At 36.4% G+C, this 60,948-nt stretch overlaps 4 protein-coding genes and 1 long non-coding RNA gene across 5 annotated transcripts; 3 read left to right on the top strand and 2 right to left on the bottom strand.

Moving 5' to 3' along the window:
- Positions 1-18,650: 18,650 nt before the first annotated feature.
- On the bottom strand, positions 18,651-20,396 carry LOC132293858 (protein NUCLEAR FUSION DEFECTIVE 4-like). The gene is made up of 3 exons (XM_059791502.1): positions 19,776-20,396; positions 19,554-19,680; positions 18,651-19,345 (listed from the first exon to the last, which is right to left on the bottom strand). Exons 1-3 carry the CDS (start codon positions 20,097-20,099, stop codon positions 18,651-18,653), a joined length of 1,146 nt encoding a protein of 381 aa, XP_059647485.1. The 5' UTR covers positions 20,100-20,396.
- Positions 20,397-23,801: 3,405 nt separating this feature from the next.
- LOC132293857 (uncharacterized) lies at positions 23,802-26,688 on the top strand. Its single transcript, XR_009477926.1, has 3 exons — positions 23,802-24,135; positions 24,798-24,859; positions 26,315-26,688. It is a non-coding gene; the product is annotated as an uncharacterized LOC132293857 (long non-coding RNA).
- A 1,496-nt stretch (positions 26,689-28,184) lies between these two features.
- Positions 28,185-36,932, top strand: LOC132293855 (uncharacterized). Its single transcript, XM_059791500.1, has 3 exons — positions 28,185-29,393; positions 35,956-36,298; positions 36,516-36,932. Exons 1-3 carry the CDS (start codon positions 28,321-28,323, stop codon positions 36,774-36,776), a joined length of 1,677 nt encoding a protein of 558 aa, XP_059647483.1. The 5' UTR covers positions 28,185-28,320; the 3' UTR covers positions 36,777-36,932.
- A 2,235-nt stretch (positions 36,933-39,167) lies between these two features.
- LOC132293856 (actin-depolymerizing factor 5) lies at positions 39,168-40,908 on the top strand. Its single transcript, XM_059791501.1, has 3 exons — positions 39,168-39,302; positions 39,456-39,715; positions 40,527-40,908. The coding sequence occupies exons 1-3, from the start codon at positions 39,282-39,284 to the stop codon at positions 40,675-40,677; spliced, it is 432 nt and encodes a 143-aa protein (XP_059647484.1). The 5' UTR covers positions 39,168-39,281; the 3' UTR covers positions 40,678-40,908.
- A 12,253-nt stretch (positions 40,909-53,161) lies between these two features.
- Positions 53,162-53,983, bottom strand: LOC132295700 (uncharacterized). Its single transcript, XM_059793992.1, has one exon. It carries the CDS (start codon positions 53,981-53,983, stop codon positions 53,162-53,164), a length of 822 nt encoding a protein of 273 aa, XP_059649975.1.
- Positions 53,984-60,948: the final 6,965 nt, after the last annotated feature.

Below are 60,948 nucleotides of genomic sequence, written 5' to 3'. Positions count from 1 at the left end.
TTCATTTTACGAAGTACTCTGTATACTTGGGCACACCTCTCCTGCTCATCACACGATTCGCAAGGATATAATCAACTTCCTTGTCAAAGGATGTGACAACGGCCGTGGGTGCCCTATGCAATATGCCCCGAGTAAGGTCTTCCGTGTCTTCGTGATAAGGCTTGAGCATGCTGACATGGAAGACTGGATGTATCTTCAACTTGGGTGAAAGCTCTACTATGTAGGACACATTGCCCACCCTTTTGACAATAGGGAATGGGCCCTCGTACTTCCTTACTAACTTCTTATGAACGCTCTGTAGAGACTTGAACTGTTGGGGTAGTAGCTTAACCATCACCTGGTCTCCCACTATGTATTCCACCCGTCTTCGTTTGGTGTCGACCCACTTTTTCATCTTCTTTGCTGCCTTGTCAAGGTAAGCCCTAGCTAAGTCGGACTGCTCATGCCACCTCTTGGCAAACTTGTAAGCCACCGGACTTTTACCATCGCAAGTCGAAGCAATGGCGTTGGGTGTCATAGGCTGCCGTCCGGTAACAACCTCAAATGGACTGTAATTGGTAGCCTCACTCAGCTGCAAGTTGTAAGAAAACTGTGCCACTCCAAGGAGTTTGGCCCAATTTCGCTGGTTGGCACTCACATAGTGCCCTAAATAAAACTCCAGGAGAGCGTTGATGCACTCCGTCTGCCCATCTGATTGGGGGTGGAAACTCGTAGAGAAGTTGAGATCCGTCCCCATCTTCTTGAAGAGCCCCATCCAAAATCTACCCGTAAAGCGCGGGTCTCTGTCACTGACAATGTTTTGCGGAACTCCCCAAAGCTTGACCACATGGTCAACAAATAACTCCGATGCCCTCTCTGCTGTGCAGTCTGCTGGTGCGGGTATGAAGGTGGCATACTTGCTGAACCGATCTATCACCACTATAATGCTCCCGCAACCCTCTGACTTGGGCAAGCAAGTGATGAAATCCATAGAGACGCTCTCCCATGGTCTCTCTGGAATAGGCAGTGGCTCTAGTAGACCTGCAGGATGCTGTTGCTCAATCTTGTCTTGTTGACACATAAGACAAGTCCTCACATATGTCTCCACGTCATCACGCATCCGAGGCCAACAGTAAGAATCTTTTAGGAGTGCTAGTGTGCGCCGCATACCTGGGTGACCAGCCCATTTTGTGTCATGGCACTCTCGTATTAGCTCCTTTCGTAAGTTGCCCCACCTGGGCACAAAGAGTCGGTCCTCTATAGTGTGATACCCCCGAATTTCCGAATGCGGGTTGGCCAGGCCCAAGCCCAAATACCCGAGGATATCAAAACAAATTGATAATAAACGAACACAGAGTACAAAAGAATAAATAAGAATAAATAAAATGCTGACAAGAAACTAAAATGATAATCTAATAATAAATCTCATAATATATTTCCATTAATTAATAAACTCTTCTGATACAACTGATCCTCCAAAATACAACTCGGGAATCCATACTGTTTGGACCCTTAGAAAATCCAAACTAAACAAATGACAGTAATCTAAAACAGGAAACTGAATCATAAAGGAACTCCTATGTAGCATCGGAAGAATGAAGTAGACTGATCCCCGCTTAGCACGAACAACCTCTACTCGTGACGAACACCTGAAAAATAATGGTGGGTCAGGCCCACAAACAAGTTCTACTCTACTACAGTCCAAGCAGAGATCCGATACACGTATACATCCTAGTCAATCCAACATTAACTAGTAGTCCGTATATATATATATACACACTAAAAGAATCTCACTAGACTATAGGGTTGTCTCAACCTGAATAGTAGGCAACATGCAAAACGCACATATAGTGGGCATGAGTACCTAGACTTACTAGGGTACACAACTACACTATATCTAGCTACACATCCCTGGCGATATACGCACCCTAACCACTGATCCTGAGACTCAAGCTCATATCATGGCACCATACTTACATATATAAAATCTAGTAACCATCCTATCCAGTATAAATTAATCCTCCATAAGTCATTCAACTTGTTCAGCTGACCTGACTTGAATATAAGTAGGACTTAACATTTTAGTTAATCCATTCCCTTATATAATAAATTAATCATCCATAAGTCATTCAACTTGTTCAGCTGACCTGACTTGAATGTAAGTAGGACTTAACATTTTAGTTAATCCATTCCCTTATATAATAAATTAATCATCCATAAGTCATTCAACTTGTTCAGCTGACCTGACTTAAATATAAGTAGGACTTAACATTTTCGTTAATCCATTCCCTTATATAAAATAGGTAGTACTTAACTAATAAGTTAATTCATCCCTAGAATGCCACCGTCCCATACCGGTGCATTAAACCACACAATCCAACAATTGATGTAACAATTAAGGAAATACATCAAACATTCCATAAATAACTATGATAAATATAATATCAAGTTATCACATAATAGGAATGACTTATTATTTCTTTAAACTTCCTATATCATATGTCCTACACAAACTGAATCTTATACATGATGATATTTTATTATACCGTTAAATAAGGATTCTCCATATCCAATTCATCCTACACATTTAATCTCAATTGCTAAAATATTTTAAAAGATTAAATCTATTCGTTTGTTTAAAACATTCAAATAGCAAGCATCATTATGATTGAGTCTATTAAATTTATTAAAATCCAAACCAAATCCCTATTTAATGTTCAGGAATCCTAGGCATGTTTCTACGTTCCATCATTCCACAGATATGAAAAATACATAATTTAAACATGAAAAATTCACATAAGAAATCAAATCAAAATCATGCATTTTATCAATTCATAACACAAGAACAAATATGAACCAATTTCATAAAACCTATGTTCTAACCCAATTAAACATGCATAATTATTTAATTTTATGTGTTTAATAAATCCTGGAATTTCCTAGGCATGTACAGAAACACGAATCAAAGGGAAAGAGATAGAAGAAGAACTTGCCTTAAACTTTCGGATCGAAAGTTAAACTTCTTCTTCCTTGATCTTCTCTCTACAGGATTTTTCTCCTCATTCCTTCCTTTTCCTCCTTCCCTCTCTAACACTATATCTCTAGTATATATCACGTGAATATTTCTAACCCCCTTTTACAACCTATAGCTATATATTTATAGGCTAAATAAAATAACCCTAACCCTTTTCCCAATCCAAGTCAACTAAAAAAAAATGAAAATAAAAATATTAAAAAGGTAAGCAAAATATGTTACGTATATAATTTATGTATATGTTTATTAAATAAATAAATTATACACATTCCGTTATTTATTAATAGATTATCCAATAATATTTAAGTTACCATAATATTATAAAGTAACTTAAAACATAACACGTATCAAATCTATGTATATTTTTATTATTTAAATAAACATATACATCAAATTAAATATTACTACCCAAATTACCATAAAAGTAATTAATAAATTACTTTCTCTTTTATATATATATATATATTAAAAAGGTAAATAAAATATGTTACGTATATAATTTATGTATATGTTTATTAAATAAATAAATTATACACATTCCATTATTTATTAATGGATTATCCAATAATACTTAAGTTACCATAATATTATAAAGTAACTTCAAACATAACACGTATCAAATCTATGTATATTTTTATTATTTAAATATAAAACATATACATCAGATTAAATATTACTACCCAAGTTACCATAGAAATAATTAATAAATTACTTTCCTTTTTATATATGTATATAATATATATACATACATTATCCATGGGTAATAATCCATACATATCCAACCTCCTATCAAAGTAGTCCATGGGACCCAATTGGTTAGCCCATTACTACTAACCATAACTATAAAAGAAAAAGAAAAGAAAATAATAAAAGAAAAGAAAATATTTAATTTATAATTAATCAAAACACCATTTAAGCACATAATCTAATTAAACAATTAACACATAGATAAATACAAATAATACATAGACACATAATTAAATAATCAAGTAATACCTAATTCAATTAAACACATAAGCAATTAGTCAAATAATTAATTAAATAATTAAAAAATACAATTAAAACAAATAAATAAATACCGAGACTATACTTTTAAAATTAGGGGTATTACATTCTTCCCCCCTAATAAAAGGAATTCCGTCCTCGGAATTCGCCCTTACTTTCTTCCATTATGCTTGGAAACTGTGAGCGAAAAACATCCTCATATTCCCAAATAAACGCAACCTCACTATAAGGGCTCCACTTAACTCTAATATACCAAGTGGTATACAGAGTTCCTATATTTTAAGAAACACAATAATCATACAATGCGTAGGTTGTATCAAATAACAACGTAATCCTCCTATGTCCGCAAGGGAATGATCTACATACCTCCAAGTGCCATAGAATATACGCACAAACTCATATGCACCCAGCGCTAATAATTTGGTAACGCTAAGTCAGAGGTGACTGCCTCAATTGTGAAACACAATATTCTAAAAGTCAATGTAATAACTAAAATTGACTTTTCTCCAAAAATCGTCTTTCTTCCTACATAGAAAACAGAACGAGCAAACTACTCCTTGATAGAAAAACTCTAGTATACGAGTTCAACTATTTACAACATCCTACTGTTGCCTCCCAACCGCTCGCAGTTCAATATAAAGGGAAGTATCTATTTTCGACATATTTTAAATGAAGTCGAGGTCTGATTGTATAACCCTTACTTCTATTTCCAACCAACAAATGAGAGGTATGCATTGTGAAAGATACAAAACCTCCAAAGTTGTCACACTAACCTCCTTGTGCTAACAATATCACAGACAAAATTCCGACAAGTGAAGTAAACACTTCCAACAGTCCATGAAAATCTAAGATATACGCCTCAAACATATCCTTTGTGGTCTAATTTAATCTCTCGATTAATTCCTCCGTCTATATATATGAAGTAGAGCTGCTGCTCCAAAATCTTCATAAAGCTCCTTCGAAATAGCACTTTGCATCCAGTAATACGGACATCCACATGCTATAACACCACTATCACTGAACTATATAATTACTATGAAGTTCTAAAATAAGCATCACTCAAATTTATGTCCTCAAGCGATCTTTCTCAATTCACCACTCGGATTCTATATGGAAAATTGAAATTCCAAATCAATGTCGATCCTTCCCACCAACTATCACTCCTGTTTAGTTCAACTTCCATATTTGTTATAGGAAGTGGCTAAAGATTCCTATGATATCTAATGATCACCTTTCCGCCTTTGTAGCAGGTTTTACACTTAGGGCAATTATATACACGTCCTTATCCGTACCTGTTCACCAAAACTGACACTTGATGTTGTGATGTACCTTCTAACCGTCTGGGTGTACCAAGAAAAATTATAAATTTCCATCTCAGTCGCCCGACAGTCATATCACTATTTATAGAAACTACTAACCCCTTCTCCAGTACCTTAAACTCTATCTGAGTAAGGTAACACCTTCTCTAGGGTTAGCTTCGATATTCAAAACTGACCTCCTGAACTACCTTGGTAATAACAAGTGTTATTATTCACACTTTGCATCCATCTAAGCCGTCTCGTGATCCGTTATATTCGTATGAACTGATATCTTACCAGCTCGATCAAAATAGACAAAATGAAACTGATTTAATTTTATCAGTCAACCAATATCCCATCTAGAATCCTGACCCTTGCATCAAATCAGCAATCCCTCAACTAAATCTGTGAAAATGCTCTGTCATTTCCACTTCAGTATAGAAAATAGCTACAAGAATCCAGTGATCTCTGATGGTCCATCTCTACTATTTAATAAATATTAGACTTAGAGAAAAACACTATATTCCTCTTCCTGCCTGTCCTCCAAACATCTGCTTCGTACTGTGAAGCATCAGGTTTCTACTAGGGTGAATAAAGAACTAAGAGTTGTGAAACTCAATCCTTGCATCCTCCATCAAATTTGTTTACAGAAAGTACCGTTAGTCCGGTACCACCAGTTTTCGTCTGTACCCATTGTTTAAATTGGAGCATCTTCAAAAGTGAATTCTGTAACTAAATCTATCCACCACTGATCCGTGATAAACTTGCCGATAATAAAAATCAATCGGTAATTCAATTTATTAATAGTTAACTATGACTTTAACTCAACAAAAGTCAACAAACGACGACCTTTCCATACATACCATGCACCTCATCTTTATATAAGTATTTGGTCTCACCATCTTGTCTTTGACACACCCTGCTTCTTTAAGACAAGTTAATGACAATCCGACTTCTTTATCTAACTTCAAAAGAATATGAAATCTTCCCATCCTCTACATAAGTCCTCAATTTCCTTGCAACAGCTAATTGTTGCAAATTGTGACTAAAAAAATAATTCCATTTTATTTATGGAAATGAAGAGACTTAATTTCCTCCTCCATGTGCAACACCGGCAAATTCCTCCCAATGACACACCCTCTTGAATAAATTCTTGATTAAGAATTTACTGATGAATATTTATTCAGTCTCCTATCCTCACTCGGTGTCATTCCAATAAGTACTTAATCCAGTACTAAATCCTCCTTCTGACTTGGTAACAACTTCTGAAATTTTCAAGAAGATGTTCAGCAAATCCAGCACCTCTGATATATCATCAAGGCATTTTAGTGATCTTTATTTACCATTACCTCACACATATCGAAACATTAACAATCACCAATATCATGACGTTGTAATATGATACGAATCCATACCTAACGTAAAGTATATCAAATTAATCATTCTAGATTGTTAGACTCGTAGTGATGGTTTAATTATCACATCCCAAAATACACCATAATGACACATGTCCAGGTCCAATAGATTGGTTAGATTTATGTGTATCTACCAAATCCTATGACCGTATGCTCACAAATTTAGCGTATATAGCGCTATGACTCCATGTTATTAAAACAATAATTGGTTGATCACACACTTATGTCCCCAACTAAACCACATACCAAATCCCGAGTAATTAACAAAAAAATAAAATAAAACACGTATGATAAACACAATAGAACAAAATATACTCCTACTTAGGACATCGTTATTTCTAGAAAGAAAATTTCATTTGAAATCAACCTTACTAGATTGTTTCAAAATTTCCTTTTATAGTTTCGTAAATAATCATTCAACCTCGAAACATATCCTTTAAAATATCGCTTAAAAGCACAAATGTTTTCCTAAGCAAATACCAAAGGTTTAACCCTCATCCTCCTTATATGCGGAATGTAAACTGTCTTACTTGACTTTATAAATCGAATTATAACGTCACAACATAATACCAATGCCTTTTTGTATGTGATTTAAAAATTATGTATTTCATTCTGATAAGAACACATCCGATCCCCAAACTCCTGAACAATATTTCTTATATACCTCTTTTAGAGATGATAAGAAAGATTTAATTATTTGTAGATTGATCAACCCCAATTCTACTAATAACATTCGCTATACTACTAGCAATTTAGATCACCTCGCGCAATCATCCCTCTTCAAGATTTAGTACCCTCTCTATTGGATACACATAAATCTCTTTCATTAGGATCCTCTTCGGCTCCTACTCCTTGCTTGTCTCCTTTTTGAGATCAACTGAAGTCGTATTGGTCCCAATATGCGGTGACCTATCACATACACCTAAATCCTTCATTGGCTTATACTTTTAAAGTAACGCCAAACGAACCTAAGCCGTCAATCTTTAACTCTGCCTTCTGGTAACGAAATCGATAACATACTCCTCTACTCCTTTGGGTCTTTATTACTTTCGCCTTGAACCCATCCTTTTTCTAGTGCCAACCATTCTATGACTACAGAATATAATTGACATCAGCTCCTCCTAACAAACCGTAAATAAAGTACAACGAATCCTAATATGGGCTCTAAGATTTAAGAGACGCAACGCGGAAGTCACATAACGAAAGAAACTCCTGAGGACACTTGAACCTGGAGTGCTCTGATACCAACTGTGATACCCCCGAATTTTCGAATGCGGGTTGGCCAGGCCCACGCCCAAATACCCGAGGATATCAAAACAAATTGATAATAAACGAACACAGATTACAAAAGAATAAAGAAGAATAAATAAAATGCTGACAAGAAACTAAAATGATAATCTAATAATAAATCTCATAATATATTTCCATTAATTAATAAACTCTTCTGATACAACTGATCCTCTAAAATACAACTCGGAAATCCATACTATGTGGACCCCTAAAAAATCCAAACTAAACAAATGATAGTAATCTAAAACAGGAAATTGAATCATAAAGGAACTCCTATGTAGCATCGGAAGAATGAAGTAGACTGATCCCCGCTCAGCACGAACAACCTCTACTCGTGACGAACACCTGAAAAATAATGGTGGGTCAGGCCCACAAACAAGTTCTACTCTACTACAGTCCAAGCAGAGATCCGATACACGTATACATCCTAGTCAATCCAACAGTAACTAGTAGTCCATATATATATATATATACACTAAAGGAACCTCACTAGACTATAGGGTTGTCTCAACCTGAATAGTAGGCAACATGCAAAACGCACATATAGTGGGCATGAGTACCTAGACCTACTAGGGTACACAACTACACTATATCTAGCTACACATCCCTGGCGATATACGCACCCTAACCACTGATCCTGAGACTCAAGCTCATATCATGGCACCATACTTACATATATAAAATCTAGTAACCATCCTATCCAGTATAAATTAATCCTCCATAAGTCATTCAACTTGTTCAGCTGACCTGACTTGAATATAAGTAGGACTTAACATTTTAGTTAATCCATTCCCTTATATAATAAATTAATCATCCATAAGTCATTCAACTTGTTCAGCTGACCTGACTTGAATATAAGTAGGACTTAACATTTTAGTTAATCCATTCCCTTATATAATAAATTAATCATCCATAAGACATTCAACTTGTTCAGCTGACCTGACTTAAATATAAGTAGGACTTAACATTTTCGTTAATCCATTCCCTTATATAAAAATAGGTAGTACTTAACTAATAAGTTAATTCATCCCTAGAATGTCACCGTCCCATACCGGTGCATTAAACCACACAATCCAACAATTGATGTAACAATTAAGGAAATACATCAAACATTCCATAAATAACTATGATAAATATAATATCAAGTTATCACATAATAGGAATGACTTATTATTTCTTTAAACTTCCTATATCATATGTCCTACACAAACTGAATCTTATACATGATGATATTTTATTATACCGTTAAATAAGGATTCTCCATATCCAATTCATCCTACACATTTAATCTCAATTGCTAAAATATTTTAAAAGATTAAATCTATTCGTTTGTTTAAAACATTCAAATAGCAAGCATCATTATGATTGAGTCTATTAAATTTATTAAAACCCAAACCAAATCCCTATTTAATGTTCAGGAATCCTAGGTATGTTTCTACGTTCCATCATTCCACAGATATGAAAAATACATAATTTAAACATGTAAAAATTCACATAAGAAATCAAATCAAAATCATGCATTTTATCAATTCATAACACAAGAACAAATATGAACCAATTTCATAAAACCTATGTTCTAACCCAATTAAACATGCATAATTATTTAATTTTATGTGTTTAATAAATCCTGGAATTTCCTAGGCATGTACAGAAACACGAATCAAAGGGAAAGAGATAGAAGAAGAACTTGCCTTAAACTTTCGGATCGAAAGTTAAACTTCTTCTTCCTTGATCTTCTCTCTACAGGATTTTTCTCCTCATTCCTTCCTTTTCCTCCTTCCCTCTCTAACACTATCTCTCTAGTATATATCACGTGAATATTTCTAACCCCCTTTTACAACCTATAGCTATATATTTATAGGTTAAAGAAAATAACCCTAACTCTTTTCCCAATCCAAGTCAACTAAAAAAAAATGAAAATAAAAATATTAAAAAGGTAAGCAAAATATGTTACGTATATAATTTATGTATATGTTTATTAAATAAATAAATTATACACATTCCGTTATTTATTAATAGATTATCCAATAATATTTAAGTTACCATAATATTATAAAGTAACTTAAAACATAACACGTATCAAATCTATGTATATTTTTATTATTTAAATAAACATATACATCAAATTAAATATTACTACCCAAATTACCATAAAAGTAATTAATAAATTACTTTCTCTTTTATATATATATATATTAAAAAAGTAAGTAAAATATGTTACGTATATAATTTATGTATATGTTTATTAAATAAATAAATTATACACATTCCATTATTTATTAATGGATTATCCAATAATACTTAAGTTACCATAATATTATAAAGTAACTTTAAACATAACACGTATCAAATCTATATATATTTTTATTATTTAAATATAAAACATATACATCAGATTAAATATTACTACCCAAGTTACCATAGAAATAATTAATAAATTACTTTCCTTTTTATATATGTATATAATATATATACATACATTATCCATGGGTAATAATCCATACATATCCAACCTCCTATCAAAGTAGTTCATGGGACCCAATTGGTTGGCCCATTACTACTAACCATAACTATAAAAGAAAAATAAAATAAAATAATAAAAGAAAAGAAAACATTTAATTTACAATTAATCAAAACACCATTTAAGCACATAATCTAATTAAACAATTAACACATAGACAAATACAAATAATACATAGATACATAATCAAATAATCAAGTAATACCTAATTCAATTAAACACATAAGCAATTAGTCAAATAATTAATTAAATAATTAAAAAATACAATTAAAACAAATAAATAAATACCGAGACTATCCTTTTAAAATTAGGGGTATTACATGTAGTGAGAAGCAAGTCATCCCTTAGCCAAAAGCGCCAAGTCTTCCCTTCCTTAGCCAGCTGAATAAGGCTTTTGGCTAGAGGGTCATGCTGCAACCCCTCCTTGATCCTCTCCACAAGAGGGTGCTGGGGCCGACTAATAGTTGCGAGCTCGGCCTTGCGACTAAGCGCATCCGCCACAATATTGGCCTTGCCTGGCTTGTATTCAAAATGATAGGTGAACTCCGCTAGGACGTCCTGCCATCGAGCTTGCTTAGGGCTGAGCTTCTTCTGTGTCTAGAAGTAGCTGGTGGCAACATTATCTGTCTTGATCACAAATTGTGCCCCGAGCAAGTAGTGCCTCCAAGTACGTAGGCAATAGATGACCGTTGTCATCTCTTTCTCCTGCACTGTATAGCGCCGCTCGGTGTCATTAAACTTGCGGCTCTCATAAGCTATGGGGTGTTCTTCCTGCATCAACACGCCCCCAATAGCGAAGTCTGATGCATCCGTGTGCACCTCATATGGTTTGGAGTGGTCGGGCAAGCTAAGTACTGGCTCATTTGTAACTGCCCTCTTCAAGTCATCAAATGCCCCCTGGCATGACTCTGTCCAACTCCAAGCACGCGCCTTCTTGAGAAGGTCTGTCAATGGGGCTGTTCTCGCCTAGTAACCCTTGATAAAATGGCGGTAGTAGTTGATAAGCCCAAGAAATGAGCGCATCTCTGTCACCTTAGTGGGCGGCTCCCACTCTTGAATAGCCCTCACCTTTACCTCATCCATCATCAATTTGCCATCCAGTATCTTATGCCCTAGGAACAACACCTCCTCTTGGGCAAAGGAACATTTCTCCGTCTTCACATATAGGTCGTTCTCCCCGTAAAACTTGGAAGACCGCCCTCAAGTGCTGCACGTGCTCTTCCAAAATGGTGTTATACACAACAATATCATCCAAGTATACCACCACAAAGCGATCCAAGTAGGGATGGAAAAGCTTGTTCATCAAAGTACAGAAAGTAGCAGGTGCATTGGTGAGGCCAAACGGCATAACAAGAAACTCATAAGAGTCATACCTCGTTACACATGTAGTCTTAGACTCATCCCCGTCCGCTATCCGCACCTGGTAGTACCCCGAGCGCAAGTCTAGCTTAGTGAAGTAGTGTGCTCTTCCAAGTTGATCAAAAAGATCAGCAATGAGAGGAATGGGGTACTTGTTTTTGATAGTCACCTTGTTGAGCGTCCGGTAGTCAATGTACATGCACAAGGACCCGTCCTTCTTCCTCTGGAACAACACTGGTGCGCCATATGGGGCCTTCGAGGGTCGAATATAGCCCGCATCTAACAGCTCCTTGAGTTGCCTCCGCAACTCCTCCAACTCTAAGGGTGCCATCCGGTAAGGCACCAAAGCAGGGGGTTTAGAACCTAGTTCCAACTCAATTTTATAATCCACCTCCCTCCTAAGTGGAAGCTTCTTAGGCAGCTCCTTAGGCATCACGTCCGTGTACTCGTCTAGCACGGCTCGTATCTCCTTAGGCACCTCTTCTTGCGGGGAAGGGACTAGCTCATCATCGGGTGTCTCTAGTAATGTAACAAGATAGCTAGTCTATCCCTTCTTGAAGCCCTTCTTGAACTGCATAGCTGACAAAGCTTGGGCTTCCAACTTGGCACTTCGCTCCACCGGCACCATGCATGCTGTGTTGCTTTCCATAATGCACATAGTGTTAGCAAAAGGAATGGGAAAGGCTCTCACCTTATCTAAGAACTCCAACCCAAGGACTAGTTTGAAGTAGTCCATGGGTACCACCGATAGGTCTATGTGGCCACCCCACTCGCCAATGCATGCTCTGACGCCGTGTGCCATGCCATGTATAGCCTTTGCCGCTGAGTTAATTGCCTTCATAGAGCCCCCTTCTTTGCTATACTTAAGGCCCAACCTCTTGGCCTTGTCAAGGCTCACAAAGTTGTGGGATGCACTCGTGTCCACCAAAGCACGTGTGGGTGTCCCATTGATGCTCGCCTCTACGAACATTAGCCCCTTAGCCGCTGCCTTAGGGACTTCAGTTTTAGCCTTGATGGCATTAAGGATTTGCAGTGAACCCATCTGCGCCTCCTCCTGTTGTTGCTCTTTGTAGCGGCTCGTCATGGCATTGAGGGTCTTCCGCTTTGGGCAATCTCGTACCCAATGTGGTCCATCACATATGAAGCAAGAACCCTTAGGCTTGGGTGCTCCTTCCTTGTTCTCCCTTCCCTCTTTGCCTCCATGGCCACCACCTGGCTTACCGGACCAATCCTTGTGGGGTGCAGCGCCCTTGTCTCCCCCACCTTTGCCGGCATACCTCCCTTTGTCATTGTCTTTATCTTTTGGCTTGGACGAGGGTTCCTTCTTGGAGCTGAAATCAATAAAGGACTCCGCCTCTGTAATAGCTGTGGCAAGGTCTTGCACGTTGCGCCGCTTTAACTCCGTCTTAGCCCACAACTGCAAGCCATCCATAAAGAAGAAAAGAGAGTCCTTGTCGGATAGATCCGGGATCTCAAAAGTCAAGTTAGTGAATTCCTTCACATAGTCCCGAATCGACCCAACTTGTTTTAGCTTTCGGAGTCTGCCTCTGGCTTCATCCTCAACATTCTCAGGATAGAAATGCTTCTTAATTTCCCTAGTAAAATCAGCCCAAGTATCGATAGAGACCTTTGCCTATGTCACCATACTTTTTCCTCCACCATAGCATAACATAGTCGGTGAGGTAGTGAGTCGCCATGCGTATCTTGATGGTCTCATCGGTCATACCGGTAGCCTCAAAGTATTGCTCCATGCTGGAGAGGAAGTTCTCTAACTCCCTCGCTACCCAGTTCCCACCATAGTACTTAGGCTTGGGAATATCAACCCGGGGTGCTACTACCCCCGTAGCTGTGCCGGACGCCACCTCCCGTTTGCACAATGTCCAGTTCGCTCGCATTTCCTCCATTTGCTCACGAAAAGTGCCAAACTCCTGATCAACATAGCCACGTAGGGTGGCAAACTCCCCTAACATAAGTTCTCGAAATGCTTAGAGCTCCTGCCGAAAGTCACCACTTAGGGCATTGAGTGACCCTTTGACAGCATTTTGGACTTCAGCGTCCTCCGACTCCAGCCCATCCATGCGCTGGTGAGCATCCTCAAGCTGCTTCAACACGTTGGCTATGGACCCCTCCATGTTTGCCACACGTGCCTCTAAGCCCGCCATGATGTCCTTCGACCTAGCCCTCGTCCTCGCTCCTACTGGAGGGGGATTTGTTTCCCTTCCACGTAGAGCCTCCTTTTGGGTGCCATTCACGTCTGATAGCTCCGTCATAGCTTCCTCCATACAAGGTGTGACACCTCACGACCTTAGCTCTGATACCAACTATCACGGACTTGAACCTTTCCAAGCTCCCATGCGGCTTTAGACACTTTCCAGCCCCCTTGAAGCGCTAAGTCAGCCTACCCGAGTGTGCTAGCTTAGTAAAGACTAAGGCTAGACAAGTGCTTTGCTTACTTGGGTGTGTAGGAATAGATTAGGCAAGTGAGCAAAGAGAGTTTGGGAATGTATGAACACTTTTATTACTTGAGAGGAGATTACAACTTAGGTTGCTTGGTGAGAAGCAAATGAACTCCCACCTCCTATTTATAGGCCTTACAAGAACATTCTAAATGTGTACAAATGTGTGATCTAGATTTAGTATTTAGAATCCTCCAAAGAAATATCTACACAATTCTAGAACTATCTATAATGTACAAGACAAGTTTAGAGAATTTTAGAGAATTCTATACAATTCTAGACAAGTCTAGAAAAGGTTAGACAACTCCACTCTAATTTAGAGAATTCCGGAAAGTTCCATACTTGTATAGAGAAGTCTAGAAAGTTTCGGTCCATGTAGGCTCCATGTCATTGTCTGCTGGGTGTCCACGTGACGCCTGCGTGACGTAGCTTCTTGGTTGCGGGGCGTGACATTTGGCTCTGTTATTATTGTATGGCCATCACTCAAAATCACAGAGAACATCGTTGTTATTTTTATAGTTAAACCAATAGTTATGCTCACAGCTCACCGTAAGCTCTTACGCAAACACAATAATGATTTCTTAGACTTTCTCAATTGTACTTTAATATAATTTTCGTAGCTTTATGCTAGAGTTTTGATTACATTTTGAAATGAAAATGATATCTTTAGACAATTTCATTAATAATAAGAACTGTTCGAAAAGTAGACAAACTCATTAGAAATTTTGAAGTTTACTTTTGTTTTGACAGTGGACATTCTGAGACCCAAGCAGAAAAGGCCAGTAAAACTCTCCCAATCTAAATTTAACGTCTATGTCGCGACAAAAACAATAGGTTTCGATGATGGAATATTAGATAGGACAACTATAAAGAAAGGTTCAATAACTTCTTAGTTTGGCCCACTACATCCAATATTAGTTTTGCCACTATATGGGATATTTTTTGCGTGGAGCATATTGTCAAATTAAGAATGTGCCGCTATAATTGTCAAAATCATGTGAGGCACAAGTTCATAAACCCGGTAGAATACAATCATGAAGAATGCACCTTGAAGCAGTACAACGTTTAGGAACCCTAATTGAAGAAACACTTCTGGCCAAAGTTGCTCACTGAGATGATTTCTTCCCCTTGAAGATGCGATCATAGCGTTCCTCCCATGAATGATACACCACATATGAGAGACAAATCTTCCGATACAAGTTTTATGCCGAATTTACCTTACAGCGATTACTCACCCAAGAAACCGAGGAGTCCAAATTCTGGGTTGGAGTTTGGAGATTACACTTATCTTGAATGAATCTCCAAATTGAGGAGATAAAATTGCATTGAAAAAACAGATTATGGTGAGATTCTTGAGATGATTCTCACAAGACACACAGATTGTGATGTTGAGTCATTGACTTGTTGTCAAATGTTGGCAATCATGATGGAATAGCAAGTCACAAATTGAACTTCATACGCGGAATTATTAGTGATTCCCAGACCAAGTTGTGCCATGGGACATGAGTTACATGTCCCGCAAGATGAGCAGGGGCATGTTTATATATGGCTGTTAGTTCCTGTTGGTGAGCAATGCAGAGAAGTTTGTCATTCCTGGAAGCACATGATATAGGTAACTCTAGAAGCTCTGGATTGGCCATGGTTAGACAGTGTGGGATGGATCAAGAATTATTCACGATGGAGGAGTCCATTCTGGTGTCATCATTGTAACCAATGCTTATAGGATCCTGTTATTTTCACTTGGTGTCATCATTGTAACCAAATGCTCATAAGGGAAGAAAATCTTGAGCACAGATGACCCCTTCTCTTACGTTTTTGAATGTGAAAATCAATGCTCATAGGATCCTGTTATTTTCACTTTTTTTTTTTTTTTCACCAGTAAGATGGCAACAGAGAGCTGCATAATAATTTAATCTGATATTTTGGTGAAATAATATATATATATATATATATATATATATATATTGTACGTAGTAATTGCCACTCATTGAAATATGGTGCGAAGAATACAATAATTGATACATGAGAATGACACCACCTGAACATTGCGTCTTCACTTATCTGATCCATGATGGTTGTATTATTAGCTTACACAGTAAGCTACTTTTTAAGCCTATAAATACCAATGTATCTTGTATGCATTAACTGAGATAAGCAAGAATAAAGAGTTCACTCTCTGTCAATTTATTTATTCTTCCTCTCTGAACTTATATTTTGCTATATTTATAATCATTTAAAATATATATATATATATATTTTAAATGATCAAAACATGAATCGTTTGGTTTGGTGTGCAGGAATAAAATGGAATGGAATGCAACTTGGAATGGAATAAGAATGAGAATGGAATGGAATGAATATTACCATTCTAATGTTTGGTGTTGCACGGTGAATCGTTATGGAATTGAATGATTATTATCATTTTAATGTTTGGTGTTGCATTAAATATGGAATGGAATGGTTTTTCTCAAAAATACTCTTTTCATTATTTTTTAGTAAAATCAATCTAATTAATATTTTGAATATATATATATATATATATATATATATATATATATATATATGTGGTTGAAAGTTCTGTAACTCTTTGTCAATGACAGTTCTGAGTATATTCAGAAGAGAGAGCTTTACCACGTCTAATAAAGAAGCTCGAGAAACGTAAAATAGAATGTGAAAGATTTTTGGACTATTCAAAATATTTTTACCTTATTGGAATATGATGAAAGGCTTATTGAGAATATTACAAAAATATTTAATTTTACTATGGAATGGAATGATCATTCCATAGGTTTAGTAATAGAATAGATTTTCATTCCCTGAAATGGATTTTCATTCTATTGGAATGATCATTCCATTCTATTTATGCATACCAAACAAACGAATGGTTAGAATGGGCATTCCATTTCATTCCATTACTGTACACCAAATGTAGCAGAATAGTCACCAAATTTAAAATTTTAATATTAAAATAAATTATAGGCGCAGGTATTTTGTCAAGGAAATTTTAAAATTAACTAAAACTTACCCATCTCAAAACAATAATAATAATAATGAAATATACAGCAAATAGAACTAGAAACGAGAATTTGAATTGACTTAGATGCGGGTGGGTTTACCTTCACTGCAGTTATTGGCCTTCAATCGAATTCGCTTTCTTGGGCTTATTGGACGCACAAAAGTCAGCAACACGTCTAAACCAAACCCGATAATGCACCCAATAGCCATGATCACATAGACAAGCCTGTAACCACAGGCGGACACAGAGGGGGGCTTGGGTGGGCTTGAGGGCCCCCCTCCCAAATTTTTTTATTTTTTTTTATTTTTAATAATGCTAAATTTAGTCCAATTCAAAAAAAAAATAAAATTTAGTAACAGTATTAGCCCTCCTAAATATTAACTCATCCAAATAAGTCCAAGATTTAAGCTACAATTTTAAAACAAAGCCCAACTAAATAAGCCTAAGACAAACAAGCCCTAAACAATCATTAAAGCCCGATTAAGAGCTCCTCCTAATCTTCTATGTGACCTAGCCCCTCTCTCTCTAAAGTCTAATCGTATTTCCTTCAAAATTTTCAACTTTTTCATCTTTCGATCCCCCTAAGATTCAATTATCCTGTTAAATTTTTTTTTTTGCTTAGCCCTGGATTCGCCCTTGCCTGTAACAGTGGGCACCTATGCATGTATAGCCGCCCCGGAGGTGCTCGTAGCCTGTGCATCATATAAGAATCCGGCAATGAGGCCGGAGAAGAGAAAGGAGCCGAGTGGAATATTGAGTATGACAATGTTGTAGATGAGACCATAGTTTTTGAGGCCAAAAAGTTCCGGAGGCAATCGGAATTGTGACAGCAAAAAGGGCTCCATAGCATATACCAACCACCACTGAACCAATGTACATTGAACCAGGCACAGCCAAGGCCATTGGGATGAATCCAATAGCCATCATAATACGAAAAGCTGCATTCCATACTGATCTCGGCAATCCAGATTTCCTGGAAGTAATAAAATTAGTAATGACCAAAACAAAAAATGGTGTAGGCAATTTTTTTCTAGGTCATTTTCAAAACTACTTTATGTGGTGCAAAATTGGGCAATCGGGACGAATATGTCCCTCTACAAAGATTCAGTTTGACGTAATTTGGGAGATGAGACCACTTGTTATGTGGTCCACTGGTCCATGTTTCGGTGAGTCCAGAATGAATTTCATACCCAACAACAAAGAGAAAAATAGGAGCATTTCTGTACCTATTGCAGTACTTGTGTGAGTGTGAGTGTGAGTGTGAGTGTGAGCTTAGCTTACTTGATGAAGAACTCAGAAACCCAACCGGAGCTGATCCGTCCGAAAAATCCTCCAATGCTAAAAAGAGAAACAAAGATAGAATCATCCGTGTATCCAAACGCCACCGCCATCCGTCCCAAATTATTTGTCACAGTAATAGCTGGTCCCACTCCACAAAGAAACGATACAAACAGTACCCAAAAGTCAATAGCCGCTAACGCCTCCAACGCCGTGTGGTCCTCTCCGATCACCGCCCTCCGCCTCCTCTCCACTTCCACCACCGTGTCCCTGTTGCTCTCCTCCTCTGACGCCGCCAGTAACGGACTCGTCACGTCGCTTTCGATGTACGAACTAGATGTAGAAGTGGACTTATTTGAGCTGCTTAACGCAACGTACAGAGGGATCAACAACGGCGAAGCTAAAAGGATGAGAAGTGTAACCGCGAAGGCTAGAGAAAAGGCCTCGCCGTGAGTGCCGCTGAGATCGAATGCTAAAAGATAAACGGCTACTGCGACGGCAACGACATTGAAAACTACTAAGTAACGAGTTTCCTCTGTTTCTCCGGTGGTGGACGACGGTGGGACTTCACGGAGGAAGATGATTCCGGTGAAGCAAACCACGAAAGGGACGATTGCGAGCATGAGAAGGTAAGTGTAGTCACTGTCTGAGAATAAAGCAGTGCAGAAATCGGTGAATATGGCTGAGCTCAGACCTAGATAACCCTTCAGAATCCCAGCAACTGGCCCTCTGTGGTTCCGGAAGTTCCGAAAGCAAGTCACGAGCACAGCGGACTTCACGGAGGAAGATGATTCCGGTGAAGCAAACCACGAAAGGGACGATTGCGAGCATGAGAAGGTAAGTGTAGTCACTGTCTGAGAATAAAGCAGTGCAGAAATCGGTGAATATGGCTGAGCTCAGACCTAGATAACCCTTCAGAATCCCAGCAACTGGCCCTCTGTGGTTCCGGAAGTTCCGAAAGCAAGTCACGAGCACAGCGGTGTTCATCCAGGTACCGCTATTCCCTCCCAAGCACATAAATATACACATCTGTATACAGTTATACACATACATATGCAAGTATTTGTATGAGTAAAATAAAGTTTGTTTAAATGTCTTAATGAAGATTATTATACTAAGCTTACCAGCCAATAAGGGGGAGATTGAATTGTGGCGCTAATGACGAGCCACTGTCCGCCGTAACCGATGAATCCTGCGATAGAACCAATGAGAAGGAGGGCTGGAGTGGGCAAGCGGTGGGAGGAGATGCCGGCGAGAAGGCCAAAGGCGATGCCGACATCTTTGGCCACGGAGAGGTTGTTGAGCTGGAGTTGGGTGAGGTTCATGATTGATTCGAGAGCTTGTGAGTACTTTGAGGAGCTGTAGGTGTTGCCTGAGACGGATTGTACCCAAACGGCAGACACAAACCCTAGCCATTCACCGGCGGGGGAGGTCGGAGATAGCCACATGGGCCTACTGGAGGAACTATCACTACCAGTCTATTGCAGACTTCCAGTTGGTGGTGGTAATTATTGAACTGTAATTGGTGTAGTTGTTAACCTTTAGTGATGCGGACCGTCAGCTCTTACGACGCCACACAAACACTGGTCCAATCCATACCAATTATATCTTGACTTTCTGAATTGTGCTCTCCGATACATAATTTCACTAATTTTGTAATGAAAATGATATCTTTAGACAATTCCACTAGTAATAACAACGGTTTGAATATAGCTACTCATACCGAACTCTGAAAATAACAATCATTTTGAAAGAAAAAAAAAATTAATAATAATAATAATTCCGAAGGTAGAACAACTAGTCAATGATTATGGCATTGGTAAGTAAAACGAAAGGTCCAATAATTTGTTTGAGCGTGGGATATTGTTGATGTCAAATCATAGATGCGTCTGAAGAGGAAGACCAATTTATTGTCACGTTAAATAGATGACAGAGACAAACTACAAGCTTATTTAAAAGATCCCAATAATAAACAGTAGCATTATCCCACACACCTGAGAGACGCATTATTTACTTCAACCTATACATATTTATACAGCTCATTCATTACACAACACGCACAAACACCTATGTAGTACGGAGTTGTATGTGTCATGTTCGTGTGTGCGTGTCATGGGCGAAACTTGCAAGTAGTTTTGAACTGCTGTGTTGCTGATTCGTTCCCAGCGTACTGGTTGTCCACCCACGCAGAGTAACCCCCACCCAATGGAGCTCAAGAGTCAAGACATACACAAATGCACAACACACACATATATATATAAGCTCGGAACTAAATGAACAAGCTGGGTCACCTCTTGGAGGCATCCATGAGAGATTTTGCCAAGTGCAAAAGGGTTTTTCCTCAAAGGAGCTCACCATTGCTAGTCACGACACTTCGATTTATATATAAACATACTGAAGATTTAATTCATTCATTTTTCACTTGCGTTCACAATTGATTCATTAATCATTGTTAGTGACTCATTCATTGGCTTATATATATAAAGATAATTCATTAATTAATTAGTTTCTTGCGTTGACAATTAAGTAAAAAAAAAAATAAAAAAAAATTGAATGATAAGATAAATCCAACTATTTGATTTCAGAATTAGATGTATTATAAGCTATGACATCACTTAGATTATTATTTTATATTTTTATTTTAGTTTTTTTGAATGTCGTCATCACTTTTATATATATAAAGATGATTCATTAATTAATTAGTTTCTTGCGTTGACAATTAAGTAGAAAAGAAAAAAAAAAAAAATTTTGAATGATAAGATAAATCCAACTATTTGATTCCAGAATTAGATGTATTATATGCTATGACATCACTTGGATTATTATTTTTTATTTTTATTTTAGTTTTTTGAATGTTGTCATCACTTGATTATATCTCTGATCGTTTATAAGATTTTGCAATTCTTCTCAAGAATCTGTTAGAAATATTGGCTCTTTTTTTTTTTCTTTGAAAGATCAATTTCATATATAAGTAATATACAAGCCCATAAATGGGAGAAAAAAATAAATGGATTAACCCCAGCTATCCCAACATACATCTGCTATTCCATAAGGAGAAAGCCCAGCCCAAAAGAAGCCCACCAATTCTATCAAAGAGAGAACTGTTGCAGTAGAACTACACAATCCGGCCATTACAGTTGAAGAATTCAACTCAGGAGGTTTTGGTACTTCTGAAGTAGGATTGCAATGTACTCAAATTCATCATCATGAAAACTTTATATAAATTGACTGGTTATGAAAATAAGAAGAAAATTTTATTTTTACATGAAAAAGTTTTAGATAAAAATATTTCACGTCAAAACTGAGTCTAAATATAAAAGATTAGTAAATTATAGTGTTTAAATTCCACACTCTATAACGAGCTACACAAGTAATACAGTAACCATTTTCTTTTGTATGGCATAATATGCAGAAGTACTCCCGAGTACTAGCAGATAAATCTTGCAAATTGTACGCATAGTAATGTAAAAAAATAAACATGCCTAAGATTTTTTAATTAGGACCACACAAATCGTCCATGAACATTTGGGATTGAACTCATTCATTAATTAAATGAGTTGAATTCAAATTTGATTTTTTAACCAGCTAAATAAATGAGCTAATTTTAAAAAATATTAAATTAATTTAGCTAGTATAAATTCTTGAGCATAAACTTATTTAAGTTTGATTATTATAAAATTGGACATAAGCATCTTCATTCGACTTTCCCGAACTTATATATATGTGATGAAATTATATTGTATATATTTTATTGTAAACTTCATGGAACCGTGGAGGGAAATCGTACTATAACTAAACTTTGTAAGTAAACTAATTTTAAAAAAATTGTTGGTAACTTCACAAGCCTAAATTAAAACATGAGATAGAAATTAAATTTGAATTATTACAATTTCGAGCTGAGCCACAATCAACTAGTCAAGTCTAAAGAGTTTAAAACTCTGGCTTGGTTTAGCTCAATTTATTTGGAGCCTACTTTTAATTATTTTAAAATTAAAATAAAATAATATTTAACAATGAGCTAAAATAATAATAATAAATTGGTGGGCAAAAAATAATCATATCGAGAACATAATTTCAGACCCAAAAAAAATGGCGAGTGGTCACTTTTATCTTAAAACTTCTTTCCAAACCATTTTGTTCTGTATCTGGTTAGGACGAAATATTCAAATGTTTACTCCTTAAACAAAATTTGTGTCATTGTAGAAACCCTAACAGCCACTGCACCTTCAACCTTCTAAAAACACCGACAAAGAGATTAAAATTTTAGTATAGATTTTATACCATATATGCTATATTATTTTATTTTTACCTATGCTAAAAAAAAATTTCAAAAAATTAGGGGGGCCATGGCCCCCTATTTAGGGTTCTTTTTCTAGAAGGGAGTTTTCCATGAAAGATTATGTGTTAAATTTATTGATCCAAATACATGTTAATGACCTCAAAATTGTGTTTGAAATCTTTAAGTTCCCGGCGGGGTCCTTTCGGGACACTTTTAGGGTTCTTTTATAAATAGGAGATTATAAAATTAAAAAGTCATCTTCCCATCTCTTCATGCACGACCAGAAACTTCCATGGCAGCCCAATGTTTAAATAAAATATTTAAGATTTAAAACAAAGTCCCGATTCAACAAATGTTTCAAGTATAAATAATTGTCGAAGAATTATATGAATGAATTTCTTTTTAATAATTTGAAATCTAAAATGGTGTAAAAGGTTTAATAATTATTCAAATATATATGATCAACTTTTTCCTCTTCTCGCCTCTAATTAAAATAGATTCAAACCGTAAAGACAAGTATTCCAGAGGTGAACTGTCATCCTTAATCAAAGATTATTTAAATATATATTTTTAAAACAATTATATATATATATAAACAGTTGGGCCCTGTTTAGTATCTGTTTTGCTTCATGTGTTTTTGTTACAGGCCTACTACAGTAGTAATTTTTTAGCTCAAAACATGTTTGGATCGGTATGCTTTGTTGCCAATAGTGTCAAAACAGATTCAATTTTTGGGCCAAAAGTTGAAACACCATTTTGGTGTTTTACCGTGTTTTGGGTACTGTTGGCCCAAATAATCACTGTAGCGGAGGAAGTAAAAACACTCGCTGAAACTGAACTTGCAACACGTATATAACCCACGCTTAAAATATTTCAGTCATTTTATAGGGTTTTCTAGAGAGCTCAAGTGGAGGCGATTTTATGGTGACTCTGCTGTGTATGCTTGTTTGGCTGAAATCCACCAAACCGACCACCGATCTTTGCTCTTTTGTTGTCTTGGTCGAAGAACAAGGCAGGAATTGGAGAATTTGAAGCGATTGTGGCTATGGGTCGTCGTATAAGCGATTGTGGCGATTTTGTGGCGACTCTACACTATGTGCTTGTTTGGCTGAAAACAATGACCGATCCTTGCTTTCAGTGGTGTTTTCGCTCAATCTGACCACAGATCTTTACCATTTTGTTGTCTTCGTTGAAGATCAAGGCAGGTTTGAGCAAATTTTGCCTATTTATTACACTATGTTGAACATATTTCATGTTTCTCAGTTCTTTCTTCGACTTTTGTGGTTAATAATCATCAGATATTGTATGATTTTAGGGTTTTCCTAAACATTTAAGTTCATTGATTTGAAACCCTTTTTTTTTTCTTCTGAAAAATGACCACAAATGCAAGTTTTCTGAGGTTCGATTTGGTTCATTTTTCTTCAAAATAATGCTTATTTATTTGTTTATGAATGAATCAAGTTGCTTCCAAATGTCCATTATTCTTCCTGACATGTAATTGAAGTTTCTATCATAAACACATACGTTTATATATATATATATATATATATATATATATATATATATATATATATATATGCACATATTTATTCTTAATGTCAGCAATCATATTTATGTTGGTTTTCAAGTTGTCTGTGATCGATTTAAGTTTGATTGCAAGAAAGGGTTGAAGTTGTGATGATTTAAGTTATATTTTCATCGCATATTTAATTTTTATTTTTGAAAAATTCCTAAAAATAATGAAGTTCAATTGGAGAATTGGAATCCCCAAAAAGACCATATATACATTGTTTTAATTATAGATATAATTTTGTATGCACGACAATATTTCAATTTTGGGAAATTGAGTAATCTCTCTTTTGTTCAGATGGCTTCACTACAAGATAGTTTAAACAGATTCAAGAAGCAGCAAGAGACCAACACTTGAAGGTGATTGTGATTTGTGGCATTGTTCGCTTACTTGCTTCAATATCGAATTGCAGTTTGTTTTATTGCTTCATCTCTTTCACAAGGTATTCATATGTGTTGCTCCATGAATAAGTTTGGAATTGGCAACCTTTGCCGGTTAAATATAGTCCAATGTGTTATAGAAAAGAATGGGTAATTCTTGGAGTTGGAGAATTTCATGTCTCAATTTTTCACCAGTGTGTTTAAAGTGAGAAAGATATGACCTTTAATGTCATGAACCTCCTCTAAGAATTTTGCAGTCAACTCCTTTTACTGGAGTAATTTTTCTTTCGCTTTGTTTTGTTTATAAATTCTTTTATGGCTTGGCACTAACGTCCACCAAATTGAATCACGTGCATCCCTAAGTCTAACTGATGTTTAAACGAGGAATCTAGATGTTGTTGCTGCTCAAAATTATAGAATGGCAAGGTATATCTTTAGGTTAAAATATTCATTCATTTTGGAGAACTGGGAAATTTGTGTACAATTCCTTTACTCCTCAAGCTTAAGTCTTTGAGTTTATCTTGTTGAATAGACAGAGTAGTTATCTGTGAATAGGTTACAGAATTACAATATAAGTTTAATTTTAGGATAGCAGAATAATGGATATTAACTATACATTTCATTTAAAAAGAAATTGGGGATATTTTTGTAAGAACTTGAAAGATTGATCTCTCTCTCTCTCTCTCTCTCTCTCTCTCTCTCTCTATATATATATATATATATATATATATATATATATATATCAGTAAGATTGATTGAATGGAGTGCATGGTTAATGCAATACAGAACCATCAAGGGTCTCACAAACGTAGCAGGAAAGACTTTATCCACTGGGATATGTGATATGTATCCTGAATTTGCTTCAGTAGATTCATTTCTTGTTGATTTTGTGTACTTAAGTAAAACAATGTTGTACTTGTTGTAGCATGGCCAATATATATATTTTTTCCCCTGAATGTTGTTGATTTTATTAGCACATATAAACCAATGAAGTACTGAGAGAAAAGTGATTAAGAGAAAAGACCAATAAGAAAACTAGTCAACGGTATACCCCAGACTAGAAGAAACAAACTGAATTAGAAGAAGCAGAGCTAAAACAGCAAATTCAAGTCAGCTAATGGCCAGTGTATTTTATATCAACTACTCTAGGCGACTATTTGTAGTTCATTCATTTCATAATTCCTGCCCACCTCTCATTTACTTTGATCTCAACATTGAGTCTCTGTCAACAAACCAGTGGATAAGAACATGATTCAACATGGATATACACACACACACACACACACACACACACACATACATACTTTGGCAAGTTGAACTAGTGTGCCTGTCTATTTTTTCTTATAAGTGGTGAATCCAACTTTTGCTGATGTACTCTAAAACCTTCTGTGAGGGATTAAACATCTCCTAATTTATTTATTTCTCTGGCTACAGACAAGGGAAGCCTTCACACCAGAGCAATCAAAGGATCCTGCCCTTCCTAGCTTCTTCTGAGAAGTTAGAAAAAGAGATGGCTGATGATGTTGTTGATTTTCTTTTGGATAAATATGTGGGCATGAGACCAACACTTGAAGGTGATGTGTGTTGTTATGAAGATGATGTGTCCTATTATTGAAGCTTGTTTCATGGAAGTGAAATTTGTGTTTTTTGAAGTATGTCTCCTGTAAGATAGTTTTTCTAATACATTCCTAACAGTTAAGAAAAACATAAGGAAACATCTTTTTATTTGTTAAGCATCTTTTTCTTCGTTTTTGAATCATATTGTTGAAATTTGTAAACAATGAAGAGAATTGTGTTTGAACTTTGAATTATATATCCCGTGCAATAAACTTTGACCTTTTGATGCTTTAAAAGGTGAGGGAGACACAAGGAAGCCTCTTTTGCCTTGGTCCCATGTCACCTACTACTGTCTAATTTAATCCACCACTTAATTTGTTCTTAATTTCTTTATCATTTTTCCTAATATAGAAGAATGATTATGATTTGAGAAGCTTCCTTGCAAGCTTCCATTCTAGCAGGAACAAACCTATGGACAATCATCACCAAAGGAACAAACTATACCAGAAAATTTTAAATAACTTGAAGTATAGTTTCAGATCAAGATAATATGCAAAATGGTTGAAATTAGTAATTCAATTACTAGAACTAACATTCTACATTTAAGCTGAAGCACTTGCTTCTGTAATTACACTTTGGTTATATATATATATATATATATATATATATATATATATATATATATATATGTTTCTGTGTTCAAAGTTCAATATATCTATTAAAAATATGATGACTATTTATATAGAAATAAATTTAAAATTTATAAAAATAAATTAAAAACAAGATAACCAAACATATTTTTTTGTTAATGTTTTATTTTTTATTTTTTATTTTTTTATTTTTTTTTTGACAACAGTTGGAGTTACCAAACATGTTTTGTTTTCAAAATTCTTGAAACGCATAGCTTACCAAACATGTTTTGCATATTTCTATTTTTGACATTTCTACAGCAAAACATCGTTCCCAAACGTGCTTTTGGTTTTTGCCAAAACACTCCTATAGCAAAAACACTGTTTCTGTTTTAGCCAAAAACAAAACGCCTAAAGCAAAACGCATGCCAAACGGACCCTTGATGTGTTGTAATGATGTTTCCATTAATACCATATTTCTTGAATATATATATTTTCTAATAAATGCATAAAGTCGCTTATTAAAGTGTGATTGTTTGTACAACTTTTACAAGCTTGGATGGACGAGTACTACGAGACAGTCGAGTTCAAAAGAGCAATTAAAATCACATTGATGTATTTAAATCCTTTAGAAAGTCCACATACTTAAAAATCTTCTTTCAAATAATAAAGATTAAGAATTTACTCACGGTTTCATTTTGAAACCTAATATTTAAGGTGATGATTTTTTATATTTTCTTATTAAATTAATAGTGATTAAATTATTAATTTATTAATAGTGAATTCACAATAATATGTGATGGCCTATCTTTTATAAATTCATTACAAAAGGTTAAATTTGTAATGTAAAAAAAAAAAAAAAAAAAAACAACAACAACAACGACAACAACAACAGTACATTGAAATATTTATTTTAGATAGCTAAGAATGAGAATGTGACAATTTTTGTTAGCTGAATGGAATATTATTTACGTTAATTGAAAATTAAAAAATTGAATAAAAATATGTTTAGTTTTAACATAAAATGTCTATTTTCAAAATAATAAAAAAATAGAAACATGTACTACTCCTTGTTTTTGTTTGTCAGCATTGCAATGACCGACCATAGCATCATCATGCTTTTACAGCTTCTCAACTAATTAGTCAACAATGAACTCTTAGCTTACCAAAACGTCTCACATCCATCTCTTTCGTCTCCAATCTCCAACTCCATCCCCGTCCCCCCCTTTCTCTCTCTACACTTTCTCTCTCTTCATGGGCAGCACAGACGAGCCCAACAAACACTCCAATCTCGAAAACCCATCTTCCTCACCCACCACCCAACCCCTCCTCTCCAAACCCCCTTACTCTTTTCCTTCACCCATCGACGAACCACCGTCCAACAACGACCCCACCACCTCCGAACCAGACCCTAACCACTATCTCCAGATCTCCTACAATTACGGCCGTCGACCCATCAAAGACCTATCCTTTCTCATCGTCTTCGCCCTCTTCGTCCTCTCCACTTTCGCCTTCGGCATCTTCGCCTCCGTCAATCGAAACCCTAATTCCTCCAACATCTCCTCCTTCGTCTACGACTCTAACTCCTCTTCGTGCGTCGATCAATCATCGTCCACCCTTTCCTCAATCGATACCACTCTTTCTTTCTACTACTACTCTTCCTCTTCTTCGGGTGTGTTGAAGTATTTGATATGGACACTTGTAATTACTTTGATTCTGAGCGTACCCTTTGCGCTCTGTGTCCTTTTGTTACTGAAGCATTACACCAAACAGATTGTCTACATTTCGCTTCCTTTCTTCGTTATAGTACCAATCTTCATAAATGTATATTGGTTCGTGGCGTGTACAGTTAGCTCAACTTGTAGTGATGCGTTTCCGTTGGCTTACCGGATTTTGGTGTTCGTCTTTTTGTTTCTGATTGTGGGTGTGATTGTATGGATTTTCGTGGTGAACTGGCATCGAATTGAGCTGACTGTGAGCATAATTGGGGTTGCATCCAATGCATTGTTGAGAAATTTGAGGCTTTTCGGCGTGCTTCCTGCTTTGACTTTGAGTTTGTTCGTTTATTACGCACCAATTGTTGTGTTCTTGGTGTTGGCGAGGCAAAATGGGGAGATTGTGGTGCGAGAAGAGAGTGAAGAATATTATTGTGCTTGGAAGCAAGATAGTTGGGTGCCTGCTTACTATGCTCTGGCAATTCTTACAATGTTGTGGTCCGCCGCCGCGATGGTTGAGGCACAGGCGTATGTGATTAGTGGGACTATTGCACAATGGTACTTCTCAAAAGATGATTTGAAGCCAAGGAAGAGTATAAGAAGTTCTTTGAGGTGATTTTCTTGCATTTTTCTCTTGATAAAATATTTCACTTTTTTTTCTTTTTCTTTTTTTCTTTTTTTTTTCAGTTGATCAAATTTGTGCATAAAAAGTGTAAATGGTATTTTGAATGAATTGTGGCATCAGCGTTTCATAGGCTGAATTAGAACAATCGAGAAATACTTTGAAATTTAACAATTTATTTTGTAACCCATACAAAATAAGATTAAGTTTAATCTGGAGTAAAATTGGAAAAATAGTGAGCAGTCTTGGACTTGGCATTAGCATACCTAGGATTCTTAATTATAGTGGCCTCATATACGAAGAGGAGGGTATCAGAAGACTTTGTCCCCAGAAACTAGACGGGACGCAATGAAGTACAAAATTGCTTCAGTTGTGTGCCATAATTCATACTTCTCAAACTAACAAACATCTCGGTGCCTAAATGCTTTGGTATATGGAAAAGGTAGCTAATCAAGATATTGTAAGTCAATTAGCTGAGGCGAGGATGCTGGCATGGATGAGTGTGAGGATAAGATACATAGTTGTTAAAATGAATACATTCACGGAAGTTCTCGGCTACACCTATTGGGAGATGATTTTTTAGCTGGCTTAGATGGTTTGATTGACAAAGATAGAAGAGTTATCATTCCAATTGGAATTCTAAAGGACTAGAAACGGAGATACTCTTTGGGTCATAGTTGTTAAAATCCCTATTCTGGATCTTAGAATCTTACGATTCTATGATCCCATATTGTCAAAATGATCCCGATCCCATCCAAAATTTTTGGAAAAAAGAATCTTAGTAGGATAAGTAGGATCGTAGAATCGCATAGGATCTTAGGATCCTACCGATTCTACTAAATCGTGCTATTTTGTTCTTCTTCCAGATTTATTTGGGTCTACAATTAATTTTGGCCTAATAAATTTAATCATTTTGAATATAAAGTCCAACTCTTTAGCCTAATTACATTAAAAAACAAAAAAGCAAAGACACAAACTTCAAATGTAGAGACGATCAAAACTGAATTTCAAAGGTATCATTCAAATTTTAAAAAAAATCCTCTATTTTGTTTTATTCTTCTTAATTTCTCTTTTCTTCTTTCTTTTTCAATTCACGGAACAGAAAGAATTCTATTCTTCCACCTATTCTTTGTCAATTCTGAAATAAAAATAAAAAAAGACTTCATTTTTTTTTCCGTTGTCCTTTCTATCTTTGTTTTGTTCCTTTTTTAAACCAAAAAGTAAACTTTTCAACTAAATTGTTTAGGCAACTAAATTTTACTTTTCTCTCTCTACTAGGCTTTACTTTAATTTCTTCTGAGAGATTTTGCTTGATTGTTAGGCTGGTTTTTTGTTGAAATCAATAAATTGATTTAGGAAAAAAAAAAATCAGTAAACTGATTTTAAGTGTTTGTCATGTGTCTTAGTATCTTTTCGTGTTAATTAATTTTGCTAAAGTGTCTGAATTGGTTATTTAGTCTTATTCTACTTATATCGAAAATATTTGATTTAGAAAGTTAGTTTAAGTTACTTCTCTAATAGTTTTATAGAGTCTTACGATTCTCTCTCCGATTCTAGAATTCCTCTCCTATGGACCCCTCATCAATCCTACGTAGAATCCCGATTCTAACAACCTTACTTTGGATTGAGGTTTTGATGGGGTTAAAAACAGTGTCTCTGTTATTAAGCAAAGGTATGATCTTCCATGGAGTGGATTAGGAGAAAAATTAAATATAGAAATGAAAGAAAGAGGAAGAAAGAAAGATGGTACAAATTACTCCAAATGGCTGGGACAAATGTTTATTTATTTAAAGAAGACTTAGTCCTTTGGGGGGGAGGGGAAGATTTTGATACTTTTCTATGGTTATATGCTTGTGGTCAGGAGCCAATGGATGGTGTTGAATTACGTATGGCATGATAGCTGTTGCGTTCAGGTGTTGATAGTCATTTGTAGAGTTTTTTTTATTAATTAATTATTATTATTCATCTGCTTCCAGTCTAGGAGCTAGAGGTGAGCATATTGCTTGAAGGGGAAAAGCTTTGGCTCATAATTTGAATGGAGCAACATGGTGTTTAGGCTGGTTGGAATTCGGCGTGATACTCATTTTTTGTTACTGTAGCTACAAGATTATGGTTATGGACTATTAATGGCTTAATGCAACTTTAGGTAAGTACAAGTAAGTCTAGAAAAGGATGGTGGTAAGTTAAGCAAATAACCTATTACTGAAAAAGTCACACATTACTTCATTACTTCACAATATCTTTTTAGTTTTTATATCCTAAATATATATCTTATAAAATTGTTAGCTTATCTTTTGATGCATGATAAAATATAATATGATTTCACGAATCCCGAAATATGATATACCTATTCATCACAGGAATCCTATTTTGCGACTATAATCAAAGCTTACTTTCGTATTTTTATTATGGGAAATGATTCTTGTACCGAATAGTTGCAGTGACCTACTCTTTTAATTAGCCAATTATGCAACAAATAAGGAAGTGGAGCCCTCCACTTAGTTGTATTTGGTATAAATAGCCAATTAAAAATTATTCGGTTAGGCAATTCACTGCATGTTCGGTGTAAGTATCACTACTCTTTTTTTATGAGTTCCACCTCATAGTTTGAAACACTATGAGGCTCCAGCAAATGCAGCAACTAGCAACTAAAAGGAAATCACATAAAAATACTTTCAGGTCTTTTTTAGCTCCTGCATCTTTGTTACTAACCTCATATGCAAGTTGTAGCCATATTCAAAGAGTTAGTACCAATTCGGAGGAAATCTAATTTATTATGCAAGCTAGAGGATGATATGTCTTACCCAAGTCTCTCTATGTGATACTCCCCAATTTCCGAATGCGGGTTGATCAAGTCCTCGCCCAAAAACCCGGGATATCAGGACAATTAATATTTTAAAACAAACACAGAATACAAGAGGAAATATAAATAAATAATATATTATCTGAAAGGAAAACTAAATGATAATTAATAAATCTCTGATACCAAAATCTCTGATTAAATCCAATAAAGGATAGCTCCATTATTATCTCAAATCCCCAAAGTACATCTCGGGAATCCAAACAAGGACCCTTAAATAAAACCGTAACTGAAAACGACATATAACTGTGTAAGTCTGAGAAACAAATAGAACTACGATAGTGTCCTACATAGATCCGGAAGAGTGATAAATAGTGGTCTCTGATCTGTATGAACAACTCTAAGTCTGGAACTGACGTGAACCTAAAAAATAAAGTGTGGGTCAGACCCACGAGCAAGTTCTTTCTACTACAACCCAACTGGAGAACCGATAAACGATACACCCCTAGACAACTCATGCAATATCTATATTGTCGATACATATATACATACACCAAGACTCTTAGAACTATAGGGCAGTCTCAACCGGATAATGGGTATCTCATGAAAAATCGCACACGAGGTGGTCAAGAGTCCCCTTCTACTAGGGCACACACATCTCCTATATCTAGTTACCTATCTAAACTGGTAATATACGCCTCAGTCCTAATCAGTGATCCCGAGATCTCAAGCTCGTATCATGGCTCACATATACACATATATAGAATACATCATCAATAAAGTCATATCAAATAATGGCACAATTGTAGCATGTATAGACTTATTAGTCAGCCCACCACTTATCAAATAACAAAAACTTATCTACTAATGACATACAATGTCAAGGAGCCTAGCTTAATAGCTATCTCAATGATTCATTCATCTACGAACAACAACCTCAATAATAACCATATCTAACAATGGCATAATAGTCATAGATCCTATATATAAGATCACAAATACAGAATTGAGCTTGAATAAAATCATACTATCATCTATCGCAATTGCTATAACAAATAAAGTAATAATAAACCATGTAAATAAAGTATAAGTCCTTAAGGTCCATTACATCTAGCAAAGGTAAACCATAAAGTACAGCCATACCCCATTCATAAAGATCATAATTACAGCAACTAAGTTGATTAGAATCATTCATCGCGCTAAAACATTAAGTTACAAAATTTAAATGTTTCAAAGATTCAATTTACAATTTAATAACTAATCAAATCCCAAATCATAAAAGCATAAATAGGTTCTATGTAATTTAAATCATATAACACTGTTCCCAGGGTTCTAGTACAAGTTCGGGACCCTAATAAATCATTTCAGAGCTATTCGGAACACTTTTGGGGCAAATCAGGTGTACAGTGCTCAAACACACCTTCACTATGCAGTCTGTGCTCGAGCGCTATCCAACAGTGCTCGAGCACTGTTTCTGGAATTCGACAGTGCTCGAGCATTATAAACAGTGCTCGAGCACCGGTTCGCAGAACCATCTCGGAAAGTCCGTTTTAAGGCCAAAACTCCATTGTTACGGGTCCTAAATCATGCATGTATGTCCCAATTGATAACCAATGTTAATATGAAGCATTTATACAGATTAGAGCAATCTAAATTTAAGTTTTCATGCACCAATTCACAAGACCCAATTCCATAACCATAAACACATATGAACACATAAACAAGTTTATTTTGATTCAATTTAAGCATAGAAACTTATTTAATTCATCTATTTAAATTTTCTAAAGTTAATCTAATGATGTAGATAATAAAGATTCAAAGGGGAAGAGTAGAACATAGAACTTGCTTTGTGATTTTCGGATTGAAAACCAAACTCCAAGTTCTCTACAATAGATCCGGTCTTCTTCTCAACTCCGGCAACCCTTATCACTTTCGTTGTCCTTCTCTGGTCACCTTCTTCTTCCTCTTCTCTCTCTCTCTCTCTCTCTCTCTCTCTCTCGATCTCTGCCCCTCTTTGTAACTCACGTATATATAAAAACCCTATTCTTCTGACTAACATATATATATATACTAACTCACAAATCCTAACCTAAGTCTAACAAAAATAAAACTAAAACTAAAAATAATAATAGTAATAATACTGATAATAATAATAGTAAACTAATTAATTAAACAAGCAAATTGCACATAAACAAATAATGAAAAGTAATGCACATTAAATAATTTAAAACAACCTAATTAACCAAAATAATCAAATAGCCACTTTATCATGTGATAAGAACAATTAGCCAAATAAAATAATTAAAATGCAATTAAAATAATAAATTAAATGCTCTAAAAATTAGGGATATTACACTCTCAGTCTCATGATGATGGTGACTACAAATATCTTTAGTACAATATATCTTATTTTATGGGACAATTAAAAATCATGGTATAATTTTAGTTAACATGTTTAGAATGAGGAATCATGTTGCAGAACTAGTAATTTGAATTGGCTGAGATATGTTAAAAATGTATCAGGGGATACACAAAGATATATGACATAAAAAAAATAATAAATAAAAACTTAAAATCATGAAAATGCAAAAATAATAAAAACAAAAATAGATTCACAAAATGAAGAAACTACACCATTCTAAACATACAATGTCATCTAAAACTGCCAATCTTGTCTACTATAATATCACATAATAGTCGGACTTTGTAGTACAATCCTAAATGCATGTATGATGCAAAGTGAGATCTTCTTGTGAGGTAGGCAATATATATATATATATATATATATATATATATATATATATATATTAATATTACATTGGCAATAAACTCACACACTTACTTTTTTCCCTGTGGGGACTTGAACCCTCGACCTTTTACTTTGGAAGGTGAGGAAGTACTACTAGGGAACAACATTGGTGGTAGATAGGCAAGATTTAGCCATGTATATTACTGTTGTTTCATTGTACTCGCTTATCAATTAATTTTCGTTTTCGGCTGAGCAAATCCAAATGGGCTTATCAACGGCCAGTGGCGTAGCGGTATTAACCTCTTACTTCCCAAAGGGAGGTCAGGAGTTCAAGTCTCATAAGAGAACAAGTGTGTGCGAGTGCCAATTGGGAAAAAAAAAAATTCCAAATGGGCTTTACTTTGTTACCACGCCCAAATTTCTGTTTCGTTGTATTCCTAATATTTTGTGACTGACCTATAAGCACATAGTTGTTGATCTTTCAAACAAATTGTTTTTCATTGATGGTGCTAAAATTCATTTTGAGGGTTGGCAGTGACAAGTCCTCAAAAGCGCATAGGGCCAAGCTGGCTTCCAAGCTGAAATTGGCTTTTGAATGAACTAGGTCTCTTATTTTTGGACTAATATGGACAAAAAAAGGGCCCAAAATTTGACCCCAAACCTGGTTGATAATCATTAGACTTTGGCATTTGGCAATGGAAATCCCCACAAAAACTATGCAATATTGGGTTATTTTACAACCTTCTAAAACACTAGTTGAGGCCCCATTTCTGGAACTCGGTATGGAGCCTGCCCTCACCATCTCTTTGGTACTTAATTTAGCAAGAAATATATTTCCATGCTTCCAGCTAAAAGTTCGGAATATCAGCACTTATAGGGATTCATGCATCAAATATTAGTTCATTAATTGCTGCATTTTATAGAGTTCCAATGCAAATCTTGAGTTTTATGCGGCCATCAAAACTTATTTGCCCACTCATGATCCTTTCTTAAACACCTGCAGAAATGCCTTCGGTCCCTCTTCTGGCACAGTATGTTTGTCTGGATTACTTATTTGTGTTGTTCGTGTGGTGCGCGCTGTGGTCGATATTGCGCAAGAAGAGGCTCCTGGGATGTTGAACCTCATACTCCGATGCTGCGTTAACACGCTGCTGACAGCTATTGACTTTCTTAATAAATTCACCATTAACTTTGCAGCCATAACTGGTGAAGCTTATTGCACTTCTGCACGGATGACGTATGAGCTTCTAAAGCGTAATCTTCTTTCAGCAGTTTTCGTAGAGATTGTCTCCACTCGTATATTGGCTGGAATATGTTTGGTTCTCTCAGCTATTTATGCAATCGTGGTGAGTAGTGCTTCTCTTCATCTCCAATCTCAAAATATCATCAATTCAAGTGTTGTCTTGGTGCACTCTTTAAGCAGTTTAACACATCGAATGATTGATTTTTTAGTTAAAATTATAATTGCTATACAGTATACAGTCAATCGATTCACAAAATTTCCTATAATAATATATTATTAGCTGTTGGACTTTCTTAAGATATTGGTCTTTTGATCTTCAGGTCTATGCCATAGTAAACGCTGCCAGCAATCTTGGGGTGGACTCTTACTTTGTGGCAGTTATGGCATGGGTGCTTCTGACTGTGGTGCTGGGTTTTTTTGTGCATGTGCTGGACAATGTGATTGACACGGTATACGTGTGCTATGCAATAGACAAGGATAAGGGAGAGGTATATAAACAGGAGGTTCATGAGGTTTATGTTCACCTCCCCATCAGTAGGAACCATAGATCGTCTCTTGATACCAGAACTCCGCTTGTATAAATTGTGTCCCCTCGTATTTCATTTTTGTGTTGTAATCTGCCTTCCATTTGCTCTCCTTTTGGAGGTATAACTCCCATTCGTTGAGTTGTGCATATCCATAAATGTTGCATTGTACAATTGAGGTTTGTTTATTGAAGTATTGAATTTTGGAACAAAGTTTGCCATGTTAGTTGCGTTGTTTAGCTCTCTTGCAACACAAACTCTGTTGTTCAAAAGGTTGCAATACGAAAACCAAGCCCTTGTCTATATAACATCCTTTCAATCAGAGTTAAATGAGAAGATCCGTCATGTATGTTTGGGAGTACTGATTTGGAGTCTTGGAATTGGAAGTTGGACTCCAATTTCAATGTGCTGATTTGGTAAGTATATTTGTCAATCAAGCTGGGAAGATGTGCGTTTGCCATTCACCAATGGCTACAAACCACAGAAGTTTCAAAATACTTTAGGGGAGGATGAAGACTCACCACCAAATCGAGTACTTCCATCAGAAAGAAGTCGAATACTAAATAGAGGCCAACCGTCCATAGGATCATAACCACACCTTGGCTTCACCATCTTGACTTGTGAGGATTAGAGAGACAGATATACTCTGAGGCTGGACAAAGAAGCTAGACAAGTCATGAACTGATGGACACTACTACTAGGTGTGGCTCTGATTGAGTTTTTTCAATTTTTATAATAGGGATGGGCCACCCTTGCAAGGGACATGTCTCCCCATACGCCATATAACTTGCATGTGATGTGGCTAAATTTTAGTGTTTGTAAACGCTCTACTTGGGCTTGATTCTCTGACTCATTATCTAACTACTCATCTTTATCTATATTAGACATTGGGATATCATTCCTTCAGACAATACTATGGAAAAACTCAAGCTTGGGATTTGAAATGTTGAAGATTTTGAAGTTATATGCACCAAGAAATTATTACTTATTCATCTTTTTAACCATCTTACATAGTTCTGTGTAGTCTTCCCATATGAGGTGACGAATTCTCAAGTGTACTTTGCTTTTACGCAAAGAGTTTTGAGGAACTCAGAGACAAAGTGAGAGATGGGGGATGTGGGTGTGCGATCCGAGATGGGACCACCATAATCCCTACATACATATATCAATTTTTTTGGTTTCTACACTTTTATTCTTCAATGGAGATAGACATGTTTGACGTGGAACATGTATGTATGTACTTTGTATTCTTCCATTGACAAGGACATATTCGACAGCGAATATGTATGTGTGTACGTCTACAAGTTCGACTTAATTTGTATGTACATCTATAATTTTCTTTGTGTTTTGTTAACCCAGGTAAAATTTTGTCACGATCAATATAGTTCATCCAAAATTGTTGATGTAGGCAATCTCACTTTCCATATCATCCTAAAGTGATTAATTGCTTTGTATAGTGACAAATGTTGGGATTATCGACTGTAATTTGTACCAAATCAACATGCATCGATTGAAGATACAAAAATCCCACTTTAAAACCACAAGGGTAAAAGAGTATGTGGTCAAAATGGCAACATGGTAGATGAAAAAAGGTTAAGAGCTGGAGAAGTTATGGTGATATTTAAAGTGGTAGAAGGGTACAAACAAAAATTATTGTGTGGGTGGCACTAAATATTTAGAAGGCGACTTTGTTTTATTCAATTAGTTAGTTGAGTTGAGCTAATAAGATAAGATAATCAGCAAAGCTAAATAGATGCTACAAAACATTATTAATTATAATAATAAACAGATTTTTATTAAAACAATGGGATAAATTCTTATACTTAAGAATTAGGTGGCACAATTATAGTATCATCATTTGTGGGTACCCCTCAATATTTAACAACATTAACGTGGTTGGAAGTTGGAACCCATCTCTCATTTGTTGGATGAGTACAACTAATTTAAGATTTTATCTTATATTTTTAGAATAGTGATACTTATCAATTTGTTACAGTAAATTATTTAATCGGAAGTCACGAATTTATTACAGTGAGTTACATAATTGAAAGTTTTCTTTTATTATTAATTATTTATGTACAATACAAGTAAATGGAAGGATCAGACTTATATTTATTAAAATAAGTAGATTTGATAATTCACCGTCATGTAAAAATTATCTTTTGAGACCTGCTAATTTGAGACATAAAATTATTATCGTGGCATTAGAATAAAATAAAATTAATAACTTTAAATTTGTTTTTTCATGATTAACATTGTTAAACTTGCCCATCAATTTGATCGGACATAACAATCCTACTTATCTCCACATATGAGCGAAGGTCGGCAACAATTACCAAGACGATAGATCTCCAAGGTAGAGGGTATTTTGGTCTTTGTAAGTCAAACATATATAGTAGCCCACAGATCGAATGTGGACAAGCTTGTAATTTGGTAGGAAAGGAATGGCATTTCAAATGACCTCATCTATATATAACAACAATAAATTCGCAGTTCAGACCATCCTCTCCTCCTCTCTCCTGCAACAACCGTATCAGTCAACAACAACACAAGTCAACAACAATGGCGATGGCTTTCAAAATGGTACAATCGAATCCGATCCAAACTTCTGCTTATTTCTTTTTCACTATCAATCATTTTAATCAATTGGGTTTATTTGATATATATGTGTGTGTGTATATATATATGTATGTATCTTAATTATGATACATGATGAGTTAATTATATGATATATAGGCGACGACGGGGATGTGGGTAACAGATGAATGCAAGAATTCATTCATGGAGATGAAATGGAAGAAGGTGCACAGGTACATCGTTTTCAAGATCGATGAGAGATCCAGGTTGGTCACCGTGGATAAGGTGGGTGGTCCCGCCGAGGGTTACGACGATCTGACGGCGGCTCTTCCGGTAGATGATTGCCGCTACGCCGTCTTCGATTTCGACTTTGTCACCGTGGATAATTGCCGGAAGAGCAAGATCTTCTTCATTGCATGGTTTGTTCCGTCACTTCCCACCCTTTATGTCTTTTTTCCGATTCCCATTCTAAATCAGTATCATTTATCTTCCATTCCCTTTAGTTCATCTTCTTTGACCATTTTGACCCTTCTACATATTTTCGTATAAAAGTACTCGCTTTAGTGTTTTTTGTTGAAAAAAAAAAAAATCGAAATGACTTTTAAAGTCGCTTGAAAGGTAGGAAGATCAAAACCAAGACGTCTGTTTTCGGCCTTATGTATGTGGGACCTACTCATGCGCCAAAAACATACTCATAGCCCATTAGGTTGTTTGGTTTAATTGATGTTAAGGCCTAATTATCAAAAATGAAACCATTAATAAATTTGAATAGTTGTATTAAAATAGTCTTAATTCCTCTTTATTCATTGAGCAAATGCATTATCTCTAGAAACTTATTTGTTAAATAAGTCACACTTGAGTAACCGTTCGCATGTTTATTTAACTTGTAAACATTTTCTTAAATACAATAAAAGTTTTTTTTATTTAATAATTTTGAAAATAGTAATTAGAAAGGGATATAAATTGGATAAAAATACCAGTGATAAGTCAATGAGGTACAAGAGTGGATTGTATTTCACTTTTATTGTATTTGAAGGTCCACAATCCTTGCACATGTAATCTACTTTTACTCCATTTGAAGGACCACAATCCTTGCACATGAAAGTTGTGATGGTGGTAAGTTTAATAGTGTGATTGATTGAATTTGAATAGTCTCAAATTTGGCTCAAGGTTTATTTGTAGAGTTACATACTAATATATTATGGTATATAAAAAAATATATATATACAGGTCACCAGCGGCATCAAGAATCAGAGCAAAAATCCTATACGCAACCTCAAAAGATGGGTTGAGGAGAGTGCTTGATGGCATCAGCTACGAATTGCAGGCAACCGACCCAACCGAGATGGGATTTGATGTGATTAAAGACACTGCCAAATAGATAGATTGATCTTGCGTTTACCAAAACCCTAATCTGTCTTTTGTTATCTTCAAATCTTACTTTATCTAATATCTCCAAGTAGCCATGCTGGTGTTTACTTCTTGTTTCTTTTACCTTTTCTTTTTTTTTTTTTTTTTTTAATTTTGGTACTAATCCAATCCATGTAAGTTAAAACCTCTGATTGGTAATAATTATTGTGGGCACTCTCGTAATTTAACGCAAATTAAAGCACCTTTATGTTTGTAACTTTATTTTTGGGACCCTTTATGGATGGATCTCTTTTCTTTCAAAATAAAGGGAAAGAAAAAAAGGAACTTTTACACATTCCATTACAATTTTATTATTAAAAAAAGAAGAAAAAAAAAAAAAAGGTTTGTTTAGTGTAATAGTGAAAATTACAATAGTCTGTTTAGTGTAATAGTGAAAATTACAATAGTCATGACAACCACTTTGTACAAATTAATACTATATCCAAATCAAATGTTATCTCTTAGTATAGTAGATGTCTAATCATAATTAAGTTAGGTCTGAAATTAATTCATTAGGTGAGCTGGATATAAGAGTAATAGGATAATTACAATGAATATGTCTTAATCAATAATCAGCGGGATATTTGATTAAACTGAACCAGAGATTAATGTTGACTAAATGTACCTTTCGTTTTTTGTTCTTTTTCTTTTCCACATTTTCCTCCCTTTACCTCCTTTTTGCTTTGGACGAACAAATTAAAAATTAGCTCAAACCTACTAACATGAATTTCAAACCATTCTTTTCATAATCTCTTTCTCTCACTCACTATCTCGTCCTGATTCACCGTATCGCTCGATACGCGATCTTTTTTTAAGTGTGATCGGTATTAACCAGTTTATACTGACTTTGTCCGAGTCTGTTGATCGTCACCGATACCGCAACTGTACCGATAGTGCGAACCATTTATCTCGCACACAATTCCCTATATTATGAGTCACATTTCTCCCAAAAAAAAAAGTATTTATTTTGAGACCTATGGGGTAATAATTTTGCTGTTCACTTCTCTTTTTCTAAACTACTATGCAAACCAAAAAATAATAAATAAATGATTATGTACAGTTAACCTCAAATTTATTCAATTATAACATACAAATAACCTGTATGTATTCAATAATACTCGTGCGACAAGCCACATTCACATATAATATTAGAATTCAAGATTAAATTATAATAAATGATTAAGGTTAAAAATATAACATGAAGTATAACCATCAAAGACGGAGCCAGCTTAAACCGAGCGGCCTCAAGACTTGAGTCATTTTCAATCAATTAAATTATGACTCCATCCATGAACATAACGAGATGGAATTAGTATTAGTATATCTGAAATAGCATCGTGAAATTATTGCATGGGTGCGGAATTATTGATCCCACTCATCACTAGTCGACATCTAACTAAAAACTTGAATAAAGCTTAATTTGTCGATGCCAACTAGCAAAACCTTATATGATTAGGATTTGGGCCAAATAGATGCGATCCATAATTTGCGATAAAATTGACCATTGCTTTCTCATCAAAGATGGGCTTTTCTTGTTGTCACCTTGCACATCATTTCCAAACGTCTGACTGTTGTGCCACTATATGTGTTACTCTTATTAGTTTGTACTTGTAATTATGCCCCATTTGTTGTGATTTATCAAAAAAAAAAAAAGGTAACTTTTTATATACCTAACTTTCATATCAAAAACCCATTTCAATTGTGTTAAGGTAAAAGCACATAGCCATAATTACTATTCATGCTTAAACGTTTTACCCTCATAATGCCTCTGTTACAACTACCACCCTCGATTATATATATATATATATTTTTAATTAGCATTAGGAATTCCCCTAGGCAGGCCCCTTCGGGACCCACCCTAGGCTACAAACCTGGGATGTAGAGCCTCGCCCCAAGGATACACTGGGGTGAGTCGGAGGACATGAATGGCTTGGGAGGAGTTGAACACTGGCCTAGTGTGTGCAAGTGCCAAGCTCCTATCATCACAGCCAAGCCCCCGGGGCTACCACCCTCGATCATAATGCCTCATCAAACTCAAAATTGCTATTAGTTACTGAGATTCGTATTAGATGCATGCATGTGCCACAGTTACATATATATGTAGTATATAATAACACCATTAGTACATATCACGGCCATGAAACCCGTAGGGCATCAAGCATTAAAGATGTTGCATTCATACATTTCATGTGCCACTAGTTATATGCATATGATTATTGCAATTATGTAAGAGACAATGACGAGGGCACTGAATACTGCTGAATAGCGACCCATACAATTAATAGCAGACAATTATTGGAAGGGCTTAATCTGGGCACCCAACATTGATCATACCGGACTCGAACTCCTCTCCTTCTCTTTGATGGTACAGAAATTATGCAATTGCCTTAATGACCCATTGGTCTAAAGAAAGAAGGTGTCAAATTGAATTTAGAAGTACCCAGAAAAGCATGTGAGGGGAGATTACATGTGCCTGGTTATGAAATGCTCTAAGAGCCCAATAATCAATACCATTATAGTTGCAAAAAAAAAAAAAAAAAAAAACATGCACAATGAAATCATAGTGCATAATCATACTAACTTAATTTGCACTTTCACCACATATAGGAGCTGTGCTCGTAATCTCTTGTCATGGGCTTTGTCCAAACCTGAGTCCGAAACGAAAGGGCTGGGCATGTCCATTACTATTGCATACTATCCGGATATGGGCCAGAGGCCCAGAGTTACCCTCCAACTAATTTTACTTCTCCAAATTCGACGTCAAAGTTAGCCCGTTGAAGGGTTTTTTTTTTTTTTTTTTTCTTTTTTGGAACTCGGAACTCCCCTGGGCAGAGCCCTTTTGGACCCACCCCAAGTTACAAACCGAGGGTGCTGCAACCGGCCCCACAACAACAGCACCGTTAAATCAGGGGATATAATGGAGCATTGGGGAGTCGAACTCTGGACATATTAGAACCAGGCCCTCTCCTTACCGCTGGACCAAACCCCTGGGAGCTAGCCCATTGAAGGTTGAAATGACCATTTCCGGTGCGAGGCGATACCTTTGTGCTATGCTTGGCTTGAGTTGTGTCAAGACTTTTTGTTGTTTATGGCCTTGAGGAAAAAACAAAGGCCAATTGATGGGTGCTTTCAATGTGAACATGTGAAGAAGACTTGAAAGGTCTCAATAAATCAGTACTAGACTTGACCTTAGTTGATTAGTAAATACATTTATTTCGATAAGTCTATTTAATATATATATATATATATATATATATATATATATATATATATGGCAAACTAGAAGAAGAGAGACTCAAACATAAGCGCGTTCAGAGAGCTAGACTTCTACTAATTGGGCCAATAGATTATGCCCGTATCAATTCAATAACTTAGAACGAATGAATAAAATTAAAATAGCTAGTGGGAAAACGAATTCCACTGGCTCAACCTTGTTCTAGAAATGCATTTACTTCTTATCTCCCATGGTTTACTCACTTGCCCATGACAACAATTGATTCATATGACAACAATTAATCAATTAATTTCGTTTGTAATTATGCCAACAATTGGTAGCATTTCTCAATCCATGAACGCGACCATTGTAGGCCTTTACATCAATGACCAAGGCCACTGCATTTAACGGTTGAAACAGTCTGAGGTAACGGTCATCTCAATCAATAGCGTACGCCTCTCTTAATAATAATAAGAAGGCATTGACTTAATTACAATTATTTAAGTTTAGATATATTTTTGTTTATGGTCTTCGGAAAAAGTCAATTGATGCCTGCTCTTAGTGTGAAGATCTCAGCATAAGGTAGAATATACATAGAAATTTATCGGAAGAGAAGAAAATGTATGTGGCTATGGATTTTTTTATGAAACTAAGATCAAATGTTTTTCCTTCCAAAATAACTGAAGTCTATGCTTGACTCGTTCAATCTTAGCACGTAGAGAACAATTGATATGACATGATGCTCCTCCATACATTAACAAAATCAATTAATTTAGTAACATTACCAATAAGTGTTATGCTACTTAACGAAAATAACACACACCTCAAAAATAAATAATACTCTTTGTCATTTACTATATTGAACATACTATATAATAGGATAACGTAGCAGAATTATATAAATAATACGATAACGTAGAAAAACACAAATACCTGACTAGAATCTGTTCAGATTCATTTTACATACACTACAATTTCATCAGTAGAGCGGTTGAAAACTTTCCCAAATTATAGGCCTAACTGAATAAAACAATTCTAAAAACTAGAAAACATTTCAAAATTTTGTTTCCTTAATAGGTTTTTAAAATTTGGTTTCTAAAAATCGAGTTAATATATATATATATATATATATATATATATATATATATATATATATATATTCTAAAAGTTGAGATAAGAAAAAGCCTAATGTCATAAAACAGCCTTTTATAATATTTGAAGAATTTTTTATGTTTCAAAGTATTGCTTTTAAAATAACAAACAAACAAGACCTGAAATATATGTTTGTTTGTTATTTTAAAAGCAATATTTGAAACATAAAAAATTCTTCAAATATTATAGAAGGCTGTTTTATGACATTAGGCTTTTTCTTATCTCAACTTTTAGAAAATTAGTTAACCACGCAACAAGTCTTTACTTTCAAACGATTGGAAATATTCTGGCTTCAATTTTTAATAAATGCCCATCACTTTTAATATTTTCTTAAAGCAAATGATAATAGGTATCACTGTACTCACTACTAGTGTTGAGGTTGAATTTCGCCGCGGTCTAGTACGACACCGTTTCCTGCAAAATAAGGATGGCAAAGTCAAACACCGGTGTGGTGCCGGCCGTTGACCCTCCGACGATCAAGTTAGCAAGGATTCTCGATAGAGAATTTTAATCGTAATTTGCTTAGTAGGAGTTTTTTTTGTGTGTACCTTATCCCCGAGTCGTCTTTGTCTTTATAGTCACTTCCCTTCTTCTTGATAAGGGAGTTTCATCGTCCTTAGCCCATGGAGCCTACCTCGTGGAAATCCTATCCTTGATAAGATTTGAACTTATCCCATGACAAATCATATCCTAGATACGATTTGTCGTCATTCTTATCTAATAGAATGGTTATCCTTAATAACGAGATATTATCGTCTGAGAGTTGGAGAAATCTGGTGGCAGGTCAATATTTAATTCCCCTTTTTTGTAAAGTCAAGATAGGCTAGGGTTATTTTTCCCTATCAGTTGCCCCCTATTTCTGGGTACGTGGTGGACCAAGGAAATACTTTCTATATTCCATTTGTTTCCTTTTTACTACAGGCCCCTTCCATATTGTAGTAGGACTCCTTTACAAGAACTTCACTGTTACTTGAAAAAGAATTTTCTTTCCTATAAATAGATAAATATATATATTTATTTATTTACCTTCCTTTTCTTTTTGGTCTGAAATTCTCCAAACTGGATCCTAACTGTGAGTTTATTGTGGATCGTTGTAGATACGTAATTAGGTCAAGTTGTCTCTACCAGGTTATTGGTGCAATTCCAAAGTGGTTTCGCTATTTTCGCGATATCCAATACCTCATCATGTTCGTGCATAAAAATAACTTGAATACTGAATCTCAATCCGAGGACTCAACCTCTGAAAGTGTTGAAGAACTCGATCCTGACTATGCTGATGAATCTGGTGTTGATTACTTCTCAAGACCAAAGACTGCTTTTTCCAAGCAACCTCCTCGTGAAGGAGAATCCTTAATGAAGGATGAGACTTTACAGAGTTGTAGAGTTAAATATTCCATTCCTTCATCTATTCGTCTTCACAAACCCAAACCAGAAGATAGATGTTCTTCTATTCGTTTGGGTGAGGTATGTTTTTTCGAGTCGACTTTTGCTGCGGGCTTGCGTTTTCCGATTCATCCATTTGTAGAAGAAATTCTTTCTCATCTGAAGATAGCTCCTTCTCAAATTGCTCCTAATTCATAGAGAATTATTATAGGCTGTTTGATTGTTTGGGGAAAGTGTGGCAATGGCCGTCTAACAGTAAATCAATTCCTGCATTTTTATTATCCCAAGAAGAAAAAAGACAATTTTTGGTACTTCCAGTGTAGATCAAAGAAGACATTCCTCCTTGTTGCAACCCCTGAAAATAATAAAGGTTGGAAGAGTCGTTTCTTCTATATTTCCGGTGCATACGGGAAATTTCCAACTATTTGGAATAATTCAGATCCAACAGGTAAGATTTATATGTATATAGTTTCCAAATTAATTTTTTTTTTTTTTTTTTTTTTTTGAACCCGAGGGAACAGTACCCTCGGGTACTGTTCATGAATAGGATTTTTTTTTTGGCACCCGAGGGAATAATACCCTCGGGTACTGTTCATGAATAGGAATATTTTTTTTTTTTTTTTTTTTGCACCCGAGGGAACAGTACCCTCGGGTACTGTTCATGAATAGGAATTTTTTTTTTTTTTTTGGCACCCAAGGGAATAGTACCCTCGGGTACTGTTCATGAATAGGAAATTTATTTATTTATTTATTTATTTATTTTTTTTTTACACCCGAGGGAATAGTACCCTCGGGTACTGTTCATGAATAGGAACTTTTTTTTTTTTTTTTTTTTTTTTGCACCCGAGGGAATAGTCATGAACAGTACCCTCGGGTACTGTTCATGAATAGGAATTTTTTTTTTTTTTTTTTGTAGGTGCAACTTATTATTCTTTTTCCCAGAATTTAAAGACAAACCAACCCTCTCCATTCCAGAAGCCGAGCATGTTGGTAATGCCTCTTCTTACCCAGTAAAGACCTTTAGCGATCTCATAACTGACGAGGCTTTAGATTTGTATGTACGAGCTCATAGTTCAAAGGAAACCTCCACCCACTTAGAGAAAGGTAAGAAAAACAAACATACTTATATGTGAACTTATTGATTTTTAGTTAATATCTCATTAAGTATTTCCCTTATTACTTTTTATACAGGCAAGAAGCTCAGTAAAAGACTCCTAGCCCAAGTCCGGTCAAGTAATCTCCCTTTTACTCCTGCTTCCAAAAAATTACGAAGGGTAGGAGAAGGGAATCATGGTACATCCGCAAGCCCTGGAGTGTTATCAGGTCCTACTCTTGTACCTCTAGGTTTCAGCGGATTTGGTGGGGTTCCTACTAGTTTCGAAAGTTTTTGTTCAATATCAACCAACCAAGCCTTTTCTCACGGGGAATCGATTCTCGATGACGCTAATGTCGCGAATGACAGGTTACATAAAATGGTAGTAAAAGACGACACTGCCAGATTGCAGAGTCTGCCAGTATCTGAGCTTTCAAAGAAATTTCTTCATATAATCAGCCAGGTGAGATTTTACCCTTATTATGCGCATCTCTTTTTTTTTCCGTTTATTTATTTATTTATTTTTAACTGTTCGCCACTATTTATTTATTTATAGGGCACTACATACTCTGTTGTTATCGCCAAAGAATACGAGAAGCTTTCCTTAGAGATGGCTTCCCTCAAGGCTAAATATAAAGATGTTACTTCTACACTTAAAATAAAAGAAGATGACTTGACTAATGCAAAATTAAACTTTCAAGATGAGAAAGTGAAACTTACCAAAGAATACTCTGATAAGCTGGAATTCGAGAAGCTAGCTGCCGTGGAGAGTTTTAAAAATTCTGATGAATTCAAGGTGCTCATAGGCAAGGCTTGCTGTGATGGTTTTGACCGGTTCAAAGCTCTTGTCGGCAAAGATCGTCTAGACATAGACTTTTCTAGGTATGACGTTCTAAGTGAGAGCGAAGAGGAAGATTGAATTCCATAGTATTAGTCATATATATATATATATATATATATATATATATATATATTAGGTTTTTTGATTTCTCAGTATGTTGTTCCTTTAAAACTTTTCAGAATATCTTTGAATCCAGAGAATAGTTGCTCTACTTTTGTCTTTCATGGTATTGTTCCATACTTGTTGTTTCCTTATACAGAACTCATTTTACTTTCCCAGGCTTCACTCAGCCCGTCCTTCTTTCGAAGGAACATATTTTTACGAGCTTCACCTAGCTCGTCCCTTTAGTAAGGAAAAGTCACTTATTTTTTTTAATAAAGAAGGGGACTTAATGTGTCACTAGTCCTTATGTGACTTATAAAATTCAGTAGAAACACATGCAATAAATACGAATAACCATTTTATTAAAGACCTATCGAAAATAATAATCGATAGTTGAATATTAGCATCCGTTACACACTGGTCTGCTTTATTGTAGCTAAAAACATTCTATCACTTTTAAAAGTGAGATAATAAAATAAAACACAGCCTGGCATGAGTACCTACTGGTAATATTTCCTCAAATGTTTTGCATTCCACGGGTGGGGAAGCTGGCTTCCACCAAGTGACTCTAACCAGTATGCCCCCGGTCTGTTGCTTTTGGTTACTCGATAAGGGCCCTCCCAATTGGGAGCTAACTTTCCTTCCCCCTTTTCCTTAGTAGCCGGGGTAACCTCACGAAGCACCAGGTCTCCTGGCTCGAACCTCCTTGGCTTGACTCGGGCATTGTAGTACTTGGATATCATCCGCTGGTAAGCCGCAACCTTGACCTGGGCCTGCTCCCTTTTCTCTTCTACCAGGTCTAGGTTTAATCGTAGTTCCACTCCGTTCTGTTAAGGTTCAAAATACTTGGTTCTGAAGGTAGCAACCTTTGTTTCTACCGGGATCACAGCTTCACTTCCAAAAGCTAACCCAAAAGGGGTCTCCCCAGTAGGGGTTCTTACGGTAGTGCGATAGGCCCATAAAACTCCGGGTAGTTGTTCAGGCCACAAGCCCTTGGCCTTTTCTAGGCGTGTCTTGATCATCTTTAATATTGTCCTATTCGTGACTTCAACCTGCCCATTGGCTTGGGGATGGGCAGGAGAGGAGAAATGAACTTTGATCCCAAGTTCATTACAAAAATCGAGGAACTGCTCACTTTCAAACTGCTTCCCATTATCGGTCACAATTACCCTTGGTGCTCCGAACCTGCAGATTATTGTCTTCTAGAAAAACTTTTTTACTTCATTCGCTCCAATATGAGCTAATGGCTTAGCTTCTACCTATTTGGTGAAATAATCGATAGCCACAATTACGTATTTAGTTTGTCCCTTCCCTTGGGGTAAGGGGCCGATGAGGTCTGTCCCCCATTGGGCAAAAGGCCACGGCCCTGTAAGAGGGGTTAACTTTTCTGCTGGTTGTTTTGGGACATTGGCGAATCTTTGACACTTGTCACATTTCTTCACAAACTCAAGTGCATCTGTCCTCATAGTAGGCCAAAAGTATCCTTGTCGGATAGCTTTATGCGCTAGTGATCTGCCCCCAGCATGATTTCCACAAAGGCCTTCATGTATGTCCTTTAGAATGTAATTTGCCTCATCAATGGAGACACAATGCAAGTAGGGTAGAGAAAATCCCTTCTTGTAGAGAACCCCATCAACGAGGGAATATTTTGCCGCACGCATCCTAATCTTTCGTGCTTCCATGCGGTCCTGGGGTAGCTCTTCGTTCTCAATGTACCTGATAATGGGTTCTGCCCACTCCATGCCATGGGCCACCTGGTGTATTTTCTGTGGCCAATCCCAGACCGTGCTAGGCTCATCCAAATATCCCACGGGTATGGCTTTATCTTCCTCTGTGGTTGCCAGTCGAGCCAGGGCGTTTGCCTGCGCATTCTTTTCTCGGGGAATCCGGTGAATAGAAAACTTCTTAAAAAAACCCTTGATATCCTCTATCTTATGTAAATAGGTCTTCATCTTCTCATCCTTGGCTTCATATTCCCCCTGGACTTGTCCAGTTATTAGTTGAGAGTCAGTAGATGCTACTAGTCGTTCAACTTCCAAAGCTTTCGTCATCCTGAGGCCTGCTAGGAGGGCTTCATACTCTGCCTCATTGTTGGTTGCTTTAAAACCAAACCTGAGTGCATATTTGATGCATTCCCCATTTGGGGAGATAATTACTAGCCCTGCCCCACTTGCACGGGCGTTGACAGACCCATCCACATATAAAGTCCAAGTAGATTCGGCTTCTTCCTGCTTATTTGCAGCATGCTCGGGCCCATCTTCTGGTGTGAATTCCGCTATAACATCTGCCAGTACCTGGGCTTTTAAGGCCGTTCGGGGTTTGTATTGGATATCGAACTCTCCAAGTTCTACCGACCACTTCATGAGTCGCCCTGAAGTATCAGGTTTGCGGAGAACCTGCCTAAATGGTTGGTCCGTCAATACTATTATTGTATGAGCTTGGAAGTAAGGCCTGAGTTTCCTCGCGGAGATAACTAGAGCAAATGCCAACTTTTCTATCCTTGGGTATCTTTCTTCCGCCCCCCTGAATGCACGACTAATGTAATATACCGGTTTCTGGTTTCCATCTTCTTCGCGGACTAAGGCTGAGCTTACTGCCGACGGAGAAACTGTCAAGTACAAATACAACTGTTCACCTTGCATCGCCCGCGACAATAATGGTGGTGAAGTGAGATACTCATTTAGCTCTGTAAAAGCTTGCTCGCACTCAGGGGTCCATGAAAAAGCTTTCCTGAGCACACAGAAAAAAGGCAAACACCTATCGGTCGCCCTGGAAATCAACCTGTTCAGAGCTGCGATCCTTCCTGTCAATCTTTGAAGTTCCTTGGTCGATGCTGGAGACTGCATGTTGAGAATCGCCTGGACCTTCTCAGGGTTAGCTTCTATCCCTCTTCTACTTACCATGTAACCGAGGAATTTCCCAGAGGAGACTCCGAAGGCACATTTACTTGGGTTGAGCTTCATCTGGTGTTTCCTGAGGACTTGGAACGTTTCCTGTAGATTAACCAGATGGTCTTGAGCTTTCAAGCTTTTTACCAGCATGTCATCCACATACATTTCCATATTCCTTCCGATTTGGTCCTTAAACATCAGGTTTACTAGCCGCTGATATGTTGCACCAGCATTTTTTAGCCCAAAAGGCATAACCTTATAGCAATATAAACCTCGGTCCGTGATGAAAGAGGTTTTATCTTTGTCTGGCGTGTGCATTGAGATTTGGTTATACCCTGAGTATGCATCCATAAAACTGAGCAGCTCATGGCCAGCTGTCCCTTCTACCAACATATCAATTCTTGGCAGAGGGAAACTGTCTTTGGGGCACGCCTTATTTAAATCCGTAAAGTCTACACACAACCTCCATTTTCCATTGGCCTTTTTTACCAAAACAACATTGGCCAACCAGTCGGGATAATGAACCTCCTGGATGAAATCAGCTTTCATAAGCTTAGTCACCTCTTCTGATATAGCCATGTTCCTTTCCGCGGCAAATGTTCTTCGCTTTTGCCTGATAGGTTTGAATGTAGGATCTGTGTTTAATCGATGCTCAATCGTAGTTGGATTAATACCGGGCATGTCTTCATGTGACCAGGCGAATACATCTTGATTCTGTCTGAGGAACTGTATAAGAATATTTGTGAAATCTGAGGGGAGCAGAGACCCTATCTTTACCTTTTTTGTTATGTCAGTGTCATTCAAGCATATCTCCACCAAGTCCTCGATTGGCTTAGCCCGGTCTTGCTCATTCTCTTCAACTTCATCGACAATCAAAGCCTCCTGCTGTCTCTTTTCTTTGGGAGATGCAACGTAGCATTCTCTGGCAATGGACTGATCTCCTCTTAGTTCGCCCACGCCATGCTCGGTAGGGAAGCGCATTAATAGGTGATAAGTCGAAGTGATAGCCCTCATCGAATTTAAGGTCGCTCTTCCTAGGATGACATTGTAAGCAGATGGACAATCCACCACCAGGAAGTCGACCATGACAGTGACTTATTTTGGGCTGGTTCCTGCAGTGACAGGAAGGATGACTGCTCCTAGAGGATAGACTTTGTCTCCCGTGAATCCCACCAATGGTGATCTGGTAGGTCTGAGTTTCTCCTTACCAATCTTCATTTTGCTGAATGCATCAAGAAAAATGATATCAGCTGAACTTCCATTATCTACCAAGATTCGCCGAGTATTATAGTTAGCGATCATCATGGTGACGACAAGAGGGTCGTCATGAGGTTGCTGCACATCTTTCATGTCTTCATCTGAGAATGTAATAACTGGATCACCTAAACGAGGCATCTTTCGATGTTGAATCTGTACTCCCACTTCGCACACCTCAGATGAGCTTCGCATTCTCCTTGCATAGGCCTTACGGGCTGAGCTCGATTCTCCACCTCCTGCACACCCCCCGGCTATGACCCTGATCTCTCTTATTGGTTGTTGATCAGGAGGGTGGTTATCTCGGCCTGCTCTTAGTGGGTTAATGTCGGTTCTGTCATTCCCCACAATAAATTTTCGCATGCGCCCTCTTCGGATTAGAGTCTTAATTTGATCCTTAAGGTCGAAGCAATCCTCTGTAGCGTGCCCATGGTCTTTATGGAACCTGCAATACTTATCACGAGGTCTCCTTGCCGGATCTGACTTCAACTTCGGTGGCCACTTCAGATATGGTTCATCCTGGATCTATAGGAAAACTTGATCTATCGGCATATTTAAAGGAGTGTAATTTGTATACCTCTCCGTGTTCTTATAGCGAGATGCCCTTTCATTCTGGTTGACCATGGGTTTCTTATACTTGGTTTCCTTTTCATCTCTGATCGTCAGGGCCGGCCTTTTCTTGTCTGACTTCTTATCCTCCCCTTCTTTTCCCTTTCTCGCAATCATTGCATCTTCAGCATTCATATGTCTTTTAGCTCGAACCAATAACTCGGCCATGTTGGTAGGAGGTTCCTCTGATAAAGAGAAAAGAAATCTTGAGGTTTGAAGTCCTCCCATGAAGGCGGCTAGGGCCACCTTGTCATCCGCTTCCTCCACCTGTAACATCTCCGTGTTAAAACGACTAATGTAATCTCGCAGTGACTCTCCGTTCTGTTGCTTCACAGTAAGGAGGTGGGTAGCCGGCCTTCTATGCCTCTGGCCAGCAATGAAATGGCCCACAAAGCCCTTACTCAATTCTTCAAAGGTTTCAATGGTTCGTGGCTTTAGTTTGTTGAACCATACCCGTGCTGATCCTTTAAGAGTCGTTGGGAAAGCCCTGCACATGATCTCATCCGGCATCGCGTGTAGGTGCATAAGCGCCTGAAAAGTCTCCAAGTGGTCGAGGGGATCTTTAGTTCCGTCGAAACTCTCAATTGTGGGCATTCTAAATTTGCTTGGCAAAGGGCATTTCATAACCGAGGGGCTGAATGGCAAATTGGTTTTCTGCACCAAACCATCTATGGCTGCAATGCCTTTTCCCTTCATGGCCTGCATCACACCCTCCATCTTTGCCTTGAGATCCTGCATCTCTAGGTCAACGTGGGAAATTTCCTCGGTCTTTTCAATGACGGTCGTGTCTTCATGGGGTTGGGAACTCCGTGGAAGAAAGGGGTGGATCACCTCTCTATGTCGGTTTCCCACCTGGCTTTGTTCAACTTCGGTCTCATGTCGGGGAGGATGAATATCTTGCTCTTTCAGATTCCCATTATGTAATACCCCTAATTTTAAAAGGATAGTCTCGGTATTTATTTATTTATTTTTATTGTATTTTTTTAATTGTTTAATTGATTATTTGACTAATTGTTTATGTGTTTAATTGAATTAAGTGTTACTTGATTAATTGGCTACTTATTTATGTGTTATTCGTATTTTGTCTTGGTGTTATTTGTATTATTTGTTTAATTAGATTGTGTGCTTAAATGATGTATTTGATTAATTGTAATTAATTGTAAATTAAATGATCAAATGTTTTATTTTATTTTATTTTATGGTTATGGTTAGTGGTAATGGGCTAACTAATTGGGTCTTATGGACTACTTGGATAGGAGGTTAGATGGGTATGGATAATTACCCATAGATAGTTCTATATGTATATATATAGATATATATGTATATACATATATATAAAAAGGAAAGTAATTTATTAATATTATAGTAACTTTAGTATTAATAAATAATCTGATGTATATATTTTATATATTTATATAATAAGGATACGTAACATGTTTTAAGTTACCTTTTAAATATTATGGTAACTTTAGTATAAATAAATAATCTGATGTATATATTTTATTTATTTAATGAGGATACAGATAGATTATATACGTAACATGTTTTAAGTTACTTTTTTAATATTATGGTAACTTTACTATAAATAAATAATCTGATGTATATATTTTATTTATTTAATGAGGATATAGATAGATTATATACGTAACATGTTTTAAGTTACCTTTTAATATTATGGTAACTTTAGTATTAATAAATAATCTAATGTATATATTTTATTTAATTAATAAGGATATACATAGATTATATACGTAACATATTTTAAGTTACCTTTTTTAATATTTTCATTTTTTATTTTTCTTTATTAAGTTGACTTGGATTGGGAAAAGGAATAGGGTTATTATTTAGCCTATAAATACACAACTATAGGTTGAAAAATGAGTGAAAATATATCACGTAATATATTCTAGAGAGAGAGAGTTAAAGAGAGAAGGCGAAAGAGGAAGGAAGGAGGAGAAAACCCTTTAGAGAAAAGATCAAGGAAGAAGAAGTTTAACTTTCAATCCGAAAGTTTAAGGCAAGTTCTTCTTCTATCTCTTTCCCTTTGATTCGTGTTTCTGTATATGCCTAGAAAATTCCAGGATTTATTAAACACATAAAATTAAATAATTATGCATGTTTAATTGGGTTAGAACATAGGTTTTATGAAATTGGTTCATATCTGTTCTTGTGTTATGAATTGATAAAATGCATGATTTTGATTTGATTTCTTATGTGAATTTTTACATGTTTAAATTATGTATTTTTCATATCTGTGGAATGATGGAACGTAGAAACATGCCTAAGATTCCTGAACATTAAATAGGGACTATGTTTGGGTTTTAATAAATTTAAATAGACCCAATCATAATGATACTTACTATTTGAATGTTTTAAACAAACGAATGGATTTAATCTTTTAAAATATTTTAGCAATTGAGATTAAATGTGCAGGATGAATTGGATATGGAGAATCCTTATTTAACGGTATAATAAAATATCATCATGTATAAGATTCAGTTTGTGTAGGACATGTGATATAGGAAGTTTAAAGAAATAATAAGTCATTCCTATTATGTGATAACTTGATATCATATTTATCATAGTTATTTATGGAATGTTTGATGTATTTCCTTAATTGTTACATCAATTGTTGGATTGTGTGATTTAATGCACCGGTATGGGACGGTGGCATTCTAGGGATGGTTTAACTTATTAGTTAAGTCCTACCTATTTTATATAAGGGAATGGATTAACTAAAATGTTAAGTCCTACTTATATTTAAGTCAGGTCAGCTGAACAAGTTGAATGACTTATGGATGATTAATTTATTATATAAGGGAATGGATTAACTAAAATGTTAAGTCCTACTTATATTCAAGTCAGGTCAGCTGAACAAGTTGAATGACTTATGGAGGATTAATTTATACTGGATAGGATGGTTACTAGATTTTATATATATAAGTATGGTGCCATGATATGAGCTTGAGTCTCAGGATCAATGGTTAGGGCGCGTATATCGCCAGGGATGTGTAACTAGATATAGTGTAGTTGTGTACCCTGGTAGGTCTAGGTACTCATGCCCACTATACGTGCGTTTTGCATGTTGCATACTATTCAGGTTGAGACAACCCTATAGTCTAGTGAGGTTCCTTTAGTGTGTATATATATATATATACGGACTACTAGTTACTGTTGGATTGACTAGGATGTATACGTGTATCGGATCTTTGCTTGGACTGTAGTAGAGTAGAACTTGTTTGTGGGCCTGACCCACCATTATTTTTCAGGTGTTCGTCACGAGTAGAGGTTGTTCGTGCTGAGCGGGGATCAGTCTACTTCATTCTTCCGATGCTACATAGGAGTTCCTTTATGATTCAGTTTCCTGTTTTAGATTACTGTCATTTGTTTAGTTTGGATTTTCTAGGGGTCCACACAGTATGGATTCTCGAGTTGTATTTTGGAGGATCAGTTGTATCAGAAGAGTTTATTAATTAATGGAAGTATATTATGAGGTTTATTATCAGATTATCATTTTAGTTTCTTGTCAGCATTTTATTTATTCTTCTTTATTCTTTTGTACTCTGTGTTCGTTTATTATCAATTTGTTTTGATATCCTCGGGTATTCGGGCGTAGGCCTGGCCAACCCGCATTCGGAAATTCGGGGGTATCACACATTACCCCTGTTTGGATTCGAGAGGTCTTGGCGTGGCAAACCCTGTTGAACCGGTGGAACAAGGTGTTGCAAGAGTGCTGCATTTTGTTGGATCAACTGGTCCATACCTTGATTCAGAGTTTGGACCTGCAGTTCCAACGCTGCAAATCGTGTCTGGTCATTTGGGACGTCTAGATTTTCACCCGACTCTTCCCTTTGACCAGATCCCTGCGACGGTGTTCCTTCGGTAACCATACCGGACCGCAAACGTCTATACCCAACGAGTAATAAATCGATTCAAGGGAATCGCTGTTCCCACAGACGGCGCCAACTGTTGAGGTTGAATTTCACCGCGGTCTAGTACGACACCGTTTCCTGCAAAATAAGGATGGCAAAGTCAAACACCGGTGTGGTGCCGGCCGTTGACCCTCCAACGATCAAGTTAGCAAGGATTCTCGATAGAGAATTTTAATCGTAATTTGCTTAGTATGAGTTTTTTTTGTGTGTACCTTATCCCCGAGTCGTCTTTGTCTTTATAGTCACTTCCCTTCTTCTTGATAAGGGAGTTTCATCGTCCTTAGCCCATGGAGCCTACCTCGTGGAAATCCTATCCTTGATAAGATTTGAACTTATCCCATGACAAATCCTATCCTAGATACGATTTGTCATCATTCTTATCTAATAGAATGGTTATCCTTAATAACGAAATATTATCGTCTGAGAGTTGGAGAAATCTGGTGGCAGGTCAATATTTAATTTCCTTTTTTGTTAAGTCAAGATAGGCTAGGGTTATTTTTCCCTATCAACTAGTACTACCATCCATGCAAACTAGCTGAGACATAGCCAACACACACACACACACACACACACACACACACACACACACACACACACACACACCTAGAGAGAGAGAGAGAGAGAGGAGGGCTGCTGCATTAGCATATTATGAGAACTTCCAAATGTCAGGGAGTCTCTTACCTCTGACCACTTCAATTTTTTTAATTTTTTTTTGAGTTAAGTAAATAGTTACAATTTCTGATAATTGAATTTACTATCTTTAAAGAAAAAGAGAGGGATTCGTAGATGGGTAAAAATTATTCTTAAATGAATGTGTCATGTGTGAGTTTTGTTTCTTGTCAATAAAAATGAAAAAAAAAAAAAAAAAAAAAAAAATTTGTTGTTTTACCACAACACAAATTCTAGCCCTCAATGACATCATAGTTGTGCCATTGTAACAGACTTCAATTTCTTAGTGGTTTTTTTTTTTTTTTTTTTTTTTTGAGCAATTTCCTAGTTTCAATGAGACAAATAATGTTGAGTTCATAGCTTGGAATAAAATTCCTCACTTCATAGTATCGAGAGGGTGATTTAGCCCTTCAATATTTCAACACAAAAAATAAAAAAATAAAATAAAAATGTTGATCTTTAATACAAAGTTAAAAACAAGTTTGGTTAAAAAAAAACAATTTGTTGATGCAGGCGATTGTGATGCGTTCTACATCCAGCGATAGTACATCCGGCCATTACTATTGCAGTGGCTCTAAAAGGGGTATAACCAACTTTTAGAGCCACTGCAATGGTAACAAGAATCATTACTCGACAGAAACAATCTCTATTCAATGGGGCTCACTTGACAGTGGAACTAATCAGGAAAAGAGTACATCTGACCGTATCAGGAGAAAAAATTACAGCAACATATACGTGTACATGTACAGGGGGATTGATATATATATATATAAATAATTTTATCAGAGATATTCAATAGCTCCAAATAATTAAAAAGTGGGTAAAATGCATTAAACCCCCTTAAACTATTGATCATTTGCAAGAAATCCTCCTGAATTATAAAAAAAACCCCTGAATTATGATTTTGTTGCAATTTACCCCATTAAATTATTGGTCATTTGCAAGAAACTCCCCTGAATTACAAAAAACCCCCCATGAACTATGATTTTGTTGCAATTTACCCCCCTAAATTATGATTTTATTGCAATTTACCCCCATGACATTAGCTTTTAGCACCGAAAATTTTGAAAGACCAATTTACCCTTATAACACACTGTGTTATTTTAACTTATACACTTCTTACATTTTTTTTTTTTTTTTTTTTCTGCCAAAATATGTTTTTCACCCAACACAACCCAAAACAGAGAGTTAGAGAAAAAGAGAAGAGACCAAAGAAATCCGAGGTCGGTGGGATGGCTCGGTCTCGGATGATGGCGGCTTGTGCACGGAGGACTCAACTGTGATGAGAGCTCGGTTGACTCGACTATGAACTGTGGAGGCGGCGGCGAGCTTAAGGGGGCTCGGTGGTGAACTGTGGACGGCTGTGTGCTCGAAACACGGACGGTGGTGTGCTTGGCTATGGAGATGGCGGAATGCGCTGGCGAGCTTGGAATGGATGGTGGAATGTACCGGCGAGCAAGGTGAGCTAAACGGTGGGCAAGGTGGTGACGACGATGGGCTAATGCAACGGTGCAGAGAAGTGCGATATATATGGCCGACGGATCTAGCGGGTGGTGCAACGGCTATGATGGAGCTATGATAGGAGACCCATCGATCCCAGCAACAGATTCCTTGGCTTATCCAAACACTCCTCGGACGACATCTACTACTCCGATCCCAGCCACAAATTCCTCGGCTTCATCGTCCCTTTCAGTTAATCAATTCACGCAGATGGGGTAAACTGTAAAAAAATATATAGTTCAGGGGGGTTTCTTGCACATACCCCAATAGTTCAGGGGGTTTTTTGCAACTTTTATAGTTCATAGGGTTTCTTACACATACCCCAATAGTTCAGGGAGGTTTTTTGTAACTTTTATAGTTCAGGGGGGTTTCTTGCACATACCCCAATAGTTAAAGGGGGTTTAATGCACTTTACCTTTAAAAAGTCAAAACATTTGGAATTATTGTAGATCGCGTTAACATTTGGAATTGTTGCAGATCACGTTAGATCGGAGGAAAAAAAATGCTACAAATTGGGGACGGCAGAGATTTTTAAAATTAAGGGTAGTGAACAGTAAACGTGAATAAACAGATTAGTAAAAAATTACATTCTTTGCCAGCTGGACTGCCACTCATTCCGTCCAATAATTCGGTACATGACTTCGATGTAACTATCATTGCTCAATTAAAAATGAGCTGAAACCCACTAACATGAATTTCGAACCATTCTTTTCATAATCCCTCTCACACAAACACAAGTAATAATTTTGCTGTTAACTCGTCCTGCTCTTTTTCTAAACTCTTATGCATACCAAAAAATAAACAAATAAATGACTGTCTATAGTTAACCTCATCAAATGTATTCAATTATAACATACATACATATAACCTGAATATATTCAATAATACTCATGCACGTATATGATATTAGAATTCAAAGATTCAATGGTTAAATTATAATAAATGGTTAAGGTTAAATGTGTAACATGCAGCGTAGCCACCATGAACGGAGCCAGCTTAGATTGTGCCCCCGACTCCAAGACTCGAGTCATTTTCAATTAATTAAATTCTGACTCCATTCATGAACTCAACGTAACGTAACAAGAAGAAATTAATATTTGTATATCTGAAATGGCATCGTGAAATTATTGCATGGGTACGGAATTATTGATCCCACTCATCACTACTTGACATCTAACTAAAAACTTGAATACAGCTTAATTTGTCGATGCCAACTAGTATAACCTTATATGATTAGGATTTGGGCCAAATAGATAAGATCCATAATTTGCGATAAAATTGACCATTGCTTTCTCATCAAAGATGGGCTTTACTTGTTGTCACCTTCCACATCATTTCCAAGCGTCTGATCTACTGTTGTGCCACTATATATGTTACTCTCTTATTAGTTTGTACTTGTAATTATGCCTCAGTGATTTATCCAAAAAAAAAAAAAAAAAAAAAAAAAGGGGTAACTTTTTATATACCTAACTTTCATATCAAAAACCCATTTCAATTGTGTTAAGGTAAAAGCACATAGCCATAATTACTATTCATGCTTAAACGTTTTGCCCTCATAATGCCTTGTTACAACTACCACCCTCATAATGCCTCATCAAACTC

This window comes from Cornus florida, unplaced genomic scaffold (genome assembly GCF_030987335.1).
Source record: "Cornus florida cultivar Cherokee Brave unplaced genomic scaffold, ASM3098733v1 CherokeeBrave_3.0.0_Hap2_Chr02, whole genome shotgun sequence".
Taxonomy (NCBI): Eukaryota; Viridiplantae; Streptophyta; class Magnoliopsida; order Cornales; family Cornaceae; genus Cornus; species Cornus florida.
This window is presented reverse-complemented; position numbering and strand designations above follow the sequence as displayed.

Bases quoted from the DNA above. Each gene is read 5' to 3' on its own strand.
- LOC132293855 (XM_059791500.1), top strand. From the start codon at position 28,321: ATGGGCAGCACAGACGAGCCCAACAAACACTCCAATCTCGAAAACCCA. The intron at 29,394-35,955 runs GTGATTTTCTTG...AAACACCTGCAG, and splicing joins AGTATAAGAAGTTCTTTGAG to AAATGCCTTCGGTCCCTCTT. The intron at 36,299-36,515 runs GTGAGTAGTGCT...TTTGATCTTCAG, and splicing joins CAGCTATTTATGCAATCGTG to GTCTATGCCATAGTAAACGC.
- LOC132295700 (XM_059793992.1), bottom strand. From the start codon at position 53,983: ATGCAGGATCTCAAGGCAAAGATGGAGGGTGTGATGCAGGCCATGAAG.
- LOC132293858 (XM_059791502.1), bottom strand. From the start codon at position 20,099: ATGTGGCTATCTCCGACCTCCCCCGCCGGTGAATGGCTAGGGTTTGTG. The intron at 19,681-19,775 runs GTAAGCTTAGTA...AACTGTATACAG, and splicing joins AATCTCCCCCTTATTGGCTG to ATGTGTATATTTATGTGCTT. The intron at 19,346-19,553 runs GTCTGAGCTCAG...AGGGTTATCTAG, and splicing joins GATTCTGAAGGGTTATCTAG to GTCTGAGCTCAGCCATATTC.
- LOC132293856 (XM_059791501.1), top strand. From the start codon at position 39,282: ATGGCGATGGCTTTCAAAATG. The intron at 39,303-39,455 runs GTACAATCGAAT...TATGATATATAG, and splicing joins TGGCGATGGCTTTCAAAATG to GCGACGACGGGGATGTGGGT. The intron at 39,716-40,526 runs GTTTGTTCCGTC...ATATATATACAG, and splicing joins AAGATCTTCTTCATTGCATG to GTCACCAGCGGCATCAAGAA.